We start from the raw sequence: 65,571 nt of genomic DNA, 5'->3' as shown, positions 1-65,571 counted from the left end.
GGGTCTGGGGGTCACCTGTTTGCTGTCTGTTGAAGGAGACGAGCCGCCTGGCCTCACAGATCAGGAGACTCTACGGGGCGAACAGGCGAGCAGAGAAGCCCTTCTGGCTCTGCTTGACAGAGTTTGTGGAGGGCTCGCTGATCTACAGGGAGTGCTTGCGCATGAATGATGGCTTCTCCAGTTACTTGGTAAGGCTCCCTGACCACAGCCCTTTCCGGGCTCCTGGCACCCTGTAGCCACAGTGCTGGCCCAAGACAAGCTGCGGTGGGCTGGGTTGAGAGCTGTGAGTGGTGTGGCAATGCAGTTCAGTGATGGTGGTTAAGAGCACACCTCCCTGCCTGCAGACAGGAGACAAGAGCTGACAGGTAATGGGGTGGTGTGTAAAGCCTTCAGATTAGAGCTCATTTTCCTCCTGCCGGCAGAATTACTTCTCCAGATGCTGCTTCTGCAGAGAGATCTTTTGTACTGGGGACAGGCAAGACACACCAGCTTGGTCACAGGTCACTCATTCTTGGCCTGAGTTTCTGTATGGAGCTTGGTGTGAGACCTGCATGTGTGTTCTACAGCATGATAGCAGTGAGGGGAGATTCCTGAATCTCTTGTTTAAAATTAGGTAATTATTGCTGATCTCCCTTTCTCAAGCTACACCTAGGGATTTTGATGAGGCCATACTGTTCAGTGATCATCCTGAAACATTTTCTAGTCTAAAGCCCCTGCTGCAGGAGTGCAGACACCTAAGGCAGTAGTGTCAGATCCATAACATTTCTTTGTGGGGGAGGGGGTTTTGCTCTGGAAGATGGACTTTGGGCTGATGGGTTCCCTCTCTCCCTGTCTTCATTTTTGAGATGGATACAACTCAAGAAAGCTACCTGGACCTGTTCCCTTTAGATGCAATTGTTTATCTCACTCCTGACTCAGAGAACGGTAAATATTTTACACACTTTAGGCACAGGGGAACTGGGGCAAAAGGTTGGGTTTTATTTTTGAAACTATGGCATGCTTCAGGTGATTGACTTCCAGGCATTTGTCTCCAATTGCATGAACTGTACTGTTTATGTGGCTCAGTCTCTTACTATCTCAGTCTGTTTTGGCATAGAATGAGGTTTCAACTCAGTGCTGTGTGAGATCTGCAGCAGACTTAACTCAAAAATCTATGTGTACACTCCACTGTAGTTTGTAGTACCACAAAGTAGAGATGCTGTGGCAGTTCTGGATACACTCTGAATGACATCTTTCTCTGAAATAATGCTGCAGCTATAATCTTCTCTCTGTTGCTTAATTTGCTGTTGCGTTTATTTTCTCCTCTTCCTCCATTTCGAACTGGCCACATGTTCCTGGGGTTGTGGTCCCTTTATTGTTTTACCCACGTGCCTTACTGTGATAAAGAGTCTGGCACACAAGGTGGGGGAAAGTTCTAGGAGGAAACCTTGACAGTGGGCAGAGATGCCAGTGAGGCAGGTTGGGACCAGCCTAAGCAGCTCAGCCACAGCAGGACAGGACTTACATGGAGCAGTGCAGGGGACCTCTGGCACCCTCTGTGTCTGATCTCCACATTTCACAGAATCACAGAAACGTTCAGGTTGGAAGAGACCCTCAGGATCACCAAGTCCAACCAATAACCCTACTCTACAAAGTTCACCCCGTAAACTATATCCCCAAGCCCATGGCTGGGCTTTGGCAGCTGATTCTTCCTCAGAACTCTCAGACTCATGGATAGTCTGGGGCTCCAGGGTAAAGGGTGAACCTGGCCATGACTTTCTCATAAGAATAGGTTCTTCCTTGAAGAATGGTGTGGAGCAGGATTTTACTGTTATATTGTGGTGAGCAAATGCTTACTTTTGTTTCCAGTCCTTGAAGATATTGATGCAAATAAAGTGTATGTCCTTGGAGGCCTGGTGGATGAGAGTATTCACAAGGTGAGTAGTAGCCTGTTGGAAGGTGAAGGTGCTGTCTGCCCCATTCTCTCCTGAGAGCAGAGACAGGGCTGCTGCTGCCTCCATTTGAAGCATCACTGTTAAGCCAGCAGCTGTTTTCTCTCGAGGTCCTGCCTGGGTTCAGCATCAGGCTGAGCGAGACTGCAGCAGTCTGCGTGTGAAGTGACCCCAGGACAGGTTTCAGCTCTGTAGCTGCCCGTACCCAGTGATGTGCATGCTCTGCGAGTGCACGTCAGGCACCTTGTTCTTGTTGCCCTTGCAGAAGCTGACCCTGCAGAGGGCACAGGAGCAGGCCCTGCAGACAGCCCGGCTGCCCATCCGTGAGTACATGGTGAAATCCACCAGCACTAGGAACTACTACTCGGAGACACTGGCGATCAACCAAGGTGAGAGTGGAGCCCTCTGGGCTGCAGCAGGGGCAGGCTGTCGAGCACTGGAGCAGCAGTTTTTGCAAAATGGAGGGAGGTCCAATGCTGCCTAACAGGAGGAACACTGGGAGCAGAAGTTTCTCTTGGAACATTTTATCCCAGCTGCCTCTGTTTTAAAGGTCTTGTGTGCTGCTCTGCATCAGGCTCTTGTCAGGGGAGCAGGACTCACCTCAGCCACTCTGCACAAATCAGTGAGTGGTTTTGGGAGCTCTTAGGCGGTGGCTGCTGCTGCAAGTCAGACAAAGCTTCAGGAAGGGGAGGCCTCTTTGGCTCAGTGAAGGCTCCCACCACCAGGGTGTGTGGTCTGTGTGCTGTACCACTCCAATTGCTCCATGTTGCAACCACAGGCTGGACCAGCTGGTCACATCAGTGGATCAGCCCATGCCCCTCTTCCTCTGCTGGCAGTCCGTGGCTTTGTAATTGCCTCTGTGCCAGGGTCATGTCCTAGGCCAGCTCTAGTACATTTTTACCTCTGGCATGAGGACTTTGAGGCCATCTCCATCACAGGAGGGCAGAGGAGGTGGCAGAGATCTCTGCAGAGCACCAAGCACAGCTGCACAGAGAGCACATCTGTGTCAGGGCAAGCCTGATGCAGGGACATGGCACCCGAGGAGCTGTGGTGGAAGCACAGCAGCTGTGACCCACTGGATGTACTGTGTGGAGTCAGAATAGTGATGGGGGCACCTTGCTTTAGGTGACACAGCCTCTGCTTTTCCCAGCCAGAGGTCCCTGCAGTCATCTTTAGAAAAGCCATCTGCTCCTACAAGAGCTGCCTCAGGCACTTGCTCATCAGGTGTTTGTTCAGAGGCAGCACAGACCACATGAGCTGCTGCAGCTTGCAGGTGTTTTGCAGCCAGCTGGGTGTTTGTCACTGTGCTGGCTGCTGGCACTGCTGTCACCGCATGGCACCTCTCTCTGTCCCAACAGTCTTTGATGTTCTGTCCACTTACTACAAGACCCAAAGTTGGCCAGCAGCCCTGAAGGCTGGAGTTGCCGCTGGAAAAGGCTACGTGCTGCCAGATGCAGCAAAATAGGGCGAAGCACCTCAGCATGACCCTGCTGCATTTTGTGATGCAAGGAGCTGTGCAGGCACGAGAGGCAAACTCCAAGCAGAGGCACCAGCATGACTGTGCATAAACATCTCTGAGTAAGGACCCTGCTGAGAGTGACACATTCTACCTCATCAGCACACCCCTGGAAGTGATTTTTCCCCTTGAGCAGGGAACAAAAGCCACTGGAGGCCAGTGGCCGAGGAAAGACAAGAATTTGGTTTGGATTCTCTGCAAATGCTTGTTAGAGCATTTCTGACTGGCATCTACATTTGATCTGGGAGGGGAAGGACAGCTTTAAGGTATTTCTTTCATCTTCATTAAACTCTTAAGTAAGGTGAAGTCAGTATTGCAAAGCTCAGTGGTGAAGAAAGAGTCAGAGCTGTTCCAGCTGGGGATCACAAGGTGGGAAGTGAGTCCCCAGCAGAGAACCTGTTCCCAGGTGCACCATATCCTAAGAACTTTAAACCAGAGGGCCCAAGGACTTGGTGTCCTGTGCAGATAACATAAAGATCTGAAATGAAATGTTTAAACCTCCGTGGTGTCCTTGCAGTCACTGCCACCTGGTGTATCCTCAAAATGTGACGGGAGAAGCTCACCTCCTGGAGAGGTATTCTGGGATTTGGCTGCACCCTGCAATGGGAGCTGTGATGCATTTCATGGCTGCAGCAGAGTGAGTTTTTGATGCAATGTAAGTGTGCTAACCTCAATCAGTTGCTAAAAAGCCAACCATTGTGGTCAGTGACTGTGTGACCACCCGTGGAAGGACTTGAAGGTCCTCTCAGGCAAATTACAATCCCGTTTGCTCATGTGCTTTCCTTTCTCCTTCCCATCAAGAGCCTCTTCCACCATCTGGTGCTCCGTGCCTGTGAAACCCTATCAGCAGAGTCTGCAGCAGCAGCAGCTGCTCCCAGCAGAGGCTGAATTTGTGCATGCAGGAGCCTGCAGCCTCACTGGGCTCTCAGTGTCCCCTGCATGCTCCAGTTACAGAATCACAGAATCAACCAGGTGGGAAAAGACCTCAGAGATCATCAAGTCCAACCTAACACCACCTGACAACTAAACCATGGCTCCAAGTGCCACATCCAATCTTTTTTTGAACACCTCCAGGGACAGTGACTCCACCACCTTCCTGGGCAGCACGTTCCACTGGCCAATTACTCTTTCTGTGAAGAAATTTCTCCTCACCTCGAGCCTAAACTTCCCCTGGTGCAGCTTGAGACTGTGTCCTCTTGTTCTGCCACTGGTTGCCTGGGAGAAGAGACTAACTCCCACCTGGCTACAACCTCCTTTCAGGTAGTTGCAGAGAGCAGTAAGGTCTCCCCTGAGCCTCCTCTTCCTCAGGCTAAACAATCCCATCTCCCTCAGCTGCTCCTCACAGGGCTTGTGCTCGAGACCTCTTATCAGCCTCGTTGCCCTTCTCTGGACACATTCAAGTATCTCAATGTCCTTCTTAAACTGAGGAGCCCAGAAATGGACACAGTACTCAAGGTGTGGCCTAACCAGCGCTGAATACCGGGCAGAATGACTTCCCTGCTCCTGCTGGCCACACTATTTCTCATACAGGTCAGGATGCCATTTGCTGCCTTGGCTACCTGGGCACACTGCTGGCTACATTTTGCATTCCCCTACCCCTCAGCTGCTGCTGTGCAGTTAGAGGGCTGCACCTGGGCTTCACTGTAAGACACTGCAACAGAGTAACAGCCCCCAGGCAGCAGCATGCATGAACCCAGACAGCTGCACTGTTTTGGCCACTCTGTCCCTATATGGCCAGGGAAGCAGCATGCCCTGGTAGCTGGCTGCCTGTAAGCAGCCTTGGGAGCACTGGCTGGAGGATTTGCTGTGGACTGCTGGTCTCCTATGCATGTTCATTCATCTGGCTGCTAGAGTCAGCCTGGCTAACTCTAGCTATGTCTCGAGGGTGGTGCAGCTCACTCTTCTGCCCTTGTGGCATTCTCTTTCACACCAAGGTGCAGCTGCAAGAACTTGCCCCTCTCCTTCTGGAAGCATTAGACGCTGAGCAAAAAGTGGAGGTGGCCTCCCTCACGTGTCCCAGAGCCCCAGGCAGGTTCTGCTCCAGTGCAAGGGGAACGTGTGGATGGGCAGAGCTGTGTCCCACCCAGCTCTGTCACTGCCTGCTGCAGACTGTCCTGAGCATGCTCGGCTGCAGCAACAGCTTCTCGCCATAGCATTGTCTGTGGGTAGCCACCAGGGACCTGCCCTTGCCCTCCTCGCTGTAAGTGACGCTTCTAACACAGGGCTGGCTCGCTGGGGGCCCACAGATGGACAGCTTTCGGTGCAGACTGCTGACACCCAGCACCGGGACGCCTCAGGGGGCATGACAGAGCTACCGACAAGGCTGGGAACTTGCCCTCTCCTTGGGCAGCCAGCCAGGAGGTCATTCCATAGAGGAGCCTGGGGGCTCACTCCTTCCTTCTGGAAGACATGGATCTACGTGGGGGGTAACTGGGGACTTCCTCAAGTGTTAGCAAACAAATAGAGCTGCCTGATACAGAAATTCTGTCAGAAGAGCAGGCTGTGGTGCTGCCTCCCTCACTTGGCACAGCCCTCTGCCATCCATCCTTCAAGGAAAAGCAGTTAAATGCAGCATGGCTTAGTTCCCAAAGAGGTTTCCAAGTCCAGGCACATCCTCACCATGGAAGGCAGACAAAGCAGCCTAAGTTGCTCCATTTCAGGCAGGGGGAAAGATTTGGTATCACTCTACTTCATAGTCTGCCTGGAGAGTAAAGAGCAGGAGGAAGGGCAAGCCAGAAAATTCCTGTCTTTCTCCACAGGTGGCAGAGGGTGGCCGGGACAGCACAGTGAGAGTGGCAGCCTTCAAGGTCTTTGGGAGATAAGGGACAAGCCCCAGGCAAGATACTTAAGCCACTTTGCATATATGAAGTTTGCATATAAAAGAGATCATGGAACTGCATAAAGCTGGGCTGGAGGGAGGGCAGCAGGCAGTGCCCCATGACTGCTCCCTGAGCAGGACAGGCAGCTCTTGGAGGAGCTAGGCATAGGCATGGCCTGTGGCGTGAAACAGTCCATGGGGGAGAGCCTGAGAGTGGACTGAGGGAACATGGCTGGGCTCTTCCCCACCCTGTGCACTTGTGTGCCACCTAACAGCTCTATCACAACGATGGTTGTGCACTGAACTGCTGCAGGAGACAAAACATGGCAGCAGTGAGGGCTGTGTGTTGGCAGGCAAGGAGCTTGGCACCCAGATCCGGGCAGCTTTGCCTGTGAAGCTGCTGGTAAACAGCCTGCACAAGCTGGTGGTAGGTGCCCACCACATCCACCAGTGCAGCCCCAAGCTCTGGCTGCCTCTGCCTGCACTGCTGGCAGTGTGTCACCTGGAAGCAGGCCACTGCCAGTTGAAGCAGGTAGTCAAATGTCACCCTCAGCACCTCCTGCAGCTCTTTGAGGGGCTGCTCTATTTTTAGGAGCTCCTGGCAGCTGGACAGCAGGTCCCGGGAGGCTAAGCCAAGGGCACCCTTGCTCTCAGCACCCTGCTCTGCACATTGATCTTGCAGGTGGGTTCTTTGGTTCCCAGAGAGCTGCGCCACAACCTCCTGAAGCTCTATGGTGTAAGCTAGGATACAGGAGAAATCTGCAGGGCTCATCCATGCTTGGTCCTTCAGCTGGCTGAGGGCTTGCATGTGAGGATCCTGCCCGGCCACACCCCTAGCAATGGAGATGGGGTAACAGCTCACAGGGGCCGCAGGAAGACTACAGCTGCTGGGTGGTGGGGTGGTGAGGGGCCCTAGAAATGTGCTGCACATGGGGACAGTGATCTCACGTTCCCCCTTGTCATCAGGCCTGTGGAAGCAGCTGATGTAGGACAGGTGACAGCTGCACTTGTCTGTCCCAAGCTGTGGTGATGTCTTCCTCTCTGTGCTGATCATGATGGCATCAGGAGGTGTCTGCTCATTCTTCTTGTGGTTAAAGCAGAGGAAGGAGCGTTTTGAAGCTCCATGGTCTCCTGCTCTTTTCCCCAATGAGCCTAGGGGAATTGTGCCTGAGGAAAACCCAGCAGATGGAGTCAGAAGAGAGTCTTTCTCCACCTCAGTAGTCTGTTCGTTGTGAAGAGGATTCTGAACAGGCCACAGCTGTTTGTGAGCCGCACTTTCTGCATCTTTTCTGGACTCTCCATCCAGCACCTCACTGCTTACCACCACTTTCTCAGAGAGTGGTCCAGCTGGAGATGCTGGCATCTCCCTTCTGACAGCATCTGCCCCCAGGCAACCACTGGTCTTCCGAGAGGCTGAAAGCTCTTGTGTGTTATCTACCCTTTCCTGATATGGGCTGGGTGATGTGAGGTCTGTCCTCACCCCAAATGAGAGCCAGGACAGGCGAGTTAGAACCCCTGAAGTGCTGCTGCAATCTGCCAAGAGCTGGCTTGCCTCTGGAAAGCCCACATGGTTTTTGCTGTGCACCTTCCAGAGGGCCTCTTTCTTCACCACTTGTCTGCTTTTTGGCAAGGCACTGTCACTGCTCTGTCCAGGACAGCTGTTGCCATGGGCTTTTCTCTTTTCACAAGGAGCTGGCACAAGCCCCTTGGATACTGCTTGCCTCCCAGCATTCTTCTTGTCCTGGGCCTCCTCATGGGGAGAGGCCACGCTGGGGCCTTGAGCTGAGGGTGGCAGTGTGTGTCCATTAGCAAGGTAGGTCACCTCTTGGCCCAGGAATGGAGGTGCACCACCAGCCTTGTGCTGGACTGTCATCACCTCTCCCATTTCCTCCAATGCCACTTGGGCCATCCAGCCTCCAGTGGCCTTGCAGCTTTCCTCGCTCACTCCATTTGGCTTTACAGAGGAACTTTCTTGGGCAGCTCTGCTTTGTCCTTCAGGAAGGGACACAGTTTCCTCCTGAGACAGGAAAGGTGTGACATGTGCAGGCTGGAGGCCACTGCCCACCTGTGTGGTCACCCCTGCACTCTGCTCTCTGCGCTGGTCACCCTGCAGCTGAACAGCTGAAAGGGAAGAGATCACCAAGTCAGTCACTGGCTTTGTTTCCATGGTGTCAGGCTCCATTTCCACCGGTTCAGGGGAGGCATTTGTGCTAGCACTGTCTCTTTGGGCCCAGGTGGCAGCAGGACATCCCAGGTCTGCATCTTTGGTGGTCTCTGAGGAGGGTGAAGCTGGTGTTTGAGCAAGGAGTGGGGCAGTTGGTGGCCAAGAGCAACAGCTCTGCAGAGAGCCTGGCAAAGCCAAGGGGAAAGTGACCTGCGAGGTGTAATCAGTTTGCAGGAAAGATCTCCTCTTCCTCAGGCTCTTGGCACATGCCAGCTCCTTCTCCCTTGCAGTCTGCTTTGTCATCACATTTTCTTCTGAGCTATAGCACTGTGGTTTCTTTGGGATGCATGAGCAGTTGTCTCTACCCTGCCAGGACATCACATTGAAGCCTGCTGGAAAGAAAAAACAAACCGTAACAGTCAGGAAATAGTCCCAGGCAGCAGAATATCTGCATCTCTGCAGTAGGCCAAAAAGGTCTTAACACAGGTCCTGCAACTGAGTGCCAAAGAAAATTCTTTCATGTTAGCATCAGCTATGTCATGAAAAGCAGGGTCAGAGCTTGTGGCTACCAAGGCTGCAGTCCAGGGCCTGTAGTTTGCTGCAGTCACTTGATCTGACTGCAGGTACAGCTGCAATTCTCACCTTAAATGTGGTAATAGTAGCAGCAGCTACAGAGAGCACTGCCTGCAGCTGGAGATTTATTAACAGCAAATAGAAATGTGATTAGAAATTCCCAGCCTGGGTATTTAAATGGTAAAAATTCAGGAGATTACCAATTTGTGTTTGATCACTGTGTTGTTACCATGCATGAAGAATGCAAACCAAATTCTTAAGAAATTCAGTTATTAAGAGAGCTGACTGTCTCAGAAACAAGAATCCTTTTCTTTATGAGAAAATAAACTCACCAGGGAGCTGCTCAGCCACAGGACTCTTTGGCCCCTAAGTAACATGCTCCTGACCCAAAAACTATTTTTGAGCTTATGGGTGCATGGAACAATAATGTTTGAGGGCTTTTAGCTCTCCTCAGCTTGAAGGAAGATGGCAGAGGAGGTACTGCATGGCAGTGGGAATATTTGAAATGCAGTGAACTCCGTGTCAGTTCCAGGACAGGCATCTTTCTCTTGTTCTGTTTCTGGGACTTGTCACTATTTCCTCACTGAAGAATCAGCCTGCACAAAAGGATTCAGAGAACTCAACTTCTGCAGCATACTGGCTTCAGGATCAGGCAGAGCCATGGATCACTATTCTCAAAATCCTGCAGAATCGTGGGAACTTTCCGTAATGCCAAACTAAAAAGCCAAGAATTATTTTTTTTTTCTGGGATACAATGCTTGGAGGTGATGACAAACCTCCCTGCAAACTGCAGCTCTGGGTGTTCAAAGGTCTTTCAAAAGTCTTGGGAAAACTATGAAGAGCTAAAAGATAATCCCTTCAGGAAGACTGAGAGGGGAAACAGGCCACACCTCAGCCCTGGGGGGTGTAAGGAAGGTGACCTGTGGCGTGTAGGTTTACCTGCCCGGGCATCTTGGGGGCTGAGCCTGTCTGCAGCATCATAGAACTCCTCCTCAGAGCTGGTGTCACCAAAGCCTGGAGGTGGCTCCAATATGAGATCACTGGCATCTGTTGCTGGCTCTGCTCCACATGGTGCCTCTTCCTGGGCAGATACATCTTTCCAAGGGCTTCTTTGAGGGCTGTGACTGGTGCTGCTCCTCTCCGTGCTACCAGCAGGGGATGTGCTGTAGCATAGGCTGTAGTAGCCTATGGTGTTTCTCTCAGACAGCTCAGTCTCCAGCACAGACACACCAGTGTCCTCCCCTCTCTGCTCAGAGGGGCTGTCTTCACACCCAGACTCCTCTGCATGTGATACCTGCAAGAAACAGAAGTAGTCTCTGGATTCTGCCTTGCTGGAGCTCCCTGCAGCATGAACAGGGGAGAAGGTCTTGTCTGAGCTGCTCACCTGCTGCACTGTTGGTGTGTAGAAGTGGAAGATCTCCGGTCTGGAGGAAAAGTAAGCTTCCAACTCATCTTCCTCCAGTGCATCCATAGAGTCACTGGAGCCACTTGTCTTAAATCCCCGGCTCTCTGTGTTTGCTGAGTCAGAAGCCTCAGATGTGCTGTCTGTTGTGTTGTCTCCCCCATCACACTGGTCACTTCTTCCAACCTGCAGGCTATGGAGCTGTCCCAGATCCTCCTCATGGCACACTGGATGGGTGCTGCAGTATGTTGTAGCAATGTCCAAGCCATGCTCTGAGGGGGAATCAAGCTCCCAGGAGTCTTCAGAGTCACTGCCGGTTCGAGATTCGTACCCTGGGATTTACAGACATCTATCAGCCTGTCCTTGGTTGTGGCAAGGGGGAACAGTCAAAGCCCAGAGAGTTCTGCCCTTCCTTGCCCATCAAGACTATGCATCCTGACCTGCAGGGCCACAACCCATCAGTGGAGGCCTGGTCCCTCCTGCCTGCTTTGCCTGGTTCTGCTGCAGAGGGAGATGCAGAGCAGTGGCAGTAAAGCCTCAGCCTACAACCCCTGTGAGACTGGAGTTCTCCTGAACAGGGACAGGATGACTAGCAAACAGGTCCTCTCCCTCCTGGCTGAGGGGTGCCAGCAGAGGGAGGCTGTTCAGGAGGTGGGTAAAAGAGCAGGAACATTCAGGGGCATTTTGGCACTGACATGGCAGGCACCTGGCCTTGGCTGGCAGTTTCTGCTGCTCTGCCTGGCCCCACACCTCTGGGGTACACATAAACCTGGTGCTGTCTCACCTAGGCAGGCAGACAGCAATCTCCAGTGCCACTGCACACCCCTGGCCTGCTGCTCTAGCATGATGCTGTTTCCAGAGGGGAATGACACCCTTCATGGTGGAAGATCCAACCACTTCCTTCCAAACTTTTGGCAAAGAACAAAATGTTTTTTTTCCAAACCTTCTTCAGCTGACACACGGTGCAGTTGCTGTCTCTTCTCTGCCCAGGTAAATATGGAGATATTTGCATCCACGAAGAGTCTGTAATAGCCAGTGATGAGGCAGACAAGATCTTTTGCACTGCTTGATTCCAGCAGCAGGGTCAGCACCTTTTCCAGGTCGGGGGAGAGGGGAGGGGAGAATGGCAGGGGAGGCAGGGAGTGAAAACAGCAAATATTGTTTGCTCCACACTGAAAAGACATTTCCCATCTCCTACACCACCATCACTGCAGAGTATCCAAGTTTTTCAAGAAGGACAGATTAGGAACAGAAATTACTTTACACTATTTTTCTATGTCGTGTCTCACCGATGGGAGCGCAGCAGGAAAAATAACTTTTCTTTAGTCATTTTGTATTCTGTCTACAAGCCTTCCCTACTCAGTCTGATCTAAACCTTCTGTACTGATGACATCATCAGCTCAGTGTCAGACTGTGAAAAGTATGGATGGTGTGAATGAGTCCCCCCCACGATCTCTGTCTCTGATACAGCCACATGCTGGCCATCAGGACAGCACAGCTCACCTTCAGGTCCTGCAGGTAGATTTTCACCATGCTCACTTTCTCAGACTCCTCAGTGAGCTCCAGCCTGCTGATGTTTGTAAACTCAGCCAGACTCCTTACAATGTTGAGCTTGTTGTTGACAATCTGGCTCACCCCATACTTGGCACCCACCAGCAAGGCAACGTACGATTCTCTGTCCTGTAGCTGCAGGGGGAGAGGTCAAAACTGTAGCCAAAATCTGAGCAGGAGCCCATTCACTGCTGCAGGGTAGAGACTTCTCAGCCACCCAGCCTTGCATGGTGTCTTTCAATGAGACTCTCCTGACGACTGGGCTGCACCAGCTGCAAAGGGAGCCCCTTGCCACTTACAGGCTTTAAGGTCACCTGCTCCTGGCCATTCTCTTCTCTGGCTTGGGGACGGCCAGTTTCCCTGTGCCCCCAAGGCAGGTGGCCCCAGAGGTGCAACAAGTATCTAGCTGATTCAAAGCAATGGTGTGATGGTTTGAAACTGTCTTTTTAATTTTTCTTCTCACAGTTCAAGCAGAGAAAGCTAAAGAATGTAAATAGATCACTATTGGGTGTAAGAAGGCAAAATAATGATTGTTCTAAACACTTCCATTGGATAGATAGAAATGTTTAAGAACCACTTCTCAAAACAAGTAGGGGCAGTCGGAGTCTGAGCTCTGGGCTCCCTTGCTGGGCTGTCTGGTTGCTGTTTCTTCTTCTCTTCTGGCTGAAGATAATATACTGACCTTGGTGAGCTAAGTTAACAGCCTTTTTGCTTTTAGCTAACTCTGCTTTCTGCCAGGGGGATCCGGGAGGGGGGGAGGCCCCTTGGGAAATCCCCTTTGGGAGGAAGCAAAGAGACCTTGGTTGTGCTTTTCTGTTGTAAATGTTGTGAATTTTGTATATTTGTACATATTCATTGCATTTCATCATAGATTGTAGATCTGCTTGTAAATACAGCTTTCATTCACTTCCAGACTGAGCTAGCCTGGTTATTGTTGGTGTGGGGGGAATTTCAGCTCACACTGACACAAGTGGTCAGCAGCAGGCTGCTGTCAGCAGTGTCACCTGGCAAGCTGTGCCAGTTGGACCTAGAGATACCTGCTGGAGCTGGCTAAAAATTCAGGAAGGTACTTTTGAATTTGGAAGAAATGTCAACACTTCCTGTTAGGATCAGGCACTTAAAAATAGGAATGCCTATATAATTTGGCAGAAATATTTTCAATTTCCACACAAATGGAAATTACATTTCTGCAACCCATCAGTAAGGTTGTCCTCTGGTACAGACCTACCTACATTGCTCAGTTCTCTGTACAAAACAGCTTGTGGTCCACAGTTCAATGCAAATCCAAGCTGGGACAGGCAAAAAAACATCTGCAAACCCTCTTGTGGAAAGAGCTCCAGGAGGAGCTTTTCAAATAGAGCTTTTTTGTGCAACAAACACAGACAGAACTCATCTGGAGAGCAGAAGTCACAAGACAAAACACACGTCATTATTGTGAGGGCTGCTGTGCTGTTCACTCCAATGGAACTGTGCTGAGTTACCCTATCAGAGTCCTGTACCAATTTTTATTGTGATAGCTCAGGACAGGAGAAAATGCTGTGACTGGAGCTGGCTGAAACAGCATCATCGGAGCTACTGTTACATTTTCTACAAGCATCAAAGCAGAGAAAGGGAATAAGACTCACTGTGGCTAGTCTCACATCAAAAATCAATTCAGCAAAGTACTTGAACATTCTTGCTTTAGACAGAGCTTGCTTTGGTTAAAACATGATCTTACCCATTGGTGAAGAAAAAGGGTTAAAACTGCATCTGTGTCCTGCCTTTTTGTTACTGTCCAAGTACACTGCCACAAGAGATGCACCAAGTCAAGCAGTAAGACAGTAAGCCAAAACCCCATGACATAAACAAACAGCACTCCTACCATCAAGGTGGCATTGAAGATCCTCCCGTTATACATCTTCAGGTCTCCCAGTATTTGCAGATAGCTGAGGCGCACCTGGACTGTCATCAGCATGTGCTGTGATTTCAAGAAATACTGGTTAGCAGATGAAGGTTTGCCAAGTTAGAAGATGTTCCCTCCATACAGGACTTAGCATCTGACCAACACATGTAGCTTGGTCTGGATAGGCAACAGTAGAGGACCATCCCACATAATGGCATTTGCCATCTGGCAAGCAAGCTGCAACTGAACAGGGAAAAAGCAGGGACATTGGGGTGCATGGACAACAGAGGAAGTTACAAGAAAAAAAGATACAAGAAAACCTCCAAGAGAGGAGACCTACAGAGGAAAGAAATTCCCTCTTTGGCCCTGACAGATGCTGCTGCCATCCTAGGAGGCACCTGGAAGCCATGGGACATGCACTACCTTCTGCCGAGGGTCCAGCAGCACCTGGTTCTGCTTCATGTGGTAGCTGATGGCTTTCTTTATGTCCTTGCCTCTCATGTTTCGAAGCAAAGTTGGTGAGATGAAGTTTTCAATTCCCCAGTCCCTCCTGTCAGAAAGATGAGAAGGGAGCAAAGGGGGTCCCAGCTGTGTGACATGGAATCACAGATTCATTTCAGTTAAAAAAGACTTCTAAGATCATTGAGCCCAACCATCATGTCCCACAGGAGCCCAGGAATGTGCAGAATAGGCAGAGAAGGCCAGAGGCACCACACCAAGCTCCAGGGTGCTGTAACACGTCCAGACAGTACACACAACATGACTACCTCACTCCAATTTACTTCTAGGTGCAGCTGTGACTAGGCTTTTAAATACATCCAGGTATGGTGATTCAACCAATTCCCTAGGCAGCCTGTTCCAGTCTTTGATAACCCTTTCAGCATAGAAGTTTTTCCTCATGGTCAGCCTAAACCTCCCTTGGTGAAACCTGATCCCATTTTCTCTTATCAGTTGTGACTTGTGAGGAGAGACCAATCCCCACCTGGCTGCAACCTCCTCTCAGGGAGCTGTAGAAAGCAATGGGGTCTCCCCTCAGCCGCCTCTTCTCCAGGCTGAACAACCCCAGGCTCCTCAGTTCCTCCTCCCCAGCCCTGTTCTCCAGACCCTTCCCCAGCTTCCTTGTCCTTCTCTGGTCCTGCTCCAACACCTCAATGTCTGGCTTGGAGTGAAAGGCCCAAAACTGAACCCAGGATTCCAGGTGTGGCCTCACCTCTGCCTGGTACAGAGGCTCGGTCACTGCCCTGCTCCTGCTGGCCACACCATTGCTGATCCAGGCCAGCATGCTGGTGGCCTTCTTGGCCACCTGGGCACACTGCTGTTTTATGTTCAGCTGGATGTGAACCAGTATCCCTGGGTCCTTCTCTGCTGAGCAGCTTTCCAGCCACTCCTGCCCAAACCTGTAACACTGACAGGGGTTGTTGTGGCCCAAGTGTGGGACTGGGCACTTGGCCTTGTTGAAGTCCACATGATTTGCCTTAGTCCATCAATCCAGATCCCTCTGAAGAGCCTTCCTACCCTCTAGAACATCATCACACTCATCTAACTTCTTATGTCCCTGCTTTAACTACAGATCAGAACCTCCCTCTGTTCATAGACATGCCTCAGTCTTACACTGTCCATATTATTCAAGCAGCTCAGCAGGTTGAAACCAGGGACAGTCTTTAAGCCACCTTGCCCTAACTTGCAGTCTCTTTGGTTCAGAGGCAGTCCTCTATCCAGAGTGAAACCATGGGCAAGCATAGAGCTGATGCCACTTCCAGCTGGCTCCTTCGTTTGTTAGGCTTAGTCACAGCAAGGCAGAAATGCAGGAACTTACTCAATGTATTTCAAGGACACTTTCTGAGGCTGAGCACAAGCACAGATCCTCTCCTGCATGTGCAGAGCAGCCAGACGCAATGCCACGCTGCACTTCATTTCCACAGCAAATCGCTCCTGAAGCACATCGCTGCAGCTCTGCAACAAACAGCACTGAGTCAGCATGGTGATGGGAGCTCAAGAAGTCAGGATAAGGCCTCTGACATGACAACCACACATCAAATATAGGGAGCCACTCATTTCAATCTCATTCTCTTAAAGAGCCAAGTTGATGTAAGAATTTAAGGCAAATTGAACCCAAATGAACTGTTCTTAAGTGCTCTGCATTTCATATTCATGTAACTGAGCTGGTCCAAGAGCATGCTTTGGTTTAAAGCAGAAATGAGAACTGGAATTTCTGAGCCATGGAATGCTTCAGTTTCACCTGCAGGTAGAGATAGTCAAAGGCAACTGGGTCTTCCTGAAGGAGGTCTAAGGGATCCTTTGGGACAAAGCAAACTCTGAAGAGGCATCGACAGTCATGAGCTTCTCTTTTCTGGACCACCTGCAATGAAAAACAGCATCATGCAACAGCTACTGCTGTAGCCCCTCCCTCCATAGATGCAGAGTAAGCCTGTGGCTTATTGGAATGCACAGAAATCACTTAAAGTTACTGGCAAGTCGATGGCTGCAGCCTAGCCACTGTCCTTCGTGAGTACAAGGAGACATTGTGGGTGGGTGAGATTTTATTTCTGGCTCTACTTCTAGTTTCTCTTCCCCCTGTGGTAGCTTGGAATTCCTTTGACAGCAAAATTTCATTAAATATCCATTGATCTCATATAGTTGCAGCATGATCAGAACAGATGAAGGGGCAAGCTTCTCTGCTTTTAAGTTTGGCCATGCAATATAGTAGCCCTAAACAGACACTTGGATCATCATCCTAATGTTGATAAAATATGAAGATCTCTGTGTTCTATGTTCTTATATTTTACTCTGGGCAGATTCCTTACTAACTGAATCCCGCTATCTGGGATCCCACTAACTGAAAAAAAAAAGGCAGAAATTCTGAGGCACAGATGCTCAGTGTTTGGACCTCTCTGTGTCACAGTGGATCACCAGCCAAGACAGACCCCAGCAGAGAGATGAGATCCCCAAGTGGGCATGTCTCACAGATGAGGTTAGCCCAAGAGTACCAACAGAGCAGCAGAACTACTGACGGAGCAAAGCTCTTGTTCACAGGACACAAACATCTGATTGAGAAGTTAATCAAAGTGGCACCTGGCTGGGTTTAACTCTGACCATCCAGGGTACACAGCTACTTGAAGGCTCAGTCAGTCATCTGCAGATAGGCCTTACCTGACTGGTAGCACAAAGCACATTCTGCATGGTCCCAGCAATACCAGTCTGTAGGTATTGCTCTGTGGGTTCTCTATGTGGAGTGAGGTACTCCTAAAAGCACCATTTCTACAGGGGCTTTGATTAATGCAGAGGCACACGTGACAGAGAAAAGAGAACACCTCTGGAGATGGGGTCAGGCTCACTCCTTTTGACACCTGCAGAGCTGAGTTCCCTCTGTGCCTTGCTGGCCACCATCCAGTGCTGGTGCTGGTCCCACCCGACATGGTTTTGAGTTCTCTCCTCACCTGCTCGATGAGCTCCTCCTCGTGCAGCAGGTGGATCTTGGCCACGTTGTACTGCTCCTCCAGAGTGAGTGCAAAGTGTGCGATGCTGCAGAGGGACAGCTTCTCCTTCAGAGTGAGAATAATGTCCTAGGGAGGGAAGCACACAGACTGTCAGACAGAACTTAGACACAGCTCCTGAGCACTGCTGGCTCACCATGTGAATGGTGGTGATTCTGGCTGCTGGCAGCCATGTGGGCAGCAGTGAACAGGCAGTGCACAGAGACAAAATTCTCTGCACCCAAGAACATGCTGATGCTGCGACACAGTGAAACCCTTAGTGCTGTTTCACAGGAAACCAGTGCCCTGATGATGTTCTGCTTTCCCTCTTCACTGACAGCTTCTGAGTACAGTGACCTAGACAAACCACACAGGTCTCAAGGTTAAAGGAAAGACTGCAAGTTTCTCAGAAGTGGAGGTATGGGAAATGGCAGCTCCTTGGGACACCAAGCACAAGCATGGCAGTTAGCTGCTGAGCTACCCTAGCTGGAGCAATAAGAGAGTATGCCAGACAGCTGGGAGTTGAGCGTACTGCAGGGGAAGCACAACCAAGGACAAGAGGACAAGAAAGGAAGCACAACCAAGGACAAGGAAGAGGACAAGAGGGAAGACGAGGTAGGGAATCTGCTGCTTGCTGTGTGAAGAGTGCAGTAAGATGCCAAGGTGTAATAGGCCTCAAATCCGTTTCCCAGGCTTACAATTCCTGGGCTGCTTCATGCTGAAAGCTTTGGCTGTGACATTTTCAGTCTGGTGGTGCCAAGCACTTTCTGTCACACCTGATCCAAATGTTTACTGTTAACCATTCTGGATTTCTAGAACTTGACAACAGTTTTCAAAGAACTGCCAAGAACTAGTGAAAAACACTTGTCCCTATCAATAAACAAGAATCTGAGAGCATAATGGCAAGACCTCCTCAAATCTGACTGAAACTGGTGTTTCAGTGGTATGGAGAATTCTATCAGGACACTGTAATGGAAATAACCAGGTTTATTTTTGGCAAACAGAAAGCAGTACACAAGGCTTGGCTGAATACAAACTGAAAGAGAACTTCTTTGACTCACTCAAAACTCAACAAGGCTGGTGATCAATGTGAGGCTCAGGGATAACCTTGGATGCAGTGACCATGATGCAATAGAATTTAAGATCCTCAGGGCAACTAGGGTTACAACCCTGGACTTCAGGCATGCAGACTTTGATCACTTCAGGGATTTGCTGGCCAAAATACCATGGGACAAAGCCCTAGAGGGAAGAGGGGCCCAGGACAGCTGGTCAGTATTCAAGGATCATCTTCTGTGTGCCCAGGAGCAAAGTATCCCCACAAAGAGGAAATCAGGAAAGAATACTAGATGACTTGCCTGGCTGAGCAAGGAACTCCTGGACATGCTGTCACACAAAAAGAAACTCTACAAGGACTGGAAGGACAGCTAGAATGGGGGCAGGTAAGGAAGCTGCCCAAGCAGCAAGGGACCTGGTTAGAAAAGCTAAAGCTCAGTTAGAATTCAATCTAGCCAGGGAGAGCAAGGGGAACAGTAAACATTTCTATAGGTACATTAACGGTAAAAAGAAGCCTGGGGAAGGTGTGGGCCCCCTCAGAAAGGAAACAGGGGAGCTGGTGAAAAGTGACACGGAGAAGGCTGAGGTTCTCAATTACTTCTTTACCTCAGTCTTCACTGCCAAGAGCTCCAGCCACACTCCTGTAGTGATGGAAGATAATGGCAGGGGCTAGAAGAAGGAACTGTCCATGGTGAGTGAAGATCAGCTTCATGACCATCTGAAGAACCTGAAAGTGTTCAAGTCCATGTACCTCATCCACCTGATGAGGTACACCCACAGGTGCTGAGGGAACTGGGGAGGAGGTTGCTAAACCTCTATTAAATTGCAGAAGTCCTGGCAGTCTGGGGAAGTCCTCACTGACTGGAAAAGGGGAAACATAACTCCCATTTTCAACAAGGGCAAGAAGGATGGCCCAGGGAACTACAGACCAGGCAGTCTCACCTCTGTGCCCGGTAAGATCATGGAGCAGATCCTCCTGGAGGCACTGAGACAGAAGAATAATGAAGAGGTGATTGGGTACAGTCAGCATGGCTTCACCGAGGGCAAATCCTGCCTGACAAACCTAGTGGCCTTCTGTGACAAGGTCACAAAACTAATAGATGAAGGCTGAGCAACTGATGTCATTTACCTGGACCTGAGCAAAGCCTTCCACACTGTCCTGCACCACATCCTGGTCTCCGAGCTGGTGACACATGGGTTTGATGGGTGGACCACAAGATGGATAAAGAACTGGCTTGATGGCCACACCCAAAGAGTGGCTGTCAATGGCTCCATGTCCCAGTGGAGGCCAGGGACAAGCAGAGTCCCTCAGGGATCACTCCTGGCACCAGTCTTAGTCAACATCTTTGTCAGTGACATGGACAGAGGCATTGAATGCACCCTCAGCAAGTTTGCTGATGACACCAAGCTGTGTGGTGCTGCTGAGAGGCTGGAGGGAAGGGATCCATCCAGAGAGATCTTGACAGGCTGGAGACCTGGGCCCATGACAACCTGATGAGGTTCAACAAGACCAAATGCAAGGTCCTGCATCTGGGTCAAGGCAATCCCAACAACTGATACAGGCTGGGCAGGGACTGGCTTCAGAACAGCCCTAAGGAGAGGGATTTGTGGCTTTTGGTGGATGAGAAGCTCAACATGAGCCAACAGTGTGCACTTGCAGCCTGGAAAGCCAATCACATCCTGGGCTGCATCAAGAGAAGCATAGCCAGCAGGCTGAGGGAGGTGATTCTCCCCCTCTGCTTCGCTCTGGTGAGACCCCATCTGGAGTACTGCATCCAGTTCTGGAGCCCCTATTACAGGAAGGATCTGGACGTGTTGGAAGGTGTCCAGAAAAAGGCCACGAGGATGAGCAGAGGGCTGGAGCACCTCTCCCATGAGGACAGACTGAAAGAGTTGGGGCTATTCAGTCTGAAGAAGAGAAGGCTCCAAGGAGACCTTATTGTGGCCTTCCAGTATCTTAAGGGGGCCTATAAGAAAGCTGGCGAGGGACTTCTTAGGATGTCAGGTAGTGACAGGACTGGGAGGCATGGAGCAAAACTAGAAGTGGGTAGATTCAGATTGGATGTTAGGAAGTTTTACACCATGAGGAAGGTGAGAGACTGGGAACAGGTTGCCCAGGGAGGTGGTGGAAGCCTCATCCCTGGAGGTTTTTAAGGCCAGGATGGATGTGGCTGTGAGCAACCTGATCTGCTGTGAGGTGTCCCTGCCCATGGCAGGGGGGTTGGAACTGGATGATCCTTGAGGTCCCTTCCAACCCTAACAATTCTGTGATTCTATGACTCCTGAGGTAAGTAAAATATTTGTCACAACTCAGTTTTAAGCAAGGATTTCTCAAACAGCAGAGGAACTTTTGAAAACACCTAACTCAGGAAGCACTTTGCCCATTTGAGTGCTTCTGTAGGAAGCTGGAGAGAGCTGCACTCAACCCCAATACAGAAAAAAATTGTTCTAGATCAGAGGTGAGCAAATCAGGTCAAACATGAAGAGCTAATCCATCTTTCAGAAACTCAACCCTTGCAGGTGAGCATTCAAATCTCCCTTTACCACTTATCCTCCCTTTCTTCATTCAATTATGTTCTTTTTCTCTGCCCTGCAAGTCAAAAGACTTGCAGAGACTTACCTGTGTGAGGAATACAACAGCTTTGTGAAGTTTGGATGAACTAGAGAATAAACTCCTCCTTTTTGAGGAAATTCTTCAGTTCTATAGACAAAACCTCCTTGCTTTTCCCAATTTTTCTTTCAGCCTGGAAATCACTGACCTGTCAGCCTCACCTCTGTGCTTGGGAATATCATCAAACAGATCCTTCTGGAAGCTCTGATAGGGCACATGAAGGACAGGGAGGTGGTTGGGAAGCATGGCTTCATCAAGGGCAAGTCCTGGCTGACCAAGGTAGTGGATTTCTATAATGCAAGTGACTCCATCAGCAGGCAAGAGAAGACCAACAGATGTCATCTAACTGGATTTCCCTAAAGGCTGACACAGTCCCCCACAACATCCTTCTCTCTAAGCTGGAGAGATGTGGATATGATGGGTAGACTGTCCAGGGGATAAAGAATTGGCTGGATGGTCACATCTAGAGGGTGGTGGTCAATGGCTCGATGTCCAGATGGAGATGGGTGACAAGTGGTGTCCCTCAGGGCTCCATACTGGCACCAGTGCTATTCAATATCTTCATCAATAATACAGAGACTGAGGCACCCTGTGATGGTTTGAAACTGTCTCTTTAATTTTTCTTTGCGAAGTTCAAGCAGAGAAAGCGAAAGAGTGTAAATAAGTCACTATTGGGTGTAAGAAAGCAAAATAATGATTGTTCTAAACACTTCCATTGGATAGATAGAAATGTTTAAGAACTACTACTCAAAACAAAGTGGGGCAATCAGCAGTTGTGGCAACTTGCTGGGCTGTCTGGCTGCTGTTTCTTCTTCTCTTCTGGCTGAAGATAACACACTGACCTTGGCGAGCTAAGTTAACAATCCTCTTTGCTTCTACCTAGCTAACTGCTTTCTGCCACGGGGCCTGGCGGGAGGAAGCCCCTGGGAGAGAGGCCCCTTGGGAAAGGTCCCCTTTTGGAGGAAGCAAAGGCAGCTTGGTTATGCTTTTCTGTTGATTGTATATATTTGTAAATGTTATGAATTTTGTATATTTGTACATATTCATTGCATTCCATCATAGATTGTAGATCTGCTTGTAAATACAGCTTGCATTCGCTTCCAGACTGAGCTAGCCTGGTTATTGTCGGTGGGGGGGGAATCTCAGCTCACACTGACACACACCCCCAGCAAGTTTGCTGATGACACCAAGCTGAGTGGTGTGATCAATATGCTGGAGGGACAGGATGTCATCCAGAGCAACCTGGACAGACTGGAGAAGTGAGCCCAGGAGAACCTCATGAGGTTTAATAAGGCCATGTGCAAGGTCCTGAGCCTGGGCTGGACAATCCTTGGTACCAATACAGGCTGGGGGATGATGAGAATGAGAGCAGCCCTGCAGAGAAGGACTTGGGGTGCTGGTGGGTGAGAAGGTGGGCAGGAGGCAGCAATGGGCACTGGCAGCACAGAAGGCCAATGGCAGCACAGAAGGCCAACGGCAGCCCAGGCTGCATCCAAATCAGTGTGGCCAGAGCTAGAGAGAGGGGATCCTGCCCCTCTACTCTGCTCTGGGGGGATCTCATCTGCAGTGCTGTGTCCAGCTGTGGTGGCCTCAACACACGAAGGACATTGACCTGCTGGAGAGGGTCCAGAAAAGGCCATGAAGATGATCAGAGGGCTGGAGCATCTCTCCTATAAAGACAGGCTGGCAGAGTTGGGGCTGTTCAGCCTGAAGAAGAGAAGGCTCCATGGAGACCTCATAGCAGCCTTCCAGTACCTGAAGGGTGGGGGAGGGGCTATTTACAAGGGCTTGTAGTAACAGGACAAGGGGTAATGGCTGGAAACTACAGAAGGGGAGATTTAGGTTGGACATTAGAAAATAATTACTTGTAAAGGTGGTGGAACACTGGAACACAAGTTGACCAGGGTGAAGGCCCTATTCCTGGAGATATTCCAGGTCAGGCTTGATCTGACCTGCTTGGGGATGTCCCTGCTTACTGCATGCAGTTTGGACAAGATGACCTTTAGAGGTCCTTTCCCACCCAGTGCATTTTATGGTTCTATGATAAATGGCTCTGGGGAGTAGCACCTTGTATTTTGAGAATCACAGAACTGTAGGGGTTGAAAGGCAGCTCTGGAGATCACTGAGTCCAATGCCCTGCTAATGCAGGTACCAGGCTGCACAGGAACACATCCAGGCAGGGCCTGAAAGTCTCCAGAGAGGAAGACTCCACAGCTTCTCTGGGCAGCCTGTTCCAGAATGATGGTAACTTGCCCATAACACCACCAAGCACAGTGATCCTAGGGAGGTGGGTACTGCTTTTCCATCTGAAGGTGTCCATCAGTTTTCATGTCTCTGCAGGAAAATGCTTGCACTAGTGCAGAAATGAGGCTGGAATACAGACATTTTAGGTAACATCTGGCACAACTGCACTTGATGAGTTCACATGACCTCCAAACTTAGACTCCACTCTCCAGGTCCTAAGCCATGAGACTTGTTCTCCCTCTCAGGGGTACACATTGTCACTGCTGTATTAAACAATCTCTTCTGTATTCTGCCATGTGATTTCCAAGGAAATCAACATTTGTGCAGACAGCTGATGATTTGCCAGACCCCACCAACCTGTCCTCTTGCCCAACTTCAATTACACTTCACAAAGCTGTAATGGTCTCATAGGCAAGTTCCTGCCAGTTCTGTGAAAATTAGTTCCTGAGAAGAAAACAGGTGAACTAAAGCAATGCCTCCTCTGCCAGAGGAGCATGAACAATCCTGCATACTCAGCAACAGCTAGCAATCCAGTTCCCATGAGTAGGCCAACACAACCAGAAGGCTGCAAGTTCCACTGCTTGCATTGCTGCTACTGGACTGAATTCAGGTGGTGGGAACAAAGACAGACAATCAAGCATCATTACCTTCACAGTAGTGCTCGTCTCAAACCTGAAAGCCTTTGTCTGTCCATTTTCCAAGTATACCTTGAGAACATTGGGCATGCAAAGAAGAGAATTCCCCTGCAGAACAAAAGCAACTGCATTAATCCTTGGACATTAAGCCTCCAGGCTGCTCTACCTGACACAGCACATCCTGGTATAAATGCTTTTGCAATCCTTTCCTGTGGTACCAAGCTTTATTCCCCAAGTATGCTTCTGGCAACAACAAGGGAAGGAGCATTCATGAATGCCTTTGCCATCAAACTGCAGCCAGGGCAGCAGCTGCATGTGTCCTGCATGTGCCCTCTGCCCGCTTCTCACCTGTCGTAGTAGGATCTAGCAGATATTTAAAGCTGAGACCCATCTTCCCTGCTCATTACCAGAAAAGCAGCAATGTTTGCCCAAAAAGTCACCTTCCCATTACTGGGCACCAGGCAGCAGTAGCCCCCACACTGACACTTTCTCACTGGCAGCAGCCATGACTTCAGCTCAAGAGCTACCAAACCCCTCCACAAACAGAGCTTGCACACCAATGGGATGGCTGTAGGGTTCAGCTAAACATGGTGTGGTGCACTTACTGCACATTCCCCAAAGGTTAGTGACTCTGGGGCTTCCCAGACAGGACATGATGTCACCAGGTCTCAAATGCATTAGGCAAGGCAGTGACTCTCAGAGCACCTTCACTGGGTTCTCCGGGAAGGGTCTGGGAGTTGGCCTCTGTCCTTCTGCGGCTGTCTAGAGCTGCACCTTTCAGCCTTTCACCTTACTCCTTTAGTAGAGCTCATTTGCACCTTCACGTTTTCATCCTTCTTGTTCAGTCCTAAGCAGGTTTACTCCTCCAGTCTTGAACTTCCCATTAAGCAGATCTTTCCTATGTTCTTGGACCAGGATGTTCCTCCAGTCTTACAGAACTGATCTCCTTGCCATGACAACCTCAAGGTTAAGAAGGGCTTTTCTAAGATAATTTCCGCTATGTTTAATTTGCTGTGCAACACCTTGTAAATCTCACAGCCTGGTCCCTCTTGATAGTGCATATACCCTAGAAATATTAAACCAAGCACTTCTGAATCTTACTCCTTGTGCCTCCCCTCCTTGTTTTGTGGTGTTCAAGCTGCCTACATTCACAACTAAGAAAACAAGAATGCACACTGCTTCTGCTCCCCAGCCCAAGCTCTAACTCCTATATGCTAAGCATCATGAGTATACCACATCTGTGGCAGACTCTGTGTCTCCCATCCCTTTCAGAAAAGCAATGCTGGAATGCTGGTTTGCACCATCAGCACATTTACTCTGGCAGCTCACACAGATGTCAGTTATGAAACGAATGAGGCCGTGTACAGCCAGCACCCAGCAGAACTTGAAATCCATACAGAAATTCATATACAAATTAAGTACCACAGCTGTCCTGGTCAGATCCAATTAGCTGGCCAGAACACCCAGACGAGATTTCTCTCCTTTTGTGCAGACTCCAAAAGACTGATGAAAATTAATTCTGAAAGCTTCTGCTGTGGCTTAAGCAGCTGTACCCCTCCTGCTTTATCTGGTGCAAGGGTGATTTACTCCATATTGCAGCTAGTCCCACAGCTTCTAATAATACATAGCCTGATGCTGACCTGAGGGTCCTCAGGGACTTGTCTGTTGCATATTGCTCCATTACATGGAAATGCATCATCAATTTGCAACAGAAAATGGAGGCTGAACAGGACCAAGGGTTATTAAAAATTTATGTTCCCAAACTGGAGTTTCAGGTTTCAGCTGCAGAAGGCAGCCCCTGGGTTCCTTCCAGCTGCCACAAAGATCATCTAGCAATGCTCCATTAAGATGGCAAGAGCAGTACATTTACTGAAACAGGAGGCTTTGCAGTTTTTCAGGACCTTAATGCCTATTTTTCCATCAGTCCACTGAAAGCAGATCAGTTCTGAAACACTCCAGCAGAGCAGCTGCTGTCTGTGGTGAAGAGTGGTTTTCCAGAAAGAAGTCATAAACATACAAAAGACTCATTTACTCTTCCTTTGTGCTAATATTTTACTGCTCAAAACAGGGTTCACATCCAACTGGTGAAAATGGAAGCTAACACAAGTGGGATTCTAACACCCAAACAAATTTCTTTCATCTTCATGTTCTCATTAAATTAATGTAAATTACACAGATTATGTCACTGCTCTGCCCTTGCAGAGCTATGACTAGCTTAGCTCAGCAGAGTATTGATGAGGCTTTGCAGAAAGCACCGAGTATAGCATGCCCTCCAGAAGTTCCACCTTTGGACCTCTCAAGACCTACCTTGCAATTGGGTAAGTTAATGGCACAACCCTGAGACCTTCATGTGCTGCAGCACCAGTGCTCAGTGTCTGCCAGAAAGCTCCATAGGAGCTCCTAAGCAGGCACTAGTGTGAACTTCTAGCTATAAGAACAAGCAGAGACTGTTGGCTTTTTAAAGTCTGGCTGTACCCCACCAGCCTTGCTCAAGGCCTCTCTGCCCAAGGTTGTCTTCTGCCTGACACCACTTCCAGTGCACATCCTCCTCTTCCCTGTTCCCTGCCTTAAGAGCTCCACAGCCTGTGCATCACATCTCCCAACCATGTGAGGGGCCCAGTACTGGTTTCTGTGTGACAGGAAGGGTGACCCAACTGCCATAATGCCCTGGCAGTATCCCAGACAGACCTGGCATTTAACATAAGAGGGATGTGAACAGCCCTTGGAAGAGCAGAGCTGAACCCTGTGGCAGCTTCGGCACATCTGGCAAATACTTGGCAAGAAGGAAAGAATCCCAGAGTCTATAGAGACTTACTGGAAGATGTGTCAAGAGTCACACTTGATTCCCTCCTGCTCTGCAGACCAGGCCAGAGAAGAAGCAGTCCCTGAATGCCTGGAGTTGGGCACAGGTGCCAAAGCATGCACACTGTGCCTCTCTACTTGGCAGGTGAAATCCATGGCACCTCTGGCTGTGCCTCTGCCCTGGTGCAGGGGGAGAAGACAGAACGCCTGCCACAGGGAAGGCTCTGCCTGAGGTGGGTCATGAAAGCCTGCTACTACCAAAGACAGGAAACAAAGAGACAGTCTAGAAGAGAAGAAGGAAAGGGCCTGCTGACTGGTTCACCATCACTACAAAATGCACAGAAGCAAGATTTGGTCAGCACTAATGAGAAGGGAATAGAGTGAGGGATTTTGGGCACTGAAATTTTTCATTCCAAAGAGTAAAAGGGAAACTCAGAGTTAAAGGCTCCCAACTGACTCCAGTCCATCATAACCACATTGAGCTTGATAAGTTACCATGGAAACATCTAAGAGCTGTTCACACTTGAGGGAAGCTACAAGCATCCTCACTGCTTATCCTATTCTGCTGCAGGCAGACCCATATCTACACAGCTCATCAGTGCTAGAAACCCTGTGAAAGATCTGCAGGACTCATCCAGTGATCTTGTTTTGCATAAGAACAAACTGGCTCAGCTGTCAGTCATGGCAGCATCTCTGAATGCTCTGTGGAAACCCTCTGCAATGATATGAAACACAGCAAGCTGTCACCCCATCACCTAGAGAACACATCATGTTCAACAGCAAAACAAAGTCACCAGCACTGAACTCTCTGAACATAAGGCTACCTGAACATCGCTGAAGGCCAGGGATTGACACCCCTGCTGTTTTAGAAGCAAATAAACCTGGCATGGACAGTAGGATTCACCTCCCACCTTTAGGGTTAGGATTTGTTATGCCCAAACTTCAGCCTAGGTTTGCTCTGGGGAGATTAGCACTTCAAGAGATGTCTATTCCATGCCACAGCTGTGTAATGCTGGTTTAAAGTTTACCTGATGGTAAAATAACAAAAGGGGTACATGCAGGGATGTTCCACTTGTTAAGCAAGCAACTCAAAGACAAAACTCTCTGGAGGTGTTACCTGTTCCCTCAGACCACCAGTGACCACAGGAAGCAATTAGGACTAGGTGCCTGGATTCATATCCAGGGCAGACTGTCAGGGTGAGGATGCAGCCCCTCCATAGGTCCTGCCCACATTAAACCAGCCCAGCATGTCTCCCAGGAGCAGCCCAGAGTGCAGGGCCCAGGGTGTCCAGCTGCAGCTGCATGCCACTGACCTGAGTGTGTCCGTTCACCAGCACTTCCTCTGCGAAACGCACTTTCACGGGGTTTGTTTTCAGCCTGGCCCTCTTCTCTGCAGTAAGAAATGATGACTTAGGCCCACCCTGAGAAAACAACAGCCTGGGTCAGCAGCTTGGCCTGTCACAGCTCCAGACGAGAGGCAGAGATCTGCAGCACAGGCAGGGGTGCAAGGCAGCCTGTGCTGAAGCTGCTCACTCCTCACTGTACTCACAGCAACTGGCTGTCAGAGTCCCTCAGCCTCTGGGCTTACTGCAGGCCTTTCTGACATGTATGGGTAGTTGCTGCCTGCTGAATCCAAACCAGCTGTTCAGCAACTGGACATGTGTGAACTCTACACACTCCTAATTTCACTGCACGTTAACCAGTTTCTGTGTTTAGGCATCTCCCCTACTCCTGCAACGACACCAGGGACCTACAGAACAACTGTTGATGTACCTACAGCTGACCTGCAGTGGGGCTACACAGTATCATGTACTCACAGGTGTAGAGCATCAGGCAGAGACAGGTGAAACTGCCATCAGTGCACCACAAGAACACAGCCATGTATGCAGCAGCTCGCAGCTCAGCTAGGGCTTCTGGAGTATGCTTTCATACTATAAGCATGTAAGAAAATTGCCCATAAATGGCTGTCACATAACCAAGCTTTCACTGTGACGGGGCCTAACAAACCTAGACAACACCACGTAAGCCTAGGGACCACCAAGTCCCTGTGCCCAGATGTCCTGCCCTTGTAAAGCACAATGCTCCCTAAGAGGAACAGAGGCAGTAATCCCCAGTGTCCTAGACAGCTTCAAGGTAGAGCAGTTCCTATGCTCTTGCCAGAGGCACAGGTGCCTCCTAGCCTGCCACAAGCCACAGCCTGCCCCGAGGCAAGGACAGAAGAAGGGATGCAGAAAGGCCCTTCCAGTGCCTGCAAGGACAGAGCATCGTGCCTCGCATCTGCTCCCAGGAGGGCCAAGGCCTCCCACATCCCTTCTAGTGCAGACAGAGCTGCCCCAGGAGAGGGTCTGGTGTCCGTGATGGGAGGTGTTACCTCTCAGCTCTAAGCACAGCTGCCTTCAGAGTGGGGCAAGAGCCATCCCCAAACCCAAGATCAGCCTTGGCTGTATTTGGAGGTGTCCTTAAAGTGACCTGCAAAGAAAAAACAAAAATGGGTTTGTGTCCCACCTGCTTCTCACCAATGCATGAAGGCCTGTGAAGTGTTTCAAATCCCATGAAGGGTTTTCCAAATCCTTTTGTCTCTGCAAAACCATTGCATTTCCTCCCCTTTGGCAGGCATTCAGATCTTGCATAACTAATTCTTAATGCTATCCTTAATCTCCAGAGCCAGATCAAACACTGGCAACACTGACAGCTACTGCACTGTGCAAAGGAGATGGAATCACAGGAGATGGAAGCCACTGTTCAGTGGGTTTACTTAAGAGCTTTTCTGGCTACTTTGGCTTTGTGCACACCTGCAAAACTATGAACAGGAAAAATATATTTAATTTTGCCTTTAATGTATGCTCACTGAATAGCCAAGAAATCTCATGACCCTTAAGTCTGAGAGCTCCAGTGACATTTCTGAATCAACCTTGTTTCTGAGTAAAAATAAAAAGCCTTCAAGCAAACTAAAAAAACCTCCCAAAATGCTTTCTAGGGTTACAGGCGGGTAAATTCCCCTCAGGCCTGTTGTGAATATTTTTACAATATTCATGGAGGAATATGTGATTTGTGTCAAGTAAAGAGTTAAGTTCAGTGAATTTAATTTGGAAGACCATTTTCAAGGGGTTCAATTTGACCTCTTATTAGACAAATCAAAGATAAAGGTGGCCTTGCTTGGCTCTGCCTTGGAATGTGTGTGTCAGATAAGTATGTGGGAGTTCTGCGGCGTTCTGTGAGAAAGATGCTTTTACTCTCTGATCCCCTTTTTTTTTTTTTCTCTCCTGAGCACTTCAGAACATTCTGGGGGCTCATTATCATGTCCTGCCTTCTATTTAACATAAGTCTGTTTATGTAAATGAGATAGCTATATAAGAAGGAGAGAAAAACTATTGCTTTGCTGTTTTTTGTCCCTTTTTCTCAGCCCAGCATGCTGTTTTCTTTCTTTGTCCTTATTCTTAATAAAACTTTAAAAGACACTTTTGTTTAGTTCATTTATTAGAATTGGTGCGTTGGCCGGGAAAGTTTTGATTTTTCTGCCTTTCAGCCTCATTTGAAGGGGGCCCCCGACCGAAAGTTCCGGTGGCTTCAGTGTGGCTTTGGAAGACAGGAAATCAGTGCTTTCTGAACCCGAATAAGAGCAAGCAAAGAAATTCCTTTTGTTCAATTGGCAATACGTTATTTTCGTGCACGACGCCCCGGACGATGGTGAGTAAAATGAGTAAAATTGTATTCCGTTCGGGGAGGGCTACCTGTGTTTGTTTTCGGCTACGTATTTGAGTTCCGAGGCGATCGGGTTTCGGGATCTCTTAGTTGCGGCTTCTGTCTGAGCCGTTTGCCAGGGTCGTGACCCTTGGTAACCTTGGTTACCGGTCTGTCAAAGACCGAAGTATTTAAGTTTAGGTACTTAAGAGAATCCGGGGGTGGGGGGATTTCTCTGCTTGCATGAGTTTTTTTTTTGAGTAGCTATGAAATAGTATTCGCGGGTGAGAATTACTGAGGTTCTTTCACTTGCATAATTATTTGTGGTAGCCACGAGACAAATTAATTAAGAAAATGGGACAAAAGTAAATCTTTAGAACAGGAAGGAGGAAAACTTTTACCCTTTATCCCCCGGGAAAGCCCACTCGGTTTGATGGTACAGTTCTGGAGGGAATGCAGGCTGTTAAAAGGTAAATCAAAGGAAAAGATGATCCACTACTGTATGAAGTCATGGCCAAAAGAACCGTTAAGATTATGTGTATATTGGCCTGCTTTTGGATCTTTTGAGAACTGGGTTTGTCAAGCACTGAATTTTCATGTGAACTCTAAAAAGCCTTTTAGCCAGGAAGAGAGTGAATATGCTGCTATTTGGGTTAGGGCCTCGTGTCCTTCCCCCGTTCCAATATTAGCATTAAAATCTGAAGATAAGGATGAATATAAGGAAGAGGATAAAGATAGGGAAAAGGAAAGATGGGAACCCTTGGATAACTTACCACCTCCTTATTATCGGGGCAGGGGTCGAGGTCGAGGTCCCCTAAATCCAACAGCTCCTCAGCTTACCCCTCCTCACTCACCCCCTCAAACAAGAAGCAGGGTCAGGGATGAACAAAGAGAAAGCAGTGTTGGGTTACTTCCGCTCAGGGAAGTGCCTCTGAGGGGTGCTCAGGGGGGGAATAGGTTTCGTGGCCGTGCCTCTCAATACATCAGATGTGCGTAATTTCAAGAAAGAGATGGGTTCTCTCTTGGATGATCCTTTAGGTGTAGCTGAGAGATTGGATCATTTTTTGGGTCCTAACACATATACCTGGAGAGAGGTACAAGCAATTTTGACTATTCTGTTTACTGCAGAGGAAAGAAATTTGATCAGACAGGCTGGAATGAGGATATGGGAGTGACAAAACCAAGGGGGGCCACCAGGAGATCAGAAGTGGCCTAATCAGGATCCTGGGTGGGACCATCAACAACCTCAGGGGAGACAGAATATGAGTGACCTGAGGACTATATTAATACAAGGAATTAAAGAAGCTGTACCCAGGGGAAAAAATATTGACAAAGCTTTTAGTGAACAACAGAGGAAGGACGAGTCTCCCACTGAATGGATGGAAAGACTGAAGAAAAGTTTACAAATGTATTCGGGAATAGACCCCAATTCTGCAGCTGGAGTGATACTTCTCAGAATGCAGTTTGTAGCGAAATCATGGGGAGATATTAGAAAGAAATTGGAGAAGATCGAGGATTGGCAAGACAGAGGGTTAGGAGATTTATTACGAGAGGCTCAGAAGGTATACATAAGAAGAGACGAGGAGAAACAAAAGGCTAAAGCTAACTTGTTTGCAAATATTTTAAGAGAAAGTCAGAAAACACTAGGAGTAGAAACAGAATGACAGGGTTCAGAGGGAAAAAGTTACCATTTGCTATTATGGCAATAAAACCTAGTGACTTATAGCTTAATGACAGCTTGTAAATGGTGGGACAAGAAATTTTTTCCTACTCCGCATCCTCTCACCCCCTTTCACCCTCCCTTTTTACTCTCTATTCTCTCCCCCATGCCTGTAGGCAGCTGCAAGCAGTGAAATTTAAAATAACAGTGTTAAGTTTGAAGAAAAAGGTATTTTAGCATTTTGTGAAAGTAAACTTGATATGGATTGTGGTTTTGGTATTATTTTTGATTGTATGAAGTTCTGGACACTTACTCTTTTGATATCTGTAGTCATTGCATTTTTGCACTAACAATAATGATTAATAAGTAAGTGTAAATTGGTTTATAAGTTTGTAGGTTAAGGGTTTTTTTGGGGATTCGAACCTTTTTTTTTCCGAGTGTGCCAGCAATTTTAAATTTTTTTTTTTTAAAAAGAGCAGCTCTGTAAAGAAATTTTCATTTTGAGAAGCGCGCTTTATGTGATATACCCTCTTTTTGCACTTTTCCTGTACATTACTTTGATAGTTTAATTTTCACATAGTTCTTTAAGTTTTTAGGATGCCTTTTTGACAGGATTTAAGAGCTTATTTTAGAAAAGTTATAAAATGTTGCTTTGATCTTTGTGTTTATAAAGGTTGTTAAGATAAGGATTTTATTCCTGATGCCAGACTCAAAGGATGGGACAAACGGCAATGTCCGCGAATCTGAAGCAGATCTCACGAGTGTCCTCCCCAAGAAAACCTCCTATTTGCGGGCTAAATATCTCAATGCTTTAATATTGTGTAATTAGGAAATATGTTCATGTGTGGATTTATATGTTGACTCACTGGAAGGTTCAACAATAATATCACATCACTCATTATTATGAGACCAGCTCTGGAGAGGTTGTGAGCTTTTCAGGTCTGGCATATTACTGAATGTGGCAGCTTAAAAGTTTGCTCATGTAACTATTAATACATTTTCCTTAGTCATCATTGCTACTGTTCATACAGGAGGAACCGCCAAAGATATCATTCGCCATTGGTAGCGAGCCTTTTATTGCTGGAGTATCATATCAGATAACTATTTACTGTTTTAAAAAGTCTTTTTGCATTTCTCTGACAATTTTCAAGAGATCCTAATGATACACCATTCTAATTCCCTGACCACCACCGATGCCGCACCTTCAAGTGCCAAAGTAAAAGTTTGAAGCCTACAAACAGGTCAATGGTCTGATTTCTGTGAATTAATAAGCTGGGGTAGAGGATATGTTTGTGTCTCAACAGGTTCTGGACTATGCTGGGTCTCAGTAAGATGTGTTTAACCAGTGCTTTTACCATCCTCTGAATGCAGACTGCAGATTCAGAAACGGCTACAGAAGCAGCCATAGAAAAATGCGTAGGTCGTGTGAGTCATGCTTCTCGGTGCTATTGCCAGCCTTTTTGTGTAGAGAGAGGGAAGTTACCTTCTTTTCTTTATCCACATAACCCCTTTGGGGTAATAAGTTTATTTTGTGGACAAAATTTACAAGTGAGGCTTTTAATTTAGGTAACTCTTATGTTTGTGGAGGGCCTATAGGCCTATCCCGCTGGCCTTGGACCTCTATACCCCTCACATTAGAACAAATTATGAAATTAATCAGATTCCCCCTTGGGAGGGACCGTTTCCTGCTATTGACAACAGATGCTGCCATTCGAACTGCGGAGAAAGGGTGGACGTATGTCTCACAAGTGAAAGGACCAATTCGAGAATGGAGAGTAACCTCTGAGCCTGGAGAGACTAAAGTGATTCTACAAAGAAAGTGAAGCTGGTGCCAGCACTAAACAGGTGATTTAAAGTATCTCCAGGACTGTGGTTAGTGCTGACAGACCAGATAAGTACCTGAATAAATGTAACACCTTCATCCAGGAGCTCTGGAGCTCATGAGACAGACTCAACCTACCCTCCGATATTGAATCTGCGTTGCGAGAGAACACTGTGGATTTCTTGCACCCCTATTTCATATAAAGCATCCTAGAGTTTGCAAATGTTTTTAGATGTTGTAAGAGATGGTATTGTATCTGTTATAATTTTACGGTGTTTTATAATTTTGTAATTTTATAATTTCACAATGTTTTATAATTTTATAATGTTATAACATAATAGGGAAATTTTAGTTAAGGAATACTAGGAGCAATTGAGGGAATTAGTAAAAAAGTAAAAAGAGGAATAAAAATAAAAGCACTTTGAGAAACGATAAAGAAGCTAACTGAGGAAGTAGAAAAGTGACTCCTACTAAAATCTTAAAGTGGGTTAAGGAGTCTGTTCCTGAAGAATGCAATTGCTGCCGAGAAGACATCATACCTAGCTGCTGGCTGCAACCCAGTAGGCTAAGGAGGCAGAATTGACATACCGGTGGAACTTTGATCCTAACCCTGTTTTGTATAAGGAGTCCAGCCAAAATCAAAGATATCATCTAACATATTCCTAGGTATAAGTAAATTAGGTAGACATAGATAAATAAAGATTGATGGTCTTTTGAAAATACTTACTCAAAATAGATTAGCCTCAGATTTGCTTTATGAATAGGTATTGTTTGTAATGCTTCTTAGAATAATTGTAACACTGATCTGTATAAGCCTTAGTAATTTGTAATTATTGTCCTAGAATTGATAGGTCCTCTAGGTAAAAGGTAGATGACAGGTAGTTTTGAAAACTTAGAAATCATGACACAAATCAATTATGGCTTAAAGAGAAATAGGGGAGTTGTTGTGAATATTTTTACAATATTCATGGAGGAATATGTGATTTGTGTCAAGTAAAGAGTTAAGTTCAGTGAATTTAATTTGGAAGATCGTTTTCAAGGGGCTCAATTTGACCTCTTATTAGACAAATCAAAGATAAAGGTGGCCTTGCTTGGCTCTGCCTTGGAATGTGTGTGTCAGATAAGTATGTGGGAGTTCTGCAGCGTTCTGTGAGAAAGATGCTTTTACTCTCTGATCCCTTTTTTTTTTTTTCTCCTGAGCACTTCAGAACATTCTGGGGGCTCATTATCATGTCCTGCCTTCTATTTAATATAAGTCTGTTTATGTAAATGAGATAGCTATATAAGAAGGAGAGAAAAACTATTGCTTTGCTGTTTTTTGTCCCTTTTTCTCAGCCCAGCATGCTGTTTTCTTTCTTTGTCCTTATTCTTAATAAAACTTTAAAAGACACTTTTGTTTAGTTCATTTATTACAGGCCACATTCATACATCGCAAGAAGCCAAAAATCACACAGACCCAATTTTGTCCTTGCTTTGCAGCTCAGCTTTCACACACACTGAAATCTGTGTGGATAAACACGTGCCTTCTGGGGAATTTTATGCTACAGGAATGAGCAATCAGCACCATAGTAAAACTTTGCTTCGTTTCTCAAAGTAGGATACACACTCAGGTCCCAGCCCTTAACCAGACAGTCTGCATAAAAAAGGACCCACTTTTCCAGCACTCAGAAAGGAAAGCGTCAGGGACTTCCAAGGAACACTGACGGTGGATGCTGAGGCCTGCTCCTTAGCACTTCCTTTTGGTGTTCAGGGAGTCCCCACAGCCCAGACAACCCCAGCACATGAGGAGCACTCCAGGCTGTTCTTGGTGGCCACAGCCTCCTGAGGAGTCCTACCTGCATCCCAATTGTTGTGATCTCATGGCCCCTGTAAAGCTCACATGGGCTCCAGCCACTGAGGGAGCCTTTCTGTCAGCCAGGCTCTGCAAGTCTCCCTGGCTCTGCACCCAGGGAGCTGTGAGGAGTTACCACTGATTCTCCCCCAAATCTCCACAAAGAGCACACGTGAAAGAAGACGACCCTCACAGCTCCCTTGTGGCTTTGATCAGGCCCTTGTGTCGTGCATGCCAACCACCTCACCATCCCTGGCCTCCCATCTGGGGCAGTATTACCAGGAGTACCAAGAGTGCTGAAGAAAGACCATTTACCAACGTGCAGCGCAGGATGGTTAGGAGGAGCTTGTCACCGGCCTCCCTGTAACAGAGACATGCAGTCAGCCAAGGTCATCAGCCGCCTGCACCCTCCTTCCCAGTGTTGTAGCAGATGGCATCATCAAGGCCTGCGGCCCCTTGACACCCCCTTGCAAGGGTCTCAGCAAGGCAGGGTACAGCCCACAAAGCACTGACATGGTAGAGGAAAGCAGGGCCCCCCCTCTGCTAGGCTGCTGTGCCACTCAGCCACAGGGCAGTCTTGTCCCTGTGAGTAGGATCCACCCAGCACAAGACCTGGGAGGCAGCCAGGTCCCTAGAGACATGTACCTTTGCAATCTGGTGCCCACACCTCTCCTCTCATCCCTCTGCCACCTTGTCCCTGCAGGCCATGAGTACCGCACCTGATGATGTCAGCTGCTCGTTCAATAGGCACATCATCCACCGCTGTGGAGTTTATCAGGAGAAGCTGGTCACCAGGCTGCAGCTTCCCTTCAGCAGTGCTCCCTGTGGGTGACCAGCACACCATCAGTCACAGCACTGCCCCAGGGTGGATACTCACTGTGAGCTCCTCCTCCCACCTGGCACTTGCCTCAGCAACCGCCTCTGGCTGGCAAAACAAAAAGGGACCAAAGGTTGTTTGGGCCCTGATGCCAGCTGGTGCCACAAATACTGCCTGTGTCCATGCTGCCTCCCACGGGCTGTCCTCTGGCCCCCCAAGCTGTCCCTGTCCCACAGAAGATCACTCTTGCATGTCTTTCCCTTGCACAGCCAACTCACAGTCCTCAGACACTACCTGCCCAGGCACAGCAGGAGGGCTCACAGGCTCTCCAGGACTGCCCCTTAGCTGTCTGGAAGCCCTGGGCCGCCGAGGCAGCTGCCACAGCACTGCACTCTCTCCCTGTGGGGCCTGCACCCAGACCTGACCCTGTGGGTGACATCCCACCAGCTGGTCAGGTAGGCCAGGATTCAGCACTCCCACTACACCAGCATCCAGGACAAGGTGCTGCCACAGTCCTGGTGCAGGCTGGACTGCCCTCTGCAAGCTGGGAGAGCATAGAGATCTTCTTAACCATGATGTCCACTAGCAGGACCCACAACAAGGGGAAAAGATGGTTTCTGAGCTTTCCAGGAGGGTGGCAGCTGCAGAATCCAAGAGACTAAGGAACAGGTGGACCTGTGGTCTGGGAAGGATGAGTGGCATGCAATTCCTGGCACCACCAGGGCAGTCTGCTGGCCAAGGCACACTGCTGAACTCCTCTGCCAGACAGGTTTGGACACACACCCACCCAGCACCCACCAGGTGCTCTCAGGAGACCCTGGCATGAGGCAGCATACAGAAATGACAAAATAAAGAGACAATAATTTGTAATTAATCACAGGGCTTTTAGCCATGGACTCCCACAGTAATAGGCAGGACTTCCTTGTGCCTTAATTTCAATAAAACATTGACTTTTTCTGATTTTGAACAAAGAGAAGCACAACAGAAAACCTCCTTCCCCACTTTTTAGACCCCAAGACTCTCAACTAATTTATCCACATTTCACCTGCGAAGGGACATCAAGAGAAAATTTCACTCAAAAACCATCCCTTTTATAACTGGAAGAGATGACCTGCCTGACTTAGGCAGAATGTCACCAGGGCTGCCTCTAAACAGTAGTGATTCTCTCCAGGTTACAGGGCTGTAAGCCTAGAGAACATTTTCAGTGACAAATCTGCAGAATAAGAGTTCTAAGACTGGATCAAATTCATTCTTTGCATTTCAGATAGACCATCAGAAAGAACTTTGCTTTGAAGTGGCTTTTTGTGTCCCTGAGGTAAGCCGTGTCTGAGCACAGGCAAAAGACTAGTGGTGAAGCTGCTATCAGCTTAGATTTCTTTCAGGCCATCAGAACCACAAAGATGTCCAAGCTCACTGCATGCCACAGGCTCACAGGGTTTGCCCTCAGTATTCAAAGATCAGATGCCAACCAAAGGTACTTGACAAACTAATAAATACTTGGCAGGTGTCCTGGGACAGTTCAGGCTTCTTGCGCCTGTGATAGTGCTTACCTGCCACAACAGACGCAACTGTAAGAGGAAGGCTTGGACAAATCTCAAAGCCATAGTGACCAAGGACCAAATCTTTGTACACTGTAACAGTAAGTTTGACACGGCTGGCAGGCTGGCTACTGCCATCACTGGTGCTGTCTGTCATAGACACTCTGCCCCTGTGAGACGAGAAGCCAGCGATGAGTTAAGATACAACCAGGAGATACTCTAAGAGACACATATTGGCACACATTCATGCACCCACACTTTCAGTGGGCTGCACCACTACACTGAGAGAACAGCACACCTCTGGTACCCATGGGTGGCTCTGCACTGTGCACGCCAGCAGTCATTCCCCAGGTTCCACAAAAGATGAAGACATCACACCAGTGGCACCAGTTGTTTGTGACCACGACTTTTAGCCACCTCAGCTCAGCAGTCACATGGAGGAAAACTCCAGGTGTGTCCCACTGCAAGCCCTGACCTCCACAAATCACAGCAACATCTTTACCCAGCAAGGCAGTGAGACAATTTACAACTCTCTGCCACTGCCAGAACTGCTTAATTTTGATTCACACACTTTAGGAAAGCAAAGCAGCTATGGGCTAGGATCCCGTGTAAATGCAACCCAATCTTGCCAATGGGCCAATGGCAAGACATAAAGGGAAGCACACCTCATCTTCAAGAAACACAATTCTGCATGGAGCAGTATTGTATGTGAGCAGGTAAGTCACAAAACCAAGAGGAGTAAAAGCAGGCACATCAGTCCCTGGAAACCAAGAGGGATGCTTAAAAATACATTGTTTTTCCTAGGGATTACTGCATGCATATTTCCGAAGAACAAATGAAACAATAAGCAAGATCTGCAACCTCTGCTTGTTTGGAACCAGGTTGTGCTGTCTCTAATACTCAGGTATCCCTTTCACCAAGACCATGTTTACCTGGAGGCACCGTCCCGAGAGCGATGGAGCCATTTCGCCACCATTTGCTCTATTCTGCATGCTTTGCGTGTCTGGATTAAGTTAGCTTCCAAATCTTCCATTTACCTGAAAGTTTCAGAAGTCACAGGAACACAGAATGATAAAAGAGAGGAAATCTTCCATATGCTGTTCATAGTTACCAACACTGAGTCACAACTCTTTTAAGACATGCTGGCACCCTGGGAAGACCACAGGCTTCAGCAGAGGTTGGTAACACTTCTAAGGCTTACCGTGACTCTTCCTGCCCATCTAGTCTCCCATGGCTTGGGTTTTTTGGGGTTAGTCACAGAATCACAGAAACATTCAGGTTGGAAGAGACTCTAAGGATCACCAAGTCCAACTGAAAACCCTACTCTACAAAGTTCACCCCTAAACCATATTCCCAAGCACCACTTCTAAACAACCTTTAAACACATCCAGGGGTGGTGACTCAACCACCCCCCTGGGCAGCACATTCCAATGTCTGACCACTCTTTCCAGGAAAATTTTTTTCCTAATGTCCGGTCTAAACCTACCCAGTTGCAGCTTGTCCTATCACTAATTACCTGTGAAAAGAGACCAGCACCAGCCTCTCCACAACATCTTTTTGGGTAGTTGTAGAGAGCAATGAGGTCTCCCCTGAGCCTCCCCTTTACTAAATTAAACAGCCCCAGCTCCTTCAGTCGCTCTTCGTAAGACTTATTTTCCAGGCCCTTCACCAGCTTTGTTGCCCTCCTCTGCACTTGCTCCAGCACCTCTCCTGTATTGAGGTGCCCAAAACTGGACACAATACTCGAGGTGTGGCCTCACCGGAGCTGAGTCCAAGGGGACAATCACCTCCCTATTCCTGCTGGACACAGCATTTTTGATACAAGCCAGGATGCCATTTGCTTTCTTAGCCACCTGGGCACACTGCTTGCTCATATTCAGCTGCTTGTTGATTAGAACCCCCAGGTCCCTTTCAGCCAGATAGCTCTCTAGCCACACTTTCCCAAGCCTGTAGCATTGCTTGTGGTTGTTGTGACCCAAGTGCAAGACCTGGCATTTGGCCTTGTTGAAGCTCCTCCCGTTAACATTGACCCATCGATCCAATCTATCCAAGTCCCTCTGTAGAGCATCCCTACCCTCGTGCAGATCAACACTCCCACCTAACTTGGTGTCATCTGCAAACTTACTGATGACACAGTCTATGTCTTCATCAAGATCATCAATAAAGATGTTAAACAGAAGTGGTCCCAACACTGAGCCCTGAGGAACACCACTTGTGACTGGCCGCCAACTGGATTTAACTCCATTGACCACCACTCTTTGGGCCTGTTCGCCCAGCCAGTGCTTTATCCAGCAGAGTGTGTACTCATCCAAGCATGAGCAGTCAGTTCGTCCACAAGAATTCTGTGGGAAACAGTATCAAAGGCTTTTTGGAAGTCTAGGTAGACAATATCCACAACCTTTCCCTCATCCAACAGTCAAGCCATCCTGTCATAGAAGGAGATCCTGTTGGTCAGGCAGGACCTGCTCTTCATAAACCCATGCTGACTGGACCTGATCCCCTGGTTGTTCTCTGTATGGTGTGTAATAGCACTTGGGATGATCTGTTCCATAACTTTCTCTGGTACTGAGGTCAGACTGACACGTCTGTAGTTTCCTGGATCCTCCTTTCTTCCTGTCTTGCAGATGGGTGTTACATTTGCTACCCTCCAGTCCACTAGGACCTCCCTAGGTATCCAGAACTTCAGGTAAATAATGGATAATGGCTTGGCGAGTGCATCTGCCAACTCCCTCAGCACCCTTGGGTGTAGCCCATCCAGCCCCACAGACTTGTGTGTGTCTAAGTGGCGTAGCACGTCAGTGACCACCGCCTCATTTATTGTGATAACCTCATTCTGATTCCTCTCCCTGACTTGCAGTACATGAGGCTGGGTGTCCAGGGAACTGCTAGTTCCAGTGCTAAAGACTGAGGTGAAGTAGGCATTGAGCACCTCAGCCTTCTCCTCACCCTTAGTCACTATATTCCCCTCTGTATCCAACAAAGGATGGAGATTTTCCCTATTCCCTCTTTTGTTGTTAATGAATTTATAGCAACATTTTTTATTATCCTTAATGGCTGTAGCTAGGTTGAGCTCTAACTGTGCTTTGGCTCTCCTAATTTTCTCCCTGCACAGCTTTGCTACATCTTTATGGTCCTCATGAGAGACCTGTCCCCTCTTCCAAAGGCCATAGACTCTACTTTTGTTCTTGAGGTCCAGCTAAATGCCCCTATTCAGCCAGGCCGGATGCCTTCCCTGCTGACTCATTTTTCAGCACATGGGGACAGCCTGCTTCTGTGCCTTTAAGACTTCCCTCTTAAAGTATGCCCAGCCTTCCTACATCCTTCTCCTATATCCCTCAGGGTGGCCTCTCAAAGGCCATCAGTCTCCTGAACAGGCCAATGTTTGCCCTATGGAAGTTCAAGGTGGCAGTTTTACTAAGCCCTCACCTTGTTTCCCCAAGGATAGAGAACTCAACCATCTCGTGATCGCTGAGCCCTAGATGCTCTCCAGCCTCTACTTCCCCCACAAGTTCTTCCCTGTTCACAAGAAGCAGATCCAGGAGGGCATCTTCCCTGATTGGCTCCCTCACTAGTTGTGTCAGGAAGTTATCCTCCACACACTCCAAGAACCTCCAGGACTGTTGTCTCCCTGCTGTATTGTATTCCCAGCAGATACCTGGGAAGCTGAAGTCACCCACAAGAACAAGGGGAAGCAATCGTGAACCTCCTCTCAACTGCTTATAAAAATTTTCATCTACCTCTTCACCCTGGTTGGGTGGTCTATAACTGATTCCCACCACAAAATCACTCTTGCTGGCCTTACTCCTGATTCTTACTCATAAGAACTAAACCCCTTCATTAATTTGCATAGTTTCACATGTTTCCCTAACATAGAGGGCTACTCTACCACCTCTTTTTCCTTGGCTATCCCTTCTGAAAAGTTGGTACTCATCAATTGCAGTACTCTAGTTATGGGAGTCATCTGTGCTGGTTTGGGGCCAGACAGATCGTCTCTTGCCCCGAAAGGGACAAAAGAATGAGACTCACACAAACGGATTGGAGAGTGATGGAAAGTTTAAATGGAAAAGCAATTGGTGAAGCTACAGAGAACTACAAACCACAAAGCATAGTGACAAAGAGTATCCCAAAGCGTACAGAACCCCTCACAGAATTCCCAAAAGCTTCCCAATCCTTCCCTTCTTCCCACCTGAGGGTAAACCCAAACCCCCCAGGGCTCTTTCTTCCCCCTCCCGCTGCTAGGCAAGTCTCAGGCTGGCCAGGTCTGAGACTGCCCCCCCCTCCATTCTCCTCCTGGCATTAGGCCTAGACAGGCCTAAGAGGCCTTGAGGATACTCCCCCGGCATTACCCGATAAGAGAGGACATCTCCCGTGGGAGCAGAGAGGGAAGAAAGAGGAAGAGAATGACTTTGCAGATGGCCTTATAGGGTGCAGGATTTATGGGTAGAAATACGTCATTTCCTGTGTCCACCCCTGTGGGTGGGCACCCAGGACACCAGAGGTGTATCTCATGTGGCAGTGGCAGGGGGCACCCAGCCTAAACTGCCACATTCCACCCCTAGAGAGGTTCTGTTTGGGCAGAGCCAGGACGGTTAACAGATCCTCGGGAATTAACCAGCCAAGTAGCTTCTGCTAAATTTGCCTCCCAGTGCCTCCATGCCCCATTACCCAATGCCTTCAACATAGTCTTTAACAGTCCGTCATATCTTTCAATCTTCCCAGAGGCTTGTGGGTGGTAGGGAATGTGATACACCCATTCAATGCCATGTTTTCTGGCCCAGGAACTGATGGCGTTGTTCCTGAAATGAGTCCCATTGTCAGATTCAATTCGCTCAGGTGTACCATGTTGCCACAGGATTTGCCTTTCAAGGCCTAAGATGGTGTTCCGGGCAGTGGCATGGTTTACAGGATATGTTTCCAGCCAGCCTGTAGTTGCTTCTACCATGGTGAGGATGTAGCGCTTGCCCTGGCGTGTTCGTGGCAGTGGTCCGATATAGTCAATCTGCCAGGCCTCACCGTAGCGAAAACCCAGCCACCGCCCTCTGTTCCAGGGAGACTTAGCTCTGGTGGCTCTCTTGATGGCAGCACAGGTTTCACAGTCATGTGTGACCTGCGTGATGGCTTCCATGGTCAAGTCCACCCCTCGGTCTCGAGCCCATCTGTACGTAGCATCTCTTCCTAGATGTCCCGATGTTTCATGGGCCCATCGAGCTACAAACAGTTCACCTTTACGTTCCCAGTCCAGATCCACTTGGGCTACATCGATTCTGGCAGCCTTGTCTACATGCTCATTGTTTTGATGTTCTTCATTAGCACGGCTCCTAGGTACATGAGCATCAACATGGCGTACCTTCAGAGTCATGTTCTCTATTCGAGTGGCAATATCCTGCCACAATGGAGCAGCCCAAATAGGCTTGCCCCTGCGTTGCCAGTTGGTCTTCTTCCACTGTTGTAACCATCCCCACAAGGCATTAGCCACCATCCAAGAATCTGTGTAAAGATAAAGTATTGGCCATTTCTCTCTCTCGGCAATCTCTAGAGCCAGTTGGATGGCTTTCACTTCTGCATACTGACTCGATTCACCTTCTCCTTCAGCAGCTTCAACAACTTGTCGTGTAGGACTCCATACAGCAGCCTTCCACTTTCGATGGTTTCCTACCACACGACAGGATCCATCAGTAAACAGAGCGTAAGGCCTTTCATCTTCGGGTAACTTGTTGTATGGTGGTGCCTCCTGGGCACGAGCCACCTCCTCAGGTGATGCTCCGAAGTCTCTGCCTTCTGGCCAGTCCATAATCTCTTCCAGAATTCCTGGGTGGTTGGGTTTCCCTAGTCGAGCTCGCTGCGTAATCAGTGCTACCCACTTACTCCATGTAGCACTAGTCACATGATGCGTAGAAGGGACGTTCCCTCTGAACATCCAGTGCAGCACAGGTAACCTGGGTGCTAAGAGGAGAGGTGCTTCTGTACCCACTACTTCTGAAGCAGCTCGAACTCCTTCATAGGCTGCTAGAATCTCCTTCTCAGTTGGTGTATAGTGGGCTTCTGATCCTCGATATCCTCTACTCCAAAATCCCAATGGCCGACCTCGGGTTTCACCTGCTGTCTTCTGCCAGAGGCTCCAAGTATGACCATGTTTCCCGGCCGCGGTGTAAAGGATATTTTGCACCGATGGTCCTGTGCGGATGGGCCCAAGTGCCACTGCACGAGCTATCTCTTGCTTGATTTGTTCAAAGGCTTGTTGTTGCTCACTGCCCCATTCAAATTGATTTTTCTTCCGAGTTACTCGATAGAGAGGGCTCACAAGCTGACTATATCCTGGGACATGCATTTTCCAGAACCCCACAAGGCCTAGGAAAGACTGTGTCTCTTTCTTGTTGGATGGTGGAGACATGGTTGCTATCTTGTTGACCACGTCCATAGGTACATGACGGCGTCCATCCTGCCATTTTATTCCCAGGAACTGAATTTCTTGTGCAGGTCCTTTGACCTTGCTCTTCTTTATAGCAAATCCAGCCTTCAGAAGTATCTGAATAATTTTTTCTCCCTTTTCAAACACTTCTTTTGCCTCGTCACCCCATACAATGATGTCATCAATATATTGTAGATGTTCAGGGGCATCACCTTTTTCCAGTTCACTGTGGATCAGTCCATGACAAATGGTGGAGCTATGTTTCCACCCCTGGGGCAATCGATTCCAGGTGTATTGTACACCCCTCCAGGTGAAGGCAAATTGGGGCCTGCACTCTGCTGCCAATGGAATTGAGAAGAAGGCATTGGCGATATCGATGGTAGCGTACCATTTGGTTGCCTTCGACTCCAGCTCATACTGGAGCTCTAGCATGTCTGGTACAGCAGCACTCAGTGGTGGCGTCACTTCATTCAGGCCACGATAGTCAACCGTTAATCTCCACCCTCCATCAGACTTCCGCACTGGCCAAATGGGACTGTTGAAAGGTGAATGTGTTTTACTGATCACTCCCTGGATCTCCAGCTGGTGGATCAGTTCATGAATGGGAGCCAGGGAATCTCGGTTTGTGCGATACTGCCTCCGGTGCACTGTTCTGGTAGCAATTGGCACCTGTTGTTCTTCAATCCGAAGCAATCCCACAACAAAAGGATTTTCTGAAAGGCCAGGTAGGGTAGAGAGCTGTCTGATTTTCTCTGTGTTCACTGTGGCCACACCAAAAGCCCATCGATAACCCTTTGGGTCCTTGAAGTACCCCCTCTTGAGGTAATCTATACCAAGAATACAAGGGGCCTCTGGGCCAGTCACAATGGGATGTTTCTCCCACTTGCTCCCTGTTAGACTCACATCAGCTTCTAATACAGACAGCTCCTGGCAGCCTCCCGTCACTCCAGAAATCCAAATGGATTCAGCACCTTTGTGCCTAGATGGCATCAGCGTGCATTGTGCCCCCGTGTCTACCAATGCCTTGTATTTCTGTGGCTTTGATGTGCCAGGCCATCGAATCCACACAGTCCAATATACTCTGTCATCCCTTTCCTTCTCCTGGCCAAAGGCAGGGACCCTCTACTCTTGGTCTTCATCAGAATATTCAATGTCTGATCCAGGTGGTACGTGGCCAGAGGTCCCCTCATCAGGATCAAGGGGTGTAACCTCAGTTCTTTTCCTCCTGGAAGATCGTTGATTGCTCTCCTGGCTTTCTACAGCAGATACCTTTGCTGCCTTCTTAGATGATCCCTTTTTAACCACCGTCTTCCCTCTTAGTTCACAAACACGAGTTTCCAGTTTATAAGTGGGTTCACCATCCCACTTCCTCATGTCCTCTCCCTGGTCACGCAGGAAGAACCAGAGTACTCCACGTGGCGTGCGCCTGGGTCTCCCCTTCCCTCCAACTGGGGCAGAAGGGGACTGGTTTCTTGGGGTACACCTAATAGGTGAGGCACTGGTTCGTGGGAATGAGTTGGTGCAGAGGTTATCTTCAAAATTCTGGAACCAGGCTGACACTACCTCCACAGGCCGTGTGTCCTCATCTAGATAGTACATCAACGCTAGGCTGCTTGAGTACAATGCTGGAGCACCTTGGATCACTTTCCTCCACATGGCCTGCGTGCATGGGACATCCTCTGGATCTGTGGAGACACTTTGATCATCTAAGTCACCATAGATAACTTCCAGCACCGCTAATTCTCTTAGGTACTGGATGCCTTCATCTGCAGTGTTCCATTTCCCTGGAGAGCTCATAAGGTCCTCCTTGCATGGGTACCTTGCCCTCACACTTAACAAGAGTCGTCTCCAGAGGCTACATATGCCTGTCTCCTTTGCCATCCCTTTTTCAATACCTCTGTTTCTGGCAATGGGACCCAGTTGTTGGGCCTCTTTCCCTTCTAGCAGTTGACTATCAGCCCCATTGTCCCAGCACCGGAGCAGCCAAGCAGCAATCCGCTCTCCTGGTTGGCGGCTGTAATCCTTGCGCAAGTCTCTCAGCTCTGCCGAGGTTAAGGACCGAGTAGTTTCTGCTTCTTGTTTGATCTCGCTCACTGCCTCTGATCTGCCAGTTGATGGACCAGCCTCTTGATCATAATCTTCCTCATCCCTTATCAATCGATGAGAGGGACCTGTTGACCTCCTTGTCCACTGTTTCTTTTTCACTACTGGGGCAACCTCTTTGGCTGTCATTTGGGTCCCCATCTCAACCATGATATCCTCAGGTAATGTTTGAGTACCTGCCTCAGCCACAGTTTTCTTAGAGCACTGAACTGTGGCTCGGTAAGCACAGGCCAGACCCCAGTAGAGTGCAAGAAGTTGTTGGTTCTCATTGGGATAGGCAAGGCACCCTTGTATCAGATGGTGAGTCAGCTTAGTGGGATTGCTCAGCTCTTCTGGGGTAAAGTCCCAGGCTATGGGAGGTGATAACCATCCTAGGAATCTGCCCAAATCCTTCCACACTCCCTGCCACCCAGGGACCGACCACCTCAGGGCACGTTTCAATATATCCCCACCCAAGGGCTGTTTCCTGTCATACCATGATGGAACCAAACTCCACAAAACCCGTAACATGCCAGTGACGTTGATTAGCAGTACTAGAGAGCTCACGTAAGGATGGATCAAAATCTTGGGGGCCTGCATAATAAAATTCTCTATATTCATTTCAGGCGGGGAGAAAGAAATGATAACCTCTCCAGCATAGCTCCCACAGAACAGTAGCCCTACAAGTAGGAGAAACAAACACATAGCCATTATCTGCCTCGGCATGTTCCCAAACAACCGAAATGTTTCCAAAACAAAGCAAATATTATCCACAAGCCACGTGACCAGCACAGAAGCTTGTATCTTCAGCAGGCTTATAGAAAAACTACAGAGTTTACAGCTATATTATGTATATATGTATTTTCTTTTTCTTCTTCCCGGGTTTCGGCACCAAAATAGACTGTGGTGGTTTGGCTCTGGCCTGGAGGCCAGATGCCCACCAAAGCCGCTCTATCACTCCCCCTCTTAAATGGACAGGGGGAGAGGGGAGGAAAAAAAAAAATTGACCAAAGCTAATAATAAGATAGAAGCGAATTTAATAACAATAATAGTCAAAAGCAATAGACCGCGCGGAAGCAAGAGAGAGATGTTAGTCTCTACTTCCCATCAGCAGGACGATGGTCGGTCTCGGGAAGTAGGGCTCTCTAAGCTTGATAGTTGCTTGGGAGGATAGACGCCATGGACCAATCCCCCCCACTTCCTTCTTTTACTTCATTCTTATATCTGAGCTGACGTCATATGGCATGGAATACTTCTTTGGCCACTCCAGGTATGCCAGCTCAGCCATGTCCCCTCCCAAGATCCTGCCCATCCCTCAATGTACTCTTGGGGCAGGGAAACATTGAAAAGACATAGCCTGGGTACTTATTCAACAGTAGCCAAAACATTGCTATGTTATCAACTGCTGCTGCAAAACACAGCACTGGAGAATTAACTCCAGCTTGGCCAAACCCAATACATCATCCTAACAGCTTTCCATGATGGCTGCTACATCATAGTTTCCCTGTGGCACAATGGCCTCCAGCTCCTCCTGTTTATTGCCCATGCTGCATGCACTGGTGCATAAACATTTCACGGAGGGAGCTGAGTACATAGTTTTCAACCTTGAGGTGGAGTAGAGCTTCTGGTTACCTAAGATGCCAACACACTGCTCCACAAGCGTTGGGCTACTACACCCAGAGTTCTCAGTGGCAAGGCCAGCCTGATCCCTGTCCCCCTTTAAAACTAGTTTAAAGCCTTGTCAATGAGCCCAGCCAACTCATGTGCAATTCTTGTCCCCTTATGGGTCAGATGAACTCCATCTGTCACATCTGTCACCAGTAGACCCAGTGCCAAGAAAACTTTCCCATGGTCAAAAACCCCAAAGTTCTTTTGGTGGCACCAATCTCTAAGTCCATGGTTAATCACATAGATTTTTCTCTTTCCTTCAATATTACTTCCTGTCACTAGAGGGATTGGGGAGACACCACTTGTGCTCCTGAGTCCTCAAGTAATCTCCCCAAAGCCCTGAAGTCTTTCTAAAGTGCTTTTGTACTCTTGTGCATTGTCTCATCACTCCCAAGCTACATAACCAGCAGCAGGTAATAGTCTGATGGACGCACCAGATCAGGGAGCCTCTTAGAAATGTCCCTAACCTGTGCCCCAGACAGCCAGCAGACCTCCCTATGGAATGGATCTGGCCTGCAAATTGGGTCCTCTGTTCCCCTGAGAAGGGAATCCCCTACTACCACCACCTTTCTTTTTTTCTTGTTTGCACTAGTCCTAAGTTGTGGGACTGGCTGACATGTCCTGGGTGGCTGTGTGCATGGACAATCATCTCTGTCCTTGTTCATCTGAACCTCTGTTTCAAGAGCCCATATCGTTGCGTGTGGTCAGCTGGGAAGACTGGGGGGATTGAGAGGGGACTCGCCTGCCTCTCCTGCCTCACTGAAGAGGGACCTGCTTCCATTCCTCCCCATCTCATAGGTTTTTTCCTATTTCCAGTTGACAAGAAGTCATAGGATCCCCTACTTCTTGTGCCATCCACACCTGCTGACCCTCCCCCAGGGATGGCAGACTCTGACTCCCCAAGTCTATCTCCTCTCCATACCCCCTTATAGTTCTTAGCCTCACAACTTCTTCCTTGAGCTCACCCACCAGGGTGAGCAGATAGTTCACCTGCTCACATCTAACACGTGTTGTCCCTGCAACCCTCCATAGGAAGTGCCAGGCTCTGGCACTCACCACAGCTAGGGGCCTGGACACCTACATGTCTGCTCAGAACCTCTGTCTAGGTATCAACAGTTCTACTAACAACAGCCCTCAGCCTGATTGTAACCATGGCTGGTGGTCATAGTGCAGTAGCTTCTCATGGCGGAGAATAACTCAGCATTTCCTGTAACCTTTTTCTCATCACGAGAAAGCTGCTGTACTTAGTCACTGAAAGCCATTCTCTATTTCAGTCTCAGATCTCTGCACGGTAGGTTTGGTAATACCACCTGCACACTGATGCAAACCAGAGATGCTCTTCCACTGACACTTTTCAGGAGCAAGTACATAGCCTTCACCCTCAGCAGGCCAAACACTTCAGAGCATCACAGTGAGATTTACAGCCAGCTGTGGCTGCCCTGGGGAGGCATAGAGATGGTGCATTCCCTCCCCATTACAGATTTCTTTTTGGATTAACAGAACCACCAACACTCTATAGAGAACAGTCAAGAAGCAACAAATTATGTGGCCAGTGCAAGCTGCTGCACACTGCTGTTTACAGTCACAGAAGCAATCTCTAAACAAGGGACACAAATTCAAATTTGTCTTTGATAAAACTGACGTCTGCTAGTCCTGGAGCTCTGTGAATATACATGGTTCCAGAGATAAGTAAAGCAAGTGGCTCATCCTGGATCTCCCATTCCAAATCTCTAGATCAATAATATGAAAATGGTAACTCACCCAACCTGCTCCTTGTGCAGGTACCTTCTGCTGCTGATAGGATATCTTTAGTCCTGCTGAAGAACTGTAGCATTAGGAGGGTTTGGCACAGAAATGGTTAAATCATTGCACCTAAAAACATTCCTTCTTCTGAAGACACAAAGGCTAGGTGAGCGTTCAGACTCCAAACTGATTCCTCTATCAAATCAGACAATTTGATGCTTTAACATTGTGCCTTCCAAGACACAGAAAGCCTGCAGCCACCATTCTTGTTACTCATTCAAACACTGGACAGAACTGTGGGCTGCAAGCAGACCACACACAAACTGAAACAAAAGATAATTCTGCATGTACAAGTCATCAAGAATATCAGCTCTGTATTTCAGTTCTTTGTCAGCAAGGAAACAGAAATATTATATTCACCTTTCACACTGTATCCTCTGGTCAGCTGGCAAGCTTCGTATGTCCCAAGAGCCTCTTTTGTGTCTTCTTCTTAGACGTTCTGCACATGGGGGACATTGTCTGTTATGCTGGAACGGTGCACAGGACAGTGGGCTGCTGGCCCATAGCAGGAGCTCTTCTGTGGCAGACATTAATAAGTTAACTTCAGAATAGCAAGATATAAAAGAGGAAGTTGGAAGTTGACAAAAATCAGTCACAAAATATTTTGTCTGAACACAAACTGGACCTCTTCTCCTCAGCACTCTTCTGTCACCCCACCTGCCTGCACAGCAACAGACAGAAAAGAAGGGCAGAAAAGCACTTCAGTTGTTCTGTCTCAGAGCATTGTCTGGGCTGCTCTTTCTTATGCAACACAATTCAAAACAGCCCCTTCAGCCACACTTCTATATCTGTCTCTGAGCGGCATCTCTGGATGGAAAATCTGCTCCCTTTCCAGGCGCTGATTGGGAAATAACCGGAACAAGCAAGAAGCACAGCAGTTCTGCAGCTTGACAGATACAGGACATGTCAAACCCAGTCCTAAGCAGTCATCATCTATCCTTCACATAATGCCTTTCAGACTCAGTGTTTCACTGACTGTGACAGCTCCACAGACACTGTAACCCTCATGCAACCCTCATGCAACCCTGGGGCTGCAACCATCTTCTGACTTGGACTTCATCTCTGTTCTCCGCACCATGAAGTGCTCTGGCTTTGCTACATCCCTTCAAATGCTCTAATAGTTCCCTCAGAGCCACAGCGAAAGTCCCGCTTGCAGCTGGCCCTTCCTCCCAAGAGGCTCTTTGGATGCCTAAGTCATCTGCTTCTGCTACTGATGAAATGAGATGAGCTTTCTCATTGCCTCCCTGTGCTGCTCCAGCCTCCACCACTGTCCTGTATCTTCCTTGCAGAAATGACAGCCCTCACCTCTACACTTCTGCTGAGCTTCACAAAACAGAAACTCTGGAGAACGACAAAGAGGAAAAGATTGAAGAACAAATCTAAATGCTTTAAAAGCCCAGATGAAATACTAAAGGAGGAAAAAATCCACATTGTCCTTCCAGTAAACCAGTTTGAGCCAAGTAACAGGCATTTCAGAAGAGGCATTTTTGGCAGGCACTGCCCTACAGCAGTGTAAAACACAAGGCAGGAGTCTTCCTTCTCATGATACCTCCAGGGCACACCAGACACCTACACATGTGCTGCAAGAGACAGAATTACCCAGACCTTTTGTATATACCCAGTGCATGTGCAGCTGGAACCACCTCCTCATTCCAACGATGTCTTATGACAGCTCTGACCTGAGTCCTTCTCCCTCCTGCCCTTTTGCAACTATTTTTGAGCCAAACCCTTCAACACATCACTAAGCAGCTTGAGTAGGCTAATACTCAAAGATCCTTAAACTCTGTCATAGGAAACTAAATCTTGCCAAGTACTGGCATGGCTAACTGACTCAGCCAGCTAGCCACTGCTTGGTGTCTCAGAGGAAACCTAGGTGGGTGATTCTGGTCCTTCTGCAACAACCCCAACTTGAAAATCAGGACCTTTGCAAACCTCAGAGCACATGGCCACAGGGCAGTACAACAGACAAACATGTTGAGAAGTGCACTGTTGTGTGCAAACAGGAAGAAAGGACAGAAGAACTGCTGGTCCTCACTGTGTCATGCACCTCTGCCCTGCAGTGAGAATATTTCCCCATCACCCTCCTTCCTGACAGCCTCCCTGTCAGCCGATGCAGCAGCACAGCAAGTATGTCATATATTCTACCCTTGCTGCAAAATGCCTGGCCAGGCTTGGCAGGGCTTTGGGCAACCTGATATAACTGAGCATGCCTCTGCTTACTGGCAGAGGGGGTTGGACTAGGTGATCTTTGTAGGCCCCTTCCAACCCAGACCATTCTACGATTTTATGATTATTTGGATCTTGTCCATTTGAAATGGAGCAGAAAGCTGGTGGCAGCCTGCTATGCAAGGAGTTGGAGCTGTGAAGCAGTGAGTGCTGACTGTGCCACAGGCAGAAAGCATCCAGCAGAGGAGTATTCAGTGAGCTAGCCCAGATTTGACTCCCAGGGAAAAAACACAAACAAAACAACTTCCAAGGACAGCAGTTCAATCTATCTCATGTTATGTGGAAAGTTTTAATTCATCAAACTGTAACTATTTTCTGGTGTTTTTAAAATTACATCTTTCTTTGATCACTACAATAAAAACAGAGTGGCAGGAGCAGCAGTCAGAATCAACAAGTCTCCACTCATTGACAGCAAAGAGCTGCATGAACAAGATCAGTTGCACTAAGCTGTCACAAACCAGCTCTGTATGTGGTCCACCTATGCCTTCACTGCCAGCTCTGTATGTGGTCCACCTATGCCTTCACACTGCCTATCGGTAGTGTGCAGTCTCAAACAAGGCAAAAACAAAATTCAAAGAGCATACTATAGGATCATAGAATTGTTTAGATTGATCAGGCACTGCCAGGTCACCACTAAACCATGTCCCTCAGTACCACATCTAGATATCCTTGAAATCCCTTCAGGGATGTTGACTCCACCACTGCCCTGGACTGACTGTTCCAGGACTTGACAACCCTTTTTGTGAGAAAATCTTTCCTAATGTCTAACTTAAGCCTCTCCTGGTGCAACTTGAGGTCTTTTCCTCTTGTCCTATCAATGTACCTCAGCCTCCTGCAGGCCCCAAACCTCAGCACAACAATGGGCACTGACAAAGCTATGACATTCAATGCTCATTTGGATGAACAGAGGTCTTGTGGTAGTGATTTCCTTGATCACTGCCCATGCAGCAAACCTGCAACATACGGACCGCTGTGTACATCACAAGCATCCCAGCAAGGCTAAGAGTATCATGACTTGTGAGAATACAATACTTACTGTTCTGCTGCATTTTTTTCCCAGCCAGTGTCTTTCAAGAGCACATTGCTGAGGTCTGAATTTTGGCCTGGTGCTTTCTCAGAGCAACCAGCAGAGAAAAGAAGGATAACCCAGGTTAAATGACCTTTGTCTCTCTTCAGCAAGTCTGACTGCAGCTCTGTGCTGAGCTCTAAGAGCTGGCACACAGCGAGAAAGGTTTTCATTGTCTTAAACACTAGCCCTCTGCCTTCTCCCATAGACTTTGCAAGAGGTGGTCAAGTCGGATCAGGAAAAGGCCCTTCTTCCTCTTCTGCATCTACAAAGCTTCAAAACCTCCTGTAGACATCAACGATTCACTAGACTGGGCAGAGCATGACTCCCAGTTGTGGGCAACAGAAGGTGCACATAAGAGAACTTTCTGCAACACTCCATCTTCACACCCAGAGCCCTGCCTGAGAGCTGTGCTGATGGATGCAAGCTTCTAATTAATTTTGATTTTCAACAGGAGAGTAAAGAATCTGACCTTTACAGTGGCAACTAAAACAGCCATGATCACCCTTGATACCTGATCCCAGGTATATCCGCACAAGCAAATGGAGAAGTATTCCATTTATTTTGTTTTAAATTTCCTGAAGTTTGGGGCCTGATTTGTTCTAAATACTGGGTGGTATCAGCAGCTATGTCACTGTGAGAATACATGTATTTATATTAGAACAACTATGTTTTCCTCTTTACAAATACACTTTTCTACCATTTGCCTTACCACTGTTGCTGCCAGCCCTGATGATGATGCCAGTAGATGATGAAGCAAGCTTTGGCAGCAGGTACCCAATTACAGTAACTTGCTCTCTGGGGGGTTTAAGGAGCACTAAGCACAGTACTCAGACTCAGCCTCACAAAAATTCACTAGGGGTTAAAGGGCCTTTAAGGCTTCTTCTGCTTCCCATCTTCAAGGCTGCCCCACAGCCACCCTGCACTAATGCTTACAGCAGAGAGAATCAGGAAAGCAGCCATCTGCAGCCTCCAGGAAGCCTCACTGTGTGCAACAATGATGATGGAAGACACCAACTCCAGCTTTGGCCACTCTTAAGCCAGCAGCAACCCCCAAGGTGGAAGAAGAATCTTCCTTTTATAGAGGTATCTACAAGTTCTAAACACGTTTTCCTGAACTGGGGAAGCCTTAGGACCTACAGCCAAAGCTTGCAATGTGAAAATACAGGCAGAAAGATCCTACTGCAGTGAGGGCCATGGCCCAAGCTGTAAACACAAGAACTTAGCACTGGTCCCTCTGCTTTTCGGCAAAAGTAAATGTCATCTTTTGATGTGCACTCAAAACTGTGCACCTGATTAGGTTAAGCCATCTGCCAGCAGGCCCAGTGGAATCTGCCATGTGCCAATTTTAACTCAAGTGATACCTGGCCAGACCCAGGGAGTCGGGAACACATCTGTCGTTTGTCACAGACAGACACTAAGTGGAGCAGAGTGATCAGCACTGACAGATACCAGTGAAGATGGTCCCTCTGTCTCTTTTAGCTTGACCAGATAGACCACCAGCAGCCAAAAGATGCTAGCGACAATGAGCAGAAGTTAGCCATGCACTGCTGCTTTCCTCAGCCCATCTGCAGGACACTGACAGCTGTTAGTTTTTCTGCAGTAATTTGCAAGTCTGGCCTGGCCATTACACCCTTGCTGTGCTCTGGTTTTCTGCAGACATAAGAAGCTTCACATCTGAATTAGTTCTAAAATATGAGGTTCCAGACATAGTAAGCAAAGACTTCAGGCAGCAAACAAAAATGATTACAGCCTAGGCCCTACATCCCTGACTAGCTCATACATTTAGAGAACTAAGAATATCTTTGTGTATGGTCCATTACATGCAAACTGAGGAAAATGATAACAGAATGTTCAAGGTGGAAAGCAGAAAAATCAATACTTCTCCTCCTGAATAGCTTTCTCTTCTAGAAATAGACTTGTGTGGAAGTGTGTGAAGACTTTCATCCCTTCAGCTCTCTCTGGACAAAATTGCCAGCACAGAAGGAATGTTCCCCTTTAATTCCCTGACTTAGTTTCCAAGAGTCACTGCTTTTCATGGTGATCAAAAGAACTGTCTCCAAATATGCAGTCATCAGATCCTCCTTCCCAGCCCCTTTAAGGACAATGCCATGAAATGAAGCAGCTCACCCCATTAGCAACTCTTTCATGCCACTTGAAATTTGCACAATAGGAAAAAAAAAAACCAAACATAAAAGATCCTGTGCTGAACACCACATATTGGCACTGATCTCCATGGGGATTGGAGTAGATGACCTTCAGAGGTCACTTCCAACCCAGACCATTCTGTGATTTTATGTCCTGGTGCAGACCTGGGACCAGCCTGTAAAGTCTGGCACTCCTGACTTTACAGTGTCTTCCTGGGAGTGTTTACAGAAAAGAAAACTCACCACAGTATATACAAGTTCAGGGTAAGCAATGCTACAGGCTCCTCCATACCTGTCAGTAGAGGTGCTTTACATGTGCTTTAGGCTTCACTGAACACGGATTCTGGGAAACAACTTCTGCACAGCCCTTTGGCAAATGACAAGGAAGGAAGAATAAAGAAAGAGAAAACACATGCACTTGGAAAATATTGATTCAGGAATATCATGCTGCAGACAGAGCCATTTCATAGAAGCCTAGTCTCTTCCCCAGACTTAAAATGCTGGCCTCCTTGCAAACATCAGAGTCCAGATGTCCAGCAGCATTAATCACACTGCTCTATTTGCCAGCAGCTTGCCTAGTAAGAATGTAGAGAGTAGTATAGTTAAACTTAGAGGAGTGGAACCCAGGAGAACTTAGCACTATAGCACTACACTTGGAAATGTGTGCCATACATCTGCTATCAATGGCTAAACCAGAGACACAAGGAGTCTCCAACACAGTAAGCTACATACTTGGCTGCCAGCCCAGCTGCACCCAAACACTGCTGTTCCTGCTGCCCTGACACTCTCTCCCAAAGTAGCTGCAGCTAGTACAGCACATGACTGAGATGCTTTGGTGGGAAAGAACTTCTTGGAAGGCTTCACTGGCTTCTTCCAAGCCTCCTGTCTATCCAGAGCCCCCTCTATCTTGTCCAAGACGTGTCTTCACATCATTGCTTCCACTATCTCTGCAATCATTCCAGCGCACCCTTGCTTTTGGCTTTCCCACTCGGCTTGGTTGCAGCACTCACTCATCAGTCTTGCCAGAGAGGTTCAGGCTGACTCACAAAAGGAGGGAGGGAGCCTTGCAGACTAACAGATTTTTTTTCCTTTTCCAGCTTGGTTTTTAAATCAGGTTGTAGGACAGCCCTCTGAATATTTCTCTTTGCCTTGCTACAGAGAATGGGAGTGGGCACAGCACCAAAGAGGGAGATAAAGTGTAAGAAATGGTTCACTGTAGGCTTCCTATCTACCATGACTACCACTTCCAACACCAATTCTGCAGATTCTTCTGGGCGAACAGGACTGCTCCTCCAGAACACAACCCACATGACTAATGGACTTCCTAACATTTCTTGTCTTAGACATTAAGTCCTTTACACTATTCATCCTCATCTCACACAACTCACTGGTGTCTCAGGCAAATATACCAGGAAGGAGAAACTTCAGACAGCTTCCTACTACTATAATAAACCTGTTCTTCAGCGTGGGAGCCATAGACAAGCTGTCAGTGAATGTTAGCAAATGTGTGTGATCCTCAAAAAGGTGCAGATGAATATGCATCCCTGTTACCCTGGGAGAAGTGGGCAGGTGTGTTTGCTGTGGATAGCCACCACAAGCACATACAAGTGGAGCAGATCCAGTCACTGAGCAGCGGCACCTGCCTGACAAACACACACTGCCACCCAGACCCAATCCACTGTCCTTCACAGTGTTCTGATTTTTGTGCTCCATCTGCCCTGCAGAGATCCTGCTTTGTCCAGCAAGACCACTGCCTTGATGACAGAGCTTCCACAGAGCTCTGAACAGATCCTTGCACGGTCAGGCAACTCTCACTTCTGCCCCTGTAAGCTCAGCTGAAACTTCTCTCACAGCATTTTCCCGTTGTGGTTAAAAAGCCAAACTAATTGAGTGTGAGGTTTTTGGTCTGTTTGCTTTATTGTTTAGGGATGGGTATAACTTACATGAAAAAGAAAATTAGGTCACATCATTTGGTGCAAAATCAGGCTAGAAGCCACTTAAACTAAGTCACCTAAATGAAGAGAGGAGCAAACAAAACTCGAGGTTATTGACATTTCATTCACACAGCAGAAGCAGCTGCCACCCCGCAAGGCAGGGATTTCTGGACAAAACAGCAGGACCACAGACAGAGCTCGGAGACACCAGCTTCCCACTAGACCTCCGGGCTGGTGTGGCAGAACCTCCCCACTGTCCCAACCTGGCCACCGCCGACGTGCCGACATGCGTGGTTTAATGGCAGCGAGTTTTTAGGGCAGACATCCCCGGAGCTGGCCACGAACTCCAGCAGCAGAGTCACTTTTTCACGTGGCTTTCGAGAAACAGCCGCTACGGAGCCGAAACGCCAGCACGACCGCGACACTTCCAGCTCCAGAACACCACATCTGCCCGCCCCGAGCGCCCCACGGCGCCGCGCACCGCTGCCCACTCCCCATAGGAGTCTGCCCAGGGAAGCCCCACCCGGGGAGCCCCGAGTGGCAGCTGCGGGGCGCGGGGCCTGGCGGGAGCTGGGACCCAGAAGCACACCGGCGGTGGGTAGAGCAGCCCGCCCGGTGAGGGGCACCGGGCCCGAAGCTGCCAGCAGCTCCCGGGGCCGATGATCACGCAGCCCCACGGCCCCGGGACAGGAGGAAACCCACGGCCCATCCCCCTCCGCCGCTGAGAAAAAGCTCTCCGTTACCTGCTGCTGGGAGCTGAGCGTAGACCCAACGACAGCAGCGAACCACTACTGGCGTCTGCCCGGACAGGCGCAGCCGGTCAGCTGGCCCCGCCCCGCCCCGCCTCGCCCGGGCCCCGCCCCGCCTCGCCTCGCCTTGCCTTGCCTTGCCTTCGCCCCACCTGAAGGCACCAGGCCCGCAGGAGCAAGACCGATTTTGATGCGTAGGAGGGGATTCCATTCCAAATCCATTCTATTCCGTGGAATGGTTTGGGTGGGAAGGGACCTTTCAAGCTCACACAGTCCAACCCCCTGCAGCCAGCAGGGGCATCCCCAACTAGAGCAGGCTTCCCCCAACTAGAGCAGGCTGCTCAGAGCTACAAACAACCTGACCTGCAGTGTGCCAGGCGTGGGACATCTCCCACCTCTCTGGGTGCTCTTGGCCAGGCTCTCGCCACCCTTAGCATGAGAAATATTTTCCATACATCTAGCCTAAAGCTCTCCTTTTTTGATTTAAAGCCCCTGTCCTGTCAGAACAGGCCCTTCTCAAAAGTGTGACCCCAGCTTTTGGATCAGCCCTTCTTCAGTACTGAAAGACCACAACAAAGTCCCCCAGGAGCCTTCTCCAGAACAACCCCAACCCTCTCAGCCTATCCTCACAGCAGAGGGGTTCAGCCCTCTGATCATCTTCAGGGCCCCACAAAGAACTTGTGTTTAGACCTACCACAAGGCCAACAATAAAGACAATCTGAGCAGTCCTGTTTGCACAGAAAAGACACATTTGTCATGGAATCATACAGTTGTTTTGGTGGAAGGAGCATTGAGACCAACTGTCAATGTAACACTACCACTAATGACCACAAACCCACGTACTAGAGTGCCATGGCCACATGCTTCTTGAACACCTCTGGGGATGGTGACTCCACCATCTCCCTGGGCAGCCCATTACAATGCCTGACCACTCTTGCAGCAAAGAAATTGTTCCTCGTGTCCAACCTAAACCACACCCAGCACAATTTTAGGACCTTTCCTTTCCTTCTATCACTTGAGACTAGGGAGAAGAGACCAACCCCCACCTCACTTCAGCCTCCTGTCAGGGAGGTGTAGAGAGCAATGAGGTCTCCCCTCAGCCTCGTGATCTCCAAACTAAACTGGTCTCTCAGGTGCTCTTCACCAGCCCTGTTTTCCAGACCCTTCCCCAGCTTTGTTGCCCTTCTCTGGATCTTCTCCAGCCCCTCAATGTAATTATGGGAATGAGGGGCCCAAAACAGAACCCAGGATTCAAATCATGGCCTCAATACCAGTGTGAAGCACAGGCACTGTACATGTAAGGAAGAAGTTCTCCACTGTAAGGCTGGTGAAGTACTGGAACATGTTCTCCAGAAGCATGTGGATATCCCATTCTTGAAGTGTTCAAGGCAAGGCTGGATAGAGCTTTGATCAATGTGGTCTAGTGGAAGGTATCCCTGCCCATGGCAGGAGGGGTGGAACTAGATAATCTTTAAGGTTGCTTCCAACAAAAAACAGCCTATGATTCTAAGAAATTCTTTAACATGAGTGGTGAAACACTAGCACAGATTGCTCAGGAAGGTAGTAGATGAAAATCAGACAGTTCAGCAATGCCACCCATGCCCATAGCTGCCACTGGCCTGGTGTGCCACTCACCTACACTCACTTTTGTGACTTTGCATCACATTTCCAAGGAAGTCCCAGGCCTTTCCAGCCTCTGTAATGTTTTAGAGAGGCCAAACCTGGCAGCCTGATAGAGGTGAAGTTGCAAAGCTGCTGCAGTTCTTTACCCCCAGGTCCAACCAGCAGCAAGACTGAGAATATATACCCAAAAGGCACACGTTTAAAACACACATCTACAGCACATACAAACGTGGCTGTCCACATGTAGCAACACTGGCACGCAGTCAGCAATCACACAAACAGGAACAGCATCAGCAGCCTCAGCTTGGTCTTCTCTCTGGCTGATCAGCATGAAGGTCCCTTAGTGGGAAATACACACTGTGTATGTATGCAGCATGGGTAGATCCAGCAGCCAGGCACAGATACAGTGAAGCTGGTGGCTTCCAGTGTCCCTAGTTGTTGTCACCTACAAGCACATTCAAGTTTCTGAGGCCAGAGACCCATTGCAGCTACTCGATCAGACCCTCTTGCACACACTAGCACAGACATACAGAGCTGCCCTAAACTGCCCTGATCCTCCCAGTAGCCAGCCCCTCTGGTGGTCCTACCCTGGAGATCTTTGCCCCTCAACTCTGTGGCCTCATCACCTCCTCGCAGCTCATCCAGCTGGGTTGTCACCAGCACTCACACACTCACTGGCATGCCCACACTGCTCCAGGTGCTGCCCTGCTGACACATGGGCTGCTCTGACCCAGGCACACACCAGACAGAGAACCCCTCACTCAGGGAAATCCCTGCAAGGGGAGCTGAATCAGGCAGCAGGACAGACTGTGCTGACTGGCACAGGCCATGGCCACACAGGCATCCTGACCAGAGAACCACTTTATGTGCTGCCAACCCTGTTCATCCTCTTTTCCCTCTGTTTCATGTTTGTTGTCCCCAACCCATGTTGACACCAGTGTTTCCCCACATTGGATCCTTCCCCTGTGCATCCTTTGATAAACCTTGTGCAACCCTGAAATGCCCTTCCCCTGCACCCTGTGGCATGTTAATGGCAAGGACCTCCCGTGGTCCCAGGGTTATTCAGATGTTGACTCCTTTTGACCATTTTCATGACTGAACTGTGGGACTGAGCCTTTCCTAGGGCAGTTCCTGGAGGGCCCTGCACAGGATTTTGCTTTGTCTGAGACCCTAATTTGTAGTCTTAGCTGCCTTTTTGCCTCTCTTATCCTCTGTGCCTATGGAGTGAGCCTCTGATGGGTGATGACTCCAGTATGGGCCTGGGACTAGATACAGCAGGGCATGATTTGGGTTTTACCACCCTGCTGTTGCCTATCCGTGCTCTTCTGTCAGTGTCCAGAGATGCTTTGATCACTAACACTGTGCAGCACTCTTGCTTCTTGCACTCTGAGCATAAAAGTTGGTGGTAGAAAGGACAAAGAAAGTGGGTGCAAAGCTGCTTGGACATTGCTTGGCTCTGTGTGGCTTTCATCAGGTGCTGTGCAACTGCAGACACAGGAACCCACATCCACTGTGTCAGCTCTTCTTTTCCTTCTCTGACACCAGTCTTTGCTATGAAAATGCCTTGCTCTGTTTAAACCCCTCTGTGACTGTCTGCAGCTCTTTATTTAGCCCAGGGCTGCTGAGAAAACAACGACTCACCTACTGAAGGGTATTGATTTTTTCCGTTTTGTGCCTTACTGGTTTTGCTCCTTCATATTCCCTAACTAGTCAGAACATTTCTGCATTGCAAGTCCTTCTGCCTTTACTTTTGCTGCTCTTCTGTATTCCTTTTTTTAGGGATTGCTCTGCTCCCAAATCAACTTGCTCACAGAAACAATGGTTATTTCTCTTTTCTGCTTCTTTAAGAGATGCGTTGTCTGGCAGTTTTCCTAATTATTACCAATTGGTGGTCACTGAACTTAACAAAAAATGAGGTTGGGACCCAACATATATAATTAATATAATATTAAACGATGCCCAGGAAAAGGGTTTGCATCAACTGCTGATTCATGCAGCTTTCCTGGGCAATCTGCATCACATTTGCCTTCCTAACAGTGCCCCTCAATTGTGTTTTCAAAGCAATCCACATGGGAAGCAGAAATGTAATTAAAAAAGAAACAAAGCCACCATTCTCTTTCCTGGGCATGAAAAGTGATGACCACTAACAAGAGAAACCAGAGCAAGCTGATTTCTTGCTCAAACTACTAAACATATTATATTTGTACCTATGTGTGGTGGAACTGAGCATGTGGTTTCCTTCTCTCTGATTACTCTATGTTTCAAGAGCTTAGGGAATAGTTCTCCAGAAAGTTATTCTGTCTCTAAATAGCATCTTCTCTGCCCAGGTTTTCATCATGTCACAGGTGCCTCAGGAAACATTGCAAGGCTATTTAGAAGCTTCTAACTCATTGCTGCTTGCCTGCCAAGCTCTTTGTACGAACAACATGAAAGTATCAAACCTCTGGGAATTAATTGTAGCCTTGAGCTGAACATGTGAACTCATTTCCACATGCCATAAGCCATGGAGTTACTGGGATTAAGGACGCAGAAAGCTGCATCTACTGAAGAAAAATGGAGCAAAACCTTAATATTTCACATATCTGAAAAACTGAACTCAGTCAGCCCTTTGCAAGAGTTCTTAGTCTAGATGTGGAGGGGCATCCCTGCTGTGTTTGAGTGCCTGTGTGCTGCAGGTTTTAGGTTCCATCTTCTGTGCAGGAGCAGATCAAATTCCATGACAATCTGTCTGCCCTTCTGAAGGATAAAGCTGCAGACAAGAGACACCAGTATCCTTTAGCCCTTCTCTCTGTGGCCAGCCACGTCATTCTGCTGCTTTGGCCCAGCGCATCAAGCCTCATTGAGCATTCTGTGAGTGACCCATACTACTTTAGAATCATAAAATCAGACTGGGTTCAGTTGGAAGGGACCTTTCAAGCTCATCCAGTCCAAACCCCCTGCCATCAGCAGGGACATCTACAACTAGAGCAGGCTGCTCAGAGATCCAGCCAACCTGACCTGGAATAGTTCCAGAAATGGGGCATCTCCCACCTCTCTGGGCAACCTGGGCCAAGGTCTCACACCCTCAGCATGTAAAACATTTTCTTATATGCAGCCTCTATGCCCCGGTGACACCACACCTGACATATTGTGTCCAGTGTCGGCCCCCCAGTTCAAGAAAGACAGACCCCTGCTGGAGAGAATTCAACAGAGAGCCAGGAGGATGATTTTAGGGGACTTGAGCATTTTTCCTATGGAGAGATACTGAGAGCCCTGGGGCTGTTTAGTCTGGAGAGAAGGATGAGGGAGGATCTGATCAATGTCTATAAATATCTGAGGGGTGCAGGGCAGGTGGCGGGGGCCAAGCTCTTTTCAGTGTTGCACAGAAATAAGACAAGACACAACAGGTTCAAGCTTGAACATGGAAGGTCTCACCTAAGCATCAGGAGAAACTTCTTTACAGTGAGGGTGACGGAGCCCTGGAGCAGGCTGCCCAGAGAGGTTGTGGAGTCTCCTTGTCTGGAGACTTTCAAAACCTGTCTGGATGCATTCCTGTGCAGACTACTCTAAGTGCTCCTGCTCTGGCAGGGGGTTTGGACCTGATAATCTCTGGAGGTGCCTGCAAACCTCTAATGTACTGTGATACTGTGATGCTGTGATCACTCATTGTCCTGTCACAACAGGCCCTGCTCAAAAGTCTGTCCCCAGCTTCCTGATCAGCCACTTCAGGTAGGTTGAAAATCTCCAACTCTGCCAGCTTGGCCTCACGGCAGAAGGTTCCAGCCCTGCCAGCATTGCTGTGGCCTCCCCTGGCCCTGCTCCAACAGGTTCCTGTCTGTGCTGAGGACTCCAGAGCTGGCATCAGCATTGCAGGAGGGTCTCCACAGAGCACAGCAGAGGGGGAGAATCCCCTCCCTCCACCTGCTGCCCATGCTGTGTGGGATGCAGCCCCAGATACCTTCTGAAAATACAGCGTCCTGTGTGACCAGAGGAAGATACAACAGCTCAGAAGACAAAAGAGGTGAGGAAGATGCATTGTAGGAGTGGTTGTGCTGGAGTCCATCCAGGGGAATGACACCGTGTGTCTGTCCCAGCCTTTCTGTGTGTCAGCTCTCCCTCCCCGGTAAGAAGACCTGACTGGCAGGCCAGGCTGTAGCTTGAGCCAGGGCATTTCTCTGATTCTCACCTGTAGAGTACCTGCCCCCATGTGATTTTTTTTTTTTAATTTTCACTTTCAACTGAAGCTTTTAGGGATGTTTTCATCACCTGAGCATACAAATCAGCACAGGTTGTTAGGCAGGATGCTGTGTAGCTCCATGAGAGGCAGGGCTACATTCTGCTCCTGCCAAGGTTAAGGGTGAACAGCAGAAAGAAAAATCTTCCCTTAGGGTGCCAGGAGTGCCAAGCTGCTTTTCGCTGCTATCCCAGACCACAGCAGAACAATAGGACTGGCTGAAAGTTGGTAAAAAGTTCTTGGAACACCTTTGGGATGCATGAATTGAGAACTGATGGGTTGTTTCAAACTACCTGGCCTCACACAGGCTGACTGAGGCAGATTCCAACATGATTGGTCAAATAACACTGCTTTCAGCATTGTCGTTCTCAGAGAAGATATATCACAGTACAGGAATGGTAACTTTGATGATGAAAAGCTTATCTGCACACAGAAGAGGAGGCCTGAGCTGCAGGGTATGCTCAGTGACACCAATGAGTCCCTGCCCAGCTGCTCCCCATGCCAGGGGAGCTCAGTCCCATGGGCTGGAGGACACCCACCCTCACTTGAGCACCTCACAGACCCAGAGGCCACTGCCAGGGGAACAGGACGCAGAGGAAGGGCATTTTGGGACTGCCCTTAACTGACACAGCTTATCACAGGATGCACAGGGGAGGAACCAAATGTGGGGAAACACAGGCATCAAGATGGCTGAGGGAGAACATGCAAAAACAGATGGAAAAGGGGCTAAAAAGTGCCAGCAGCCCATAAGTGGTTTTCTGGTCAGGATGCCTGTCTGGCTGTGGCCTGTGCCAGTCAGCACAGTCTGTCCTGCTGCCTGATTCAGTTCCACTTGCAGCATAGAGGCCTGGCATCTGTCCTGCTGCTTGATTCAGCTCCCCTTGAAGCAGTATTCCTGAGGGCCTCTGCAGTGTGCACGTGTTTTCATGGTGGTCTCAGTGGGTCAAGGCTGCCTGTGCTGTCTGCATTCAAATGAGTGCTCAGGGTGTCTGTGGCCAGCCATGTACACATGTACCTGTGTCCTGTAAGGGCGTGTATGTGTGCTAATACCTGGCTGAGCCTGGGTTCAGTACCCTCTCCTCTCCTGGGCTGCTGGATCTGGCCTCAAAGATGATTTCTTCACTGATGAACCAGTTCCAGCAATCTGGCAGGAGCAGACAGGGAAGACTTGAGCATTGCCACTAGCCTTCTCCATGCTGCAGCTGGAGACTGCTGTGCCAGTCTCCATACAGCTCTAGGGAGCAACCACCACAGGCATAGCCAGAGGTGGCCTGAGTGTTGCACATGGAAGTGAAAGGAGTAGCAGAGGTATGCTTCCTCTGGGAGGAGCAAGCTCAGCTCTGTGGCTTCAGTCCTAACTGGTCTGCTAATGCAGGCAGTAAGAAAAGGGGTGGCCTAAAGCCACACTGTCTTACACCCACTGGCACAAGGCTGGCAGGCTGCTGGCCTCGGGGGGTGCATGGTGGGATGATGACCTCAGATGGTAAAGGAAATCCAATCAAAGAAAACCAGCCTGTGGTTTTTGAATCACAAATTAGCCCCTGAGCCCCAGGTGTCATGTGGCAAGCATGCCAGGATTTCAGGGCAGAGCCAGACCAGTGCTCTGTCCTGCTGCATCTTCTCCTGCTACACATCAGAGACTGTCCT

The 65,571-nt window shown here is 48.6% G+C and overlaps 1 protein-coding gene across 1 annotated transcript; it reads right to left on the bottom strand.

The window, feature by feature from the left end:
- Window positions 1-6,545: 6,545 nt before the first annotated feature.
- FRMPD1 (FERM and PDZ domain containing 1) lies at window positions 6,546-39,037 on the bottom strand. Its single transcript, XM_054398346.1, has 16 exons — window positions 38,937-39,037; window positions 38,017-38,174; window positions 36,369-36,471; window positions 35,965-36,010; window positions 27,969-28,076; window positions 23,866-23,961; window positions 17,275-17,400; window positions 16,077-16,196; window positions 15,654-15,790; window positions 14,261-14,387; window positions 13,817-13,912; window positions 11,908-12,090; window positions 11,348-11,495; window positions 10,128-10,736; window positions 9,942-10,061; window positions 6,546-8,818 (listed from the first exon to the last, which is right to left on the bottom strand). Exons 1-16 carry the CDS (start codon window positions 39,035-39,037, stop codon window positions 6,546-6,548), a joined length of 4,551 nt encoding a protein of 1,516 aa, XP_054254321.1.
- Window positions 39,038-65,571: the final 26,534 nt, after the last annotated feature.

This window comes from Indicator indicator (genome assembly GCF_027791375.1).
Source record: "Indicator indicator isolate 239-I01 chromosome Z unlocalized genomic scaffold, UM_Iind_1.1 iindZ_random_scaffold_80, whole genome shotgun sequence".
In the NCBI taxonomy this organism is placed as follows: domain Eukaryota; kingdom Metazoa; phylum Chordata; class Aves; order Piciformes; family Indicatoridae; genus Indicator; species Indicator indicator.
The sequence above is the reverse complement of the archived record's forward strand: the minus strand, read 5'-3'. Positions and strand labels throughout refer to the sequence as shown.

What these genes read in the sequence shown, in the direction of transcription:
- FRMPD1 (XM_054398346.1), bottom strand. Translation starts at nt 39,037, where the DNA reads ATGGAAGATTTGGAAGCTAACTTAATCCAGACACGCAAAGCATGCAGA. An exon ending in TGGTGAACGGACACACTCAG is followed by an intron (nt 23,962 to 27,968) that starts GTCAGTGGCATG and finishes TTTGTTCTGCAG; the next exon opens with GGGAATTCTCTTCTTTGCAT. An exon ending in TGCTGGACCCTCGGCAGAAG is followed by an intron (nt 13,913 to 14,260) that starts GTAGTGCATGTC and finishes TTGAAATCACAG; the next exon opens with CACATGCTGATGACAGTCCA.